The sequence below is a fragment of the Lutjanus erythropterus genome, chromosome 16, assembly GCF_056507025.1.
Source record: "Lutjanus erythropterus isolate fLutEry1 chromosome 16, fLutEry1.hap2, whole genome shotgun sequence".
NCBI lineage: Eukaryota > Metazoa > Chordata > Actinopteri > Lutjaniformes > Lutjanidae > Lutjanus > Lutjanus erythropterus.
The window spans coordinates 34,640,374-34,711,459 of record NC_139332.1 but is presented as its reverse complement, the minus strand read 5'-3'; the positions used below and the strand labels follow the sequence as shown (position 1 = coordinate 34,711,459).

The following is a 71,086-nucleotide window of genomic DNA, read 5'->3' as shown; positions in this document are numbered from 1 at the left end:
ATGACATGCGCCTCCGGGAGGACACACTCGATCCGGTGTGAATTTCCTGTCTGATCACTCGACACAGTTATCTTTCTCTGAGTCACATGTGCATCGTAACATTCCTTTGTCTTTTTGTTATAACTGCTAGAGTTTATGAGTGAATGCCTCTGTCCGTCCCTCAGTCTGTCTCTTTGATCGTGAGGACATTTTGTCAAAATCATCATCACCCATACTGGCAAGAAAGTTGCTGCACTTTTACAAAAATGAGAAACCATTAAATTTGGTGACCCTGTGGTTATCACTTAGAGATATCCGATGTTTTAATCACGTGATGCTTAATCACATTACCTAACCCTGAGCTCTTAAAATGAGCAAATAAATTTGTAGTGTTGAAGGAATGTGATTTAGCACCTCCTCGCATTACTGATCAGTATTTCCAAACTGCAACTTTGCTATCTATTTCAGACACTTAAAAAAATCTCCACACCTCAGACATACTTGCTTTGTGTGCAAAGTGTCAAAGTGACTGCCATATCAGCAGAAATGTTAATTTTAGGCCAATACCTATATTTTTATTTAAATTTTTAAAGTTAAATGATTTAAAAACGTAAATTTTGATTAAAAAAATAAAAAGCCTGCTCACTACGACTTGCAATTGCAGTATAATTTGCTATATCAGAGAGAATTATTAATTCCATTTTCAACATTTAAAAACATATTAGACAGATTATGGAGTGACGTTTGTGGGAATCTATAAGAAAACCAAGATGTTTTCTTAGGTCTGCAGAATATGATGAGTAGGTCAGGACAACTCTGCGGCACAACACTATTTAATTTAAGATATTTTACAGCATTTTGACAGACATTTCACATTTATCAATTTGGTGTTCCTGTGCTCTCCTGTGTGTATGTGTTAGTATGCAAAGAGTCAAAAGTCAATCAAACTACTTCACAATTGCTGATTTTTGTATGCACTGGTATTTATTTTGCAGCCCTACCCAAACTTCTAGGTAACATGACATACACATAAAGTACAATACACTTTATTAGAGTTTCTGTATTTCTCTGCAGGAAGAGGAAGAGTTCTTCAGAGAGCTGACAGCTAAATACCTGGAGCCGCTTCCTGTGAACAAAAAGAAGCAGAAAAAAATGGCTGATAAACTCAAGTCCTTAAGAAACAAGGTGACTATGTGTCAGAGTGGTTTAGTTTATTTTTGTCAAATTATAAAATACAATAAAAATTAATCGTCTCATCTCTCTTCACGTGCAGATCACCTTCGTCTACTTCATTTGCAACGCCTTCTGGCTCGTGACGACCTTCACCCTCCAGCTCTTAGAGACGAGCGTCTTCATCCGGGTGCCGAAGGTGGACATCAACCTGGAGTTCACTGGGGAGTACATGTACATCGACCCTCTGGGCTTCATGTTCATCCTGACCTTCGCCTTGCTGGTTGTCGTCCAGTTCATAGCCATGCTGTACCACAGGTAACCAATCACCTGTCAGATCAAATCGACAGAGAAACTGTTTTTATATGATGATCCTAGTTTAGATTTATTGATCATTCATTTAAAAAAGGAGCATTATGCAACAATTGCGAGTGTAAAAATGAGTGCTGCGAGTTGGAGCCACATATCGTCTATTAAATAGGTTGAAATCCTCTTTCATATACAATCTATGGTTGAAATGAGTTGTTTCCTCCGCCCCAGACTCGAGGAAGCTCAGGCAGGCTGCAGGAACACTGCAGGAGCACCAGACAAGCTCAACTATACTATAAAACTATTATCCTGAAAACAAAAGCCCACTGCTCTGAAAATAACCACCCTGGAGTTTGAGTTCAGTCACCGTCTGCCTTCTGCCTGCCAGACTCCATTCACATATTATTCAGTTTAACTGTTATAAATATCCTCTGCATCTAAACAATTATTAGAGAGACAGAGAGTTGGCGTTTCTGTCAGAGTAGCAGGAGTTGTATTTGTGCATGTTTCCTTAATGTCTGATCACATATCATGGTCATTTTATGATATATATTAGAGATTTCTCCTTTAATTCTTTTTTTTTTTTTGTTCTGTGGTTTTTCAGACTTTGCACCTTGATCCATTTCGTGGCCTATCTGGATACAGAGTCCAAGTTTGACAAACGCAAAAAGCAACAGAAAGAGAAACAGGTACATATAACTGCTTTACTACTATCGTTACTACTACAACTGCATTACTACTTCAACTATTTCTGCTGCAACCAGTTACTCCTGCTGCTCCTCATACAACCACTGTTGTTACACGGCTACTGGTACTACCAAGGTTGGGAGGGTTACTTTAAAAATGTATTCCAATACAGTTACTAATTACCTGTTGTAGTAAGTAATGTTATCACAGTAATGTAATTTGATTACTTTCAGTTACTTTTGGATTACTTCAGTATAAAATATGGTGAAATTCTTTAACATAATATGGTGTTTTTAAGGCTGCAACTAACAATTATTTTCAGCATTGGTTAATTGGTTGATTATTTTCTCAATTAATCGATTAGGTGTTTGGTCCATAAAATTGATTGATTGATTTTTGATCTATGTTTCCAAGACGACATCCTCAAATGTCTTGTTTTTTCCACAACCTAAAGATTTTCAGTTTATTTTTACTCAGATGGAGTGGACATTTACAATAAATAAAAAAAATTGAGATTTTGATCTTTTAAAATATATATACCCCTCAAAATATGGCTGTGTCCCATTTCACAAGAAGAAGTGACGCATGTGTTAATTTTGTTTTGATTCAGTCTGAATCAAAATGACTCAGTCTCAGTCCCTGTACGTACAGTTTCCTCTTTCTGCTTCCTGTGTGACACATTGAGATCTCTTTGTTTTTATTGTTATCACGCAGTCATTGTCAGCGGGGCTGATTAACATGTCAGCTACTGAAACTTACTATTCATGAAACATAATGTATGTAATCAATTGCAGCTTAGCGCGCCACACCCTTCCCTTCCAATCACTACGGTCAGACTGGAAAATTTGTTGGCAAGTCCTCAATGCAGTTTTGTTGTAGGTGTGGTGGTGCAGCGCTGATACGTGCTAATGATCTGAATTCCTGATAGGTCAAAGCTGAAGAAGTGGATGACCGTGACGACTTCATGTTTCCAAGCCTCCTCAACAGAAGCCACGGCCTCGGGACTCCTGTCTAAACAAAGACGAATCGAAACACAACCAACTACCTGTTTGCACTTTGAAAATACCTTGGATGAACTTTATGTAACGTTTGAAAGAACTTTATGTTTTTGTCCAGTCATCATATTTATAAAAGAAAACTTTTTCACAGCCCAGTTTGGCACAAATCACCCCTCATAAAACTGAAGATACAGATTCACCCTCAGATAACTCTTTGTGTGTGTGTGTGCATTGTGTGTGTGTGCATTGTGTGTGTGGGCGTGTGAGGAAAAAAAAAAGCAACAAGGCAAAGCAGTAAATCAAGTACTGTTAATGACTGACGGCCAGGGCTCATTACTTTCAGTTTTAAATAAAAAGAACATCTGAATTTGATCTGCAGGTTTCAACAGGGTCAAATTAGGTTGCGAAAATTTTAAAATGAACTTTGCAACCCACCCGCCTTTGATAACTTTAGATCAGGAAAGTCTGTAGATGATCCAGACTCGTTTTCAGGACGATGGGCTCAACATAGAGTTTAAAGAAGAGGAGAAAAAGTCATTAGAATTTTTAAGCAGAAGACCAATTGAGAAATGCAGATGAATGATTAAAATGGCAAAATAATTTTGAGTCTCCGCTAAGCCGTTTTCAGGATAATTGTGAAAACCTAAACTTGATTGCCACCTTGAGGTCAGTAGGACTTTTGCCTGAGCTGTGGGTGGAATTTGCAACAAACCTGCAAAGTTTTCGCCTTATGGTTTTTGCTCCATGAGCACTTTTAGCGAAGAAAAATAAGATGAAGACTCAGAACAAAACCAGCCGGGATCCGCAGTGGGCGACGCTGCTCGGACCCCTAAAAACTGAAACTAAATGAGCCTTACTGGTAACGCTGTGATTCACTGTCACTTTATCTGAAGGAAATGAACGTATTAGTCTAAATCTCAACACAATAAAATGAAAGTCAATGTGAAGAGGACAAACTGATGAAATGTTTATAACTTGGTGCCAATTTTCATTTTAATCATTTTAATTCTGATTTTGTAATTAATTGTTATTGCGAGTGTTTCATGTGGGTGCCTTTAAAGCTAACTTTAATTGTGTAATGAAGGAAAACTGTAAGAAAAGCAGAAAACTGTCAACTCTGTTCTGAGTATTTCAACGCAGGAGGAAACCATATTTTTCTATGCCGTATTTATAGTCTGTCTCTTATTCTGTCTATTTGTGTTTATTTTAATCATTACAGGCCGACTGTTTCATTTTAAATGTGTGTTGTTTTCCTAGTTCAAATTAAATCTCTCTGATCTAATATTGTCTTCAATATTTATGGATTCACTTTAATGGTGTGTATTATTTTAATGCTCTCCAGTCACATTTAAAGTATGTAAAAATACTGTGGTATAATTTATATTTTGTTTAATGTGCAACCAAATAATCCCACCGTTACCTCAAATAAACTGTTTTTTTTTAGGGTTTGTTGGAAACAATCAATTACTTACACAGTTCAATAAAATATATAACAGGTCTGTTTGTTTTTAGACATTTTGGTGCAGAAATGTTTCATATTATAGTTTAAAGGCAGAGAGTGACGCAGAGATTTTTTCTGATGTTTAAGCTGTCACTGTGTTTCCAGCAAAGCTACCAAAGTGCTTTTGAATTGTGGCTTCAGTGTCTTTCCAGCTACAAAGAGGAAGTTCACATCCTCTTTTCTTTTCTTTTTTCTTTTTTTTATAAATCTGTCTGTTTATATCGTCTGACATTTCAACTTTTCAGAGGAAGAGAAACCAAAGTTTGGACACTGATATCATTAATTAGTGTCACACATCAATTTTTAATCTGTTATGTCTTTTATGTCATTTTCATTTTGTTATATCTTTGCGTCATTTTTTGTCGTTTCTTCTTTTTTATCTTGTACGTCGTTTTTGCCCTTTACATCGTTTTTCATCTTGTTACATCTCTTACGTTGTATTGTTCTGTCTTTCATGCTGACGGATACACAAAGAAATCATTTTTTTCTTTTTTTCAGGTTGAAATTGGTTGTGTTGTTTGGAAGGTGGTGCTCAATGAAGCAAAATAAAAATAATAATTCCCCTTAAATGCATTAAAACTAAAGTTACAAGCCTGTTTTGAAAATGGAAGGAGTAGAAAGTACAGATATTTTTGTGTTAACATGGAGGGAGTAAAAGTAAAAAAAAGTTGTGCAGTAACAAAGTATTTGTACTCAGTTACTTCCCACCTCTGAATATAGGTCTAATCGTTTTTAGACATTTTAATGCAGAAATGTTGCATATTATCCCTTTAAAAGCAGAGAGTGATATGAGATGTTTCTGATGTTTAAGGTTCCAGTGTGTCTCCTGTAAATCTACCAAAGAGAACTTTGTTTTCTCTTGAATCGTTGTTTCACATCATCTTGTCACTGGTCCAGTTACAGAGGAAGGTCACATCCTCTTTTCATTTGTTTTTAAAAATTCTGTTTATATCGCCTGACGTTTTAGTTTTTCAGAGGAGGAACTAAGATAAACCAAAACTCTGGCACGAGTCCAGCAGTTGTTTTGCAGAGAAAGTTAGCACGCTGGTATTTTCTGATTTTTTTGACCATGCCACCTAAAATCTTGTGTTTTAAAAAAAAACTCTTTAAAGACGATACGACAACAGAAAACACTCGGCTCACCAGAGCTGCTAAATTTGTAGCAGCTTTGCTGACAACCTTTCACAGGAAAACACACAACTAAAATTTCCTACGACATTAAAAGTTTTTATTTCCATATTATAGTTTCTCTAAAATCTTACAGTAGTATTTACAAAGTTATATTATTTTGTGTTACAGGAAAAAAAAACAGTAGAACTAAGCTTATTATCCATCACTTCAGTGACAGGAAGTGTAACACGGTGAGCTTCTATCCATGACATTCAACATGACGCTGCTGCAACAGTTCACAGCAGAACACAATAAAACATAAAGAAAAAGATAAACAGTCTGATCACACAGACAGACAAGTAATGTAAGTAATCTGCACAGTGAGTACAGATGTGTTTTATGAGCTGGTTGCTGAGAACTGACTGTCATTGTGCTGGCTGCCCAGTTTCTCGCCATGATTTTATTATCCATTTGCATGTTCCTTCCTGTAAAACCCATAAATTCTCTGCCCACTTCTGCACTGAGGTTACAGTCACACTCACAGCTCACCACACCCCTTTCAAGCAACTCTGATGCTGGATAATGAAAATACGTGACAGTCTATTTAAAATGCATTAGAGTTACTGTATAGTTTCGATTCTTCTGCCCTTCAGTGTGACCCCTGAACGCCAGACAGTGTCATGACTACAGTCAGAACTGTCTTTCCTTTAAAATAGTCTCACTTCCCTCTCCTGTCCTTCCAGACTTACCACAGTTCCACTTTTCTTCTCTGACTTCAATCACATGCAGCAAAACACAGCTTTTTCCAGGAAAATGCGAATCTGACCACTCAGTTCGTCAATGTCATGTTAACATTTATCCAATGAGCCTGTTCACTGTGAGGTCGGTAATTTGGACAAATAAAGACATATAGAACAGATTCTCTCTGCAGTTCAACAAAACCACACTGAAAAAACACCTGGCAACTTACTCATTTGTGGATAAGTGCAATATTTTAAATGGAGCAACAAGAATTTAAAGCAGTCTGAGGGAGATAATACTAAACAACTACTGTACATGAGAAACAACGACAGTCTCAGTTCCTGAAGGACCACACCAGTGGTTTTGCATGTCTTTGCCCATAAGTGTAAATGTCTAAACACTTTGTTTCCTGCAGAAACTGAGACTGTTTTGATGAGCTAAATTACACGGCGACAAACAGTAAGCAGAAAATAGTCGTGTTTCCACCCAACTGAATGATGAATGCTTGCTTCCATCTGCCGTCAAGCAATTATTAAGAGTTGGTTCACAAAGGTAAGCAGTAGGGGGCACCAATTCTTTAGTCAAAAAAAAAAAACATTACACCATTGCAGGAGAAGAGGGTGAAAGATGGCATGATTAAAAGAGCACCAGTCATGTCAAAACAGTGAAAAACAACGTAGAAAATCAGACATTTGTTAGTTTCATGTATTAATGTGAAGAAGGTCCCATCAGATCTGTGTTCCACAAACAGCTGATAAGTCGTGTGAGTTAAATGTTCACTACATTAGAACTAGTTGGGGGCAAAAAATCAAATACAAATCACCTCAAGCAAGCATAAAACTTCTTTTTTTTTGTAAAATTGAGGATGTTTTTGTTTTTTTTCAGATTTTGCACATTTCCATCAACCTTTTTTAATACAATTTTTCAAAATGCACATAAAAATATGTTGATGGAAACATGGCCAAAGACACCATGAAAAGGATCCTATGAATGCTGTCGCTGTTCGTCAGGTGACTGATGTCAGATTGTCTTTGAACACACCAGGAAGTTTTAAAGCCAGTCTGCGCTCACATCCGCACCACCATATGATCAAAATATAACTTTTGCCCAAAAGTAAAGACAGCATCTCGATATTTGTGATGTGACTGCGATGGATTATTCATCTCAGGCAAATTTCAAATCTTTCCAAATTTCTGACACAGTTCCTGAAATAATCGCAAAAGTTTATCTTTAAATTGATGGAAAAAGACACAAACTTTATAATTCTTTTGTTGCCGCTGTCCAGACTTTTTGCAGCCATCAAGTTCAGAATGAATGCATATTTACCCCCAAAAAAACAATAAAGTTTATGAGTTGGAACATTAAATATCTTGTCTTTGTTCCGTACTCAACTGGATACAAGTCAAAAATTATAATATTATAATAATAATTATAATGAATTTGCAAATCATTGCATTCTGTATTGCATTAATTTACATTTCAACAAGTAGTAACAGGTTCCACCAAGCTGCTAACTTGCATGTTTCAGAACTTTCTCAGTACTAGTTAAAGACAGTGAAGTCATTTTCTTGTCTTGTCTTTTAATTCTTTATGTATCTCTTATTATATACCAAATATACATTAATATGTTTGTTATTTTCAGGTGAGGGAGGTGCAGGTGGAGTCCAACGGTTCCCCACAGCTCCTTATCTCTCTGTATTGTTTAACCATTCCAACTTTTGAGCCATCTATTCATTTCACTGTGATTTTAATGGGTTAAGCATTAAAAAAACACCAGCATGGCCCTTTAATACTCAAAGATTTGTTCAGGAAACTCTGGGCGAGACACTCAGACATTTGCTGTCTGACTCCGTCCTGCCGCCACAACAGTGCTGTGTTTCGACCCGCTGCTGTCATCCAGAGAGCGTTCGTTGGACTGCGTCGTCTGTCCGTCCACATCGTCCGCCAGCGCTCTCTTGTACACCCCCGCCAGACTCTGCCTGAACCGCCCCCGCACCTCCAGCCCCATGCAGAAGTACAACAGCGGGTTCACACAGCTGTTGAAGTAGGCGACGCCCGACGCCAGGGGGTGCCAGATCTTCACCACCGGGTTCTTGCTATCCACCATCTTCACCAGCAGGAGGCAGTGGTACGGCGCCCAGCACAGGAAGAACGCAATGACTAATGATGCTAGTATACGAAGGGGGCGGGACTTTCCTGACAGGCGGGTGCGTCGGATGCCAATCCCGGCCAGGATGTAGCAGATGAGGATGACGATGAAAGGCAACATGAAGCCACACAGGAAGCGGATGGAGTAGAGAGCCAGTTTGGCGCTGTTGACCCCCTGCGCCGCCTCCTTCACATCCACAGAGCACTTAGTCAGGTTGTTCTTCAAGTATACTTGGCGGTAGACGAAGTACGGCGTGCTGAAGATGATCGCAACGACCCAGACGCACACAGCCACCACCCTCGCGGCGAACAGGGTGCGTCGTCGCTTGGCGAAGACGGGCTGCCAGACGCAAAGCGCTCGGTCCAGACTGATGACGGCCAGCAGAAACACAGAGCAGAACATGTTGGCGTATTTGAAGAAGCCGTTGAACTTGCAGAGGAAGACGCCGAAGGGCCAGTGGTCAAAGAAGAGCTTCTTAGTGAGGGAGAAGACTCGCGTGAAGCAGAAGATCAGGTCCGCGACGGCCAGGTTCACCAGCCACACATTGGTGACCTTCGGCTGAGGAGGAAGAAAAGGAGAAGAAAAACGAAAAGAGAAAATGAGAAAAGAAGAAAAAAAAAGGGGAACTTTTTTATTCTTGTGTAGATAGAAACAGAAGTGAGAATTAGAAAGAAAAAGAAAGTACTGCCAAGATTTATTTTACAGTGAACTTTCAGTTCACTTGAACCCTCCTCTGAAGAGCTGTTGTCCACGCTGTATATTCACCTTGAGCTTGAATCCAGCCACCCAGATCACCATGGAGTTCCCTGTGATGCCGAGCACGACGGTCAGCGTGTAGAGGACGATGGAGACGTTGTCCATGATGGCGTCGACGTCCACAGTTGTCGCCTGGTCATTCTTGGACATCTTGGCAATCTGAAGAGAGTCATTCGGAGACATCGTGTGGCTGTAAAACAGAGAATACAAGAAAATCAAAACGTTACCCAACATTTTACTTTGATAAACTGCAAGAAAATGTAAAAAGATGACCTGACATACGATGATCAGAGAGGACTATTTTAAGTCCGTATTAAAGTACAGTTTGTGAGCAGTTTTACTTATTTGCATTTAAACTAACAGCTAACTACACTCAAGACTGTATACACTATATACACCTTTCATATGAGAGCTTTGGACAGACATATGGTATATATGGATCATTTGGTGAAGCAGTTCTGACTTCAAACCAGAGGGCAAACACTCGTACCTTGTAGTATTATTGTACAGTAGAACACTGAAAATCATAGAAGCAAAAAACAAAACAAGAATTCATTTATTTGTCTTTTTGCAGACAAATTCAGTGTGATGAGATGACCAATCAGGACACACGAGTATCTGAACGTAATTAATTTCCTGTGTGTCATTGGATCATGGAAAAAGTTCATCACAGCTATAAGGAGACTAAAACTGGTTCATGGTCGACCAAGGACACTCTGTACTTTAGAGGCTGGTTTACTTTTGGTTTTACTTCCACCACCAGACCCAAGACTTCTTCTTGAACAGTGACACAAAAGAAAAAAACAAATTCCACTGCCCGACAGTTGTGATCAAGGAAAAAGAGTGTAAGAGTCACAAGCTTTAAAAAAAAGGGTCTCAGTGTCTCTTAGCCGAGTAAAGTTTTCTGATCACACGCCTCAATCTTCATATGATGTTATGAAAATAGACTCTGTGGACGTATGAATGGACGCGTGTGTCAGAAGTACCCGACTGAGTCATCGCGCTTCAGCGTCTGAGAACCTGCACAGGGTTCTGTCTGTGTGTTTGTATGTCAGTGTCAGGCTTTGGGAGTAATGGATTACAGATTACAGTTACAGATTAAAAAGATCGCAGATTCTTGAAATAAAGAGTGATATACTACCACGCACATCATGGCCTCTGGTGAAGCAGGACGCACTAATAAACACTTAAAGCTGCAACAAATCTATTTATAATCAACTATCACATCTATTTTGATAATTGATTAATCATTTTGAGTCATATTTTTAAAAAATAAAAGTCAAAATTCTCTGATTTCAGCTTCTTAAATGCAAATATTTTGTTTTCTTTGCATTGTGGATGAAAAAAGACTGAGCTTTAATCAACATTTTTCACCACTTTCTGACATTTCTTGAACCAAACAATTAATCTATTAATTGAAAAAATAATTGATAATAAAAACAAGTGTAAGAAATATTAAAAATACCATCTAATATATCCTGTTATGTCTGTTGCAGCTGAGACAACTGAGCGACTTTCAGCATCAAAGCAATGAAAAACCTTCACCACAGCTTAGACAATGAAGTGCGGCGCAGGGAACAAAGATGGAAGATAAGCCGCCATTTGGCCAAACGAGACAGAAAGTTGGAAACTCAAGGACAAAAGGATATTCATAAAGTCCGGTAAAAGTGACCTTACCAGCGGCAGCAAATGCAGCTGAGCTTGAGGAGAAAAGAAAGAAGTTCAGCTGACAAGAACAGAGTTGGTTTCTGCAGATTACAGAAGGAAGGCCGCTGCCCTCAAAAAAGGGAAATGAAGAAGAAGTGCAGCAACTGTACGGCGTCCCTCAGCCTCGGAAGTGCGTGGTGTTAGTGAGGGCATCGATGGCACCGCATGGCCCCAAATGTGATGAACCCAAAAAAAAACCACTGTGACATGACATGACAATGCAGGATTTATGAAATCTCTTACAACATAACACAATAAATTTGGACAGAATTAATAAATAAATAAGACTATACGTACATATACGTGAATGTTTTCTCTGCAGATGTTTTGGTTCTGCAATCAATGTTTATGCACTGAGTGGCTTATCTTTCTGCAGAAAACCATCTTTAAGTTTCAGGGAGGTAAACGGAAAGTTTTCTGTCATGCCAGTCTGCTAATCTAACTGTTAATCTAACTGCTGCACACGTTCAGTGCAAGAAGTTTCAAATGCAACTCCATTCAAAGATGTTCAGCTTTGCTCTTTTTTTAAAAAATTGGGACTATAGAGCACGAAAAGAAGACTTCATGTTGATCGTCTCAGTCTAATACTTTTGGGGGAATTTTTCTTAAAATTGGGAAAATCTCTCAAAATCTAAATGTATGTATGTATGTATGATCAAAGACTTTCCTTTGACGTGATGTGGTTTACCAGCGTGAAACTACAACCACAAACTTTGAATTCTCAAGATGTGAGATGAAAAGATGATCTCAGCTGACTGTTCCTTCAGCTTCGATTAGCTGCAGGTGTTTCCAATTTCAGTTACGTGACCCACTGTGTTCACAACCATGGTGACTAACTTTTTTTTTTATCACCATCCATATTCCTGAGACGGAAACAAAACTCTGATCGTATAGTGTCTATAGATGAAAAGATTAATTATAATAATCCACTCCACAGCAGCTGGAAATAGATCAACACTGAAGCAGGATGTTGTTCTGCATGATCTAATGAACGCTGAGTTATTATTAGTCTTTGTTTGCTCCAAACTGCAGTTTGGTTGCAGCCTGTGTGATTGTCCGACTCATCACTTGTCATCAGTCTGAAGCAGCAGCTGCAGCTCAGACATGAAACATGTTGGCTTCCTTCTTCTGTCTGTCACGCTGACTTGTTTTCATTCAGACTTAAGTGAGTTTTAATTAAAGGTTGTTGTTGTTTTTGCTGTGAGTTGCAGAGTTTTGGAGATATCATCTGTAGAAATCTTTGTCTTCTCTCCAGTCTAATAGACTAAATGGCACTCAGCTTGTGGTGCACAAAGCACCAAAATATACATTTCAGAATGTTAAAACGGTGTCTTTTTCCAAAAGTCATCAATTTTGATAACTAATTAATCATTGTGGGTCATTTATTAAGAAAAAAGTAGTCAAACTTCTCTGATTTCAACTTCTTAAAAGTGAATATGAAGTGGTGTTTTCACTTTTTTACTACACTTTTTCACCATTTTCTGACATTTAATTGACCAAACAGCTAATTGATTAATACTGAAAATGATCGACAGATTAATGAATAATGAAAATAATCATTTCAGGAAAGACTTGAAAATATAGGTCCAAACATATTTGGACCTATATTTTCAAGGATTAATTAAGCATTTTTAGTCCTTTTTTTAAATTATATATATATATATATATATATATATATATATATATATATACAAATTCTCTGATTTCAGAGATTGATTTTTTTGAGTTCTGGACAAAACAAAACATTTGAGGACGTCATCTTGAGCTTTGATCAACATTTTTCATAATTTTCTGACATTTCACTGAGAAATAAATCAACCATCTAATCAATGACCGCAGCAATAAGAAGAGAGATATAATCTTAAAGCTGAGGATATATTTTCCATATCAGCATCAGAATAAACACTGTACATACAATAAATCCATACACACAAATAGAGAGGTCGCTACAAAAACGGCTGATGTAATGTACAAGTGATCCATGTTTCAATAATCAGTGAACGCTGGTTCTTTTTGATGCAGAAAACTCCCCCAGTTCTTCTTCTGTACGACAAATCGCTGTCACTCAGTGTTTACGCATCATTTCCTGTCAACCAGAGCATTTTTCCAGGGAAGAACTACCACGCATTTGGGATTTTGTCCCAGCAAACAATGACAGTTGTAATGAATGACAAGTGGAAGTAGACTGATTCACTTTGTTGTCGTTGTTGTTGTGGACTTTTTGTTAATATAACTGTTTAAAATTGTCACAGAGACACTCTGTCAGGCTTGTTCAGAGGAAAAATACCAGAGAAGAAAAATGTTTATTAGCCAGAAAAACCACAAACCACCACCCGCTGTGTGAGCTGCATTAGAACAACATTCATACGAAACTGCACGGTCATGAAAACTTATCTGATCAAACATGACAATCACCATTTCAGATCTCTCCCACTGATTTCCAACAAGATAAATATGGAAAAGCAAAAAGAATTAGAAGTAAAATGTCATAAGTAAAATGCTGAAGAACCCTGAGCGGTGTGCAACATCACAGCAGCTTCAGTCTTTCTGGTGGTTGAAAGAAGAAACAACCTGAGCTTAATAAAGACTTCCTGCACTTTTTCACAAACAAGCCGCAGATTTTTCTCTGAAAAGCTCACAGCTTCTCACTGTTTGTGCAGAAAAAAACCCTCAGCTTGAATTAGTGCAGTTTTTTTTAGAATTAGTGCCTTTGACCTTTAGACTTTCATAGTTTTGAACTCTGTTTTCTAATAACTGCTTTAGTTTGCCCATTTCACATTAATTAGAGTTAAAATTAATGCCGAATGTTCACCAAATGAATTTGGTGTCTGTTAATGATGGTAACAGATCATCACTAATCTTGTTGAAGGAGTAGACGCTTAAAACAGTAAAACTGACTCCAATATTAATGGAGTCTGGTGGGCAGATGGCAGGCAGTGACTGAACTCCAACTTTAGCGTGTGTGTTTTCAGAGCAGTGGGCTTTTGTTTTCAGGAAAACAGCTGATCAGCTTACAGTGGAGGACTTGTCCTCGCTTGTTATTGTCAAATTGTAATGCTATGCTTGTCTTGCGCCCCTTCCTGCGCTTCCGCAGCCACTGGGATCAGCCGCTGTGCAGCACCAAACGGTTCAAGCAACAAAAGTTCGGCTCAGAGCGGCGCATCACTCAGCGCCAGTTTGTATACTGTCACAGAGAACAAAGCATGTTGTCACTGATGCTTACTCACATTGCATACAGTTAGGACAAGATATTATACCAAAAATGCTAAATATCATCTTAAACTAAGACAAGATCAAATTTTAGACCTTAATGTTTCTGTAATGAGTGTAATGAGGCCCCTGGTTGAAAAATACCATTTAAACTTTATTTGGCTTCTCAGTAAGCACCAGTTATTGTTGAAGTTAAAACTGGGCAAAATTTGATTGAAAAGTGAAAGTTTTTGGGAGGTCTTTAGGCTACATATAACTGCTAGTTGACAATATAATCATTTAAATGATCTTGTGACAGTTACACAGAGCCAAAAATTGGACATTTTTGACCTTCAAATTCACCACCTTGATGCAAGTGATGCCTTCAGGTTCCAAAGCAAAAACTCAAACTTATCAAAACTACACTGCTGTGACATTTTTAGGCAAAAATGTGAAACATAAATAAAATAAAAGTATGAATTAAATATTACCACTGAATGTTTAACAAAAACAAATCCTGATTTCTTACCTGCAGATGTTTATTTACGGCGCTGAGGTCAGCTGCTTCAGGCGCAGTGGTCAGAGGCAGCAGTGAGGACGCGTCTTCATGATCTGTGTGTGTGTGCATGTGTGTGTGTGTGTGTTTATGCACAGTGACTTCAAGTGGTTTTATTGCTAAAAGCTAGACGTGTGTCTGTGCGTCCCCTCTCTCCACACACACACACACACATAAATATAGACCCTTCCTCTTTCTCTTTTTAGGTCATGTGTGTCTGCCTCTGTCTTCCTCTCTGCCTGCTTCTCTTTTATTTCACACAGCCACAGCCTCTTTTGGACACACACACACACACACACACACACACACACACACAGATGCATAAACAGAGTGGATGCGTGTCATGCATTCACCAGGCAGTTATTACTTTCCCCTTCCTCGGACACTCAGATTCCTCTGAAGAGGGTCGATGACCGCGTGTTGGTCGCTTCAGATAATCCTGTAATCTTTATTATTCCACAGTGAAAACTCTTCCAAAAGATCCGTCCTGGTGCATGTTTTTTCTTTTTATAAACACTGAATTCTGGGATGCAGATGCAGATTTTTTTTTAAGTAAAAGCGATCTAAACTTGATTGCACCTTCATTTTATGTTTCTACACATCATAAAGTTGTTTATGGTTAACAGTTTCCTTCTACTTTCTCTCAGTATGAGGGCTTCCTGTAATAGGATGTAAAAACAAAAAAGAAAGAAAACCACAAGAGTGACTGAACTGGTGATGCAACTCAGTTCTCTGAGAGGAAGTAATATATATTTATATAGTAAAAGTATTTGCTTAAAAAGCTTCATTATCAAACTGTATTTTTCATCCAAATTCAGCTGTTTGCAAGGAACTTAATTTACCTCTATTTTACCAGGAATTCCCGTTATGATGTAGGATCTATTTTACAAGATCATTATCTGGTGCAATATAACTTTTTTTTATCACGTCTCAACGGGCCTCATGCAAGAACCACTTGTACAAACAGATCTCTTGTATTTTTTTTGTAAGTTTTTCACTAATGACTGAATATTTAATTCTTGTGAAGACATTTTGAGTTTGAAAATGAATTATACTTCATAATTATGCTGACACAATCCTGTTTGACTACATTTCAAATAATAACTATAAATTCACATAAAAAGCCTCTTATTCTTTCTCATTCAGTGTGTCAGGTGTATATCTGCACATTCAGGTTTATAACGTCTCTGTCCAGGCGAACATCCTCACTTATTCTGTCCTCTGTCTCCATGATGAAAACTTCCCCTTACTTCTCTCCTCTCACTGCAGTTATAGATCCCTTCTTACTGCGGCTGTGGTGCATTTTGTTTTTTTCTCTGAAGTCATTCTCATATTGAGACACTTCTCCTTTATTTCAGTGACAGTCCAACCCTCAGGTACATCACATCACATCACTCGCTTTTCCCGTTTCTTTGCTTCAGCGGGTCTTTTAATTCCACTGCTGACAGATTTTCCTTCGTGGATCTTTGAAAGCAGGACGTCAAACTCCAAACTCAAGTTCTTCTTTTTTCTCTTTGATGCCATTTTCATGAATGAACACTTCCTGACATGTGGAGCAGGAAGTGTTTACACACAGGTGGATAATTCACACACTTTTATCTGAGGTTAGCAGCGTTTGTTGAAGCTGAAGTGGCCTGTTCATACGAGCCCTTTGTATGAAAAATAGAAATTTAAGATAAGAATACAAAAATAGTTTTGCATGAGGCCCAGTATCTGTTTCAGTCACTGCGTTACTACTTTGTCTGTTTAGCTTACATTTGTATTTAACTCATCTTACTTCTATTGAATTTACTCCTATTTATATTATCTGATGCTCTATTGTTGTTTTTCTTGTACTACTGTAATTTTGGAGCAATCTGGTAAAAGAATGTCCCTGGGGATTAATAAAGTTCTGTCTCAGTGGTTCCCAAACAAGGGGGCGGGTCCCCCTGGGGGGTCGCAGAGCCACTGGTGGGGGAGGATTATCAGGAAAGAATTAATTTATTTACTCTTTATGAGCCCTCATTACATCAAAAAATAGAAACCAGAGTTCAGGACATGAAGCTCCAGAAAAAACAGTTTTATCGTGTGTAACTACTTTGTTTATTCTTCCCTCTCTTTTTCCCGTGTCTTTGAGAAATGTGACAATATTGACTCACTTCCTTCTTGCATTGTCCACTCGGCCAATCGGGTCACTCTGAACAGGCCCGTGACCTCCTGATGCGGCAAAAGGTCACGACAGAAATATCATCATCAAGACAGAAAGAAGCCAAAACAGGATGCTGTTCAGATTCCCTTTAAACACAAGAAAAGACCACAGTTCTTCACATGTGTACACAAATGTTTAGTGCACATTTTACATTGCATTACATCTAGTTTTTTTTTAAAGATTTTGGTTGAATCCAAAGTAGTATAAATATAAAACTTTTCAGTATGGAATGTGTTTACTGTGAGAAAGTTTAGATTGCTGTAAGATTGTGTTAAGGGTTGAGTTCATTTGTTTTTTTAAGAATTGTTGTACCACATTTCTCTACCCTGAGTTCACTTTTTCAGTTCTCTTTCAGTCCAAATCTCACTTCCAAAATGCACTGATGCAACTAAAATCCCCTTTTTCACGCAAAAAAACTGACAACATTTTTGTTACTTCACTGCATGTCTCACGCCTCAGTGACCTAAAGACACCACCCACACAAAATGTTTGCAAAACCCAAGATTTCACCAAAAATGGAACGTCTCTTACATGAAAATGATTCTCAACTGTTGTAATATGCCTCCAATGGACTTAAGTACTTGTGTGAGTGTTTCTGCAACTACATGCAGAGTCTCGGCAGTGAAATTTTGGATTTATGTAAAAAAAATTCAAATGATTCTTGATATGTAAATATACACACAGTGATATTAAACATTTATGAAGAAGTTTATAGGTCCAAACTGTCGTCTCAATGTTCAGATATGTGAAATCAGTTAATAAAATTATATCCTGAAATTATTTCACTTTAAATTGTTTCATAGAAATATTACTTTACATCACGCTAAAACTATATTTTTTGTTTACTCGTCATTTATATGATTTTTATTTTTTTTAATCTAAATGCACCTGTCCTGCACTTTTGTGGCCTTAGTCCACAAGTCAGAGTTAACTTTTGTTTTGAAATCCAAACCAATCTACTTCCTGTGGAAACATAAGCTGACAGGTGAGCACATGGCTTTCTTCTGGAGTATTTATTATGTTTCCTCATCAAACAGCTTATTAATGTGATATTTTGAACTAAATTTTAAAAACAGCAGCCTTTTAACTGCAAAATTAGTAAAAAAAAAATTCTCCTGACTGCGACAGTTTAAAGTGTCTTAGTAAAGTGTTGTGGCAGAAACTATTTCAAGTCAAACAAATGGTAACTTCAGTATTTTTCATGCATGAAATGTCATAAAATGGTGAAACATATTGATCAAAGCTGAAGGTGACGTCCTCAATTGTCTTGTTTTGTCCACAATTCCAAAATATTCAGTTCGTTGTAAGAGGGGAGGAAAGAAACCAGAAAATATTCACATTTAAGGAAATCAGAGAATTTCTGTTGTGCTGATTGTGTGAAGAGATCTGAAAAAATGAACTGAGAAACGTGTTTAAACTGTGAGTGCAGACATTTGGTTGAGGTTACAAACAACAACAGTCAGTGTGTTTTAATGCTGCTGTGTGTGTGTGTGTGTGTGTGTGTGTGTGTGCGTGCGTGCAGACGTGTGTTACTGCTGAGTGAGTCTCATGTTTGTGCTGCCCTCTAGTGGCTGAACAGAGAAGATGTTCCTCAGATGTTGAAACCTAAATAGAAACACCACAACAAGAGGGGGAAAAGAGGACTAAAAAGTAAATAAAATAAAATAAAATAAAAATTCAAATATCACACAAAAAGAACATAACAGAAAATATTGCAAAACAAGGTTGCTGTTGTGGGTTTAAAATTTGAATTTATAGATTAGATTAAAGTTTAGATTACTGTAACATTATTTTCTACATCACACAATCATCTCTGTCAGAGGCAAAACTTGTATCTCTTGACACTATTTATTTTTCATAATTCAGCAGCTTCAACAAGAATTAAAAAGTGATGCTATATTTGACTAAGCAGAATTCACTTTTTTTAAATTTCCTGAAAAGTAACAGTTTTGGACATACAAGGTACAACCACATTTCTCTATACTGCGTTCACTTGCACATGTGAACATACAGTTCAAACACTTATAGTCATTGTATGATAACTTTTTTTGAGAAAGAAAATCAAATAAATAAAATAGGGTTGCAAATTGTAAGCATGGCCCTTAATCAGTCATTGTTAATAAAAAACAATCAATTAATCTTCACTAAACAAACATAAAAATGTGTTCATACCAAAAGTGTTTCTTTCCCCGTCAATCAAAACTTTATTTCCAAGGCAACATGTTGCATGTTTTCTAACAGCATTACACACCTCTATGAAACATAAAAACATAAAGGCCTAGATATTAAACATATATATAATTAAATATCAGATAACATTCGGACTGAGCTCAAAATAATAATCTTTTATGTTCTGTTATTGTTGTTTTTGTTGTGTTACTGTAATGTTGGAACAATCTGGCACAAGAATTTCCTTCAGGATTAGTAAAGTCCTGTCTTATCTTATTTCTTATTTCAGAAAAATTCACTGGACCTTGAAGACGTCTCTTACTGACTGATTTTTGCTCGTGGACCATCATGAAGTCAAACTTTCCTCTTGTTCAGCACTGTTTTTGACCAAACTGTTTTACTCGCAGTCACACTTTGTGTTTAGTTAACAGATATTAGCATTCTAGTCCTCACATCATCATCATCATCAGGCTCTGAATCCTTCCTGTCCATTGCAGAATACGTCCATTTCCACTTGATTGACAAACTGACATAAGTTTTCTAACGACACCCAAAGTCATGATTTCACTACAGGCACAAAGTCTTCGTCACTTCCTCATTTAAATATTCATTCCTCTTTCACTGCACAGAGAAATCTGCTTTGGATGAGCTGCTTGTGATCACTTGACAGGTAAACATACATTATAAATGTGTGTGTGTGTGTGTGTGTGTGTGTGTGTGTGTGTGTGTGTGTGTGTGTGTGTGTGTGTGTGTGTGTGTGTGTGTGCCACTGTTTTTGTACTTTTTTGTACCAGTAAAAATTGGAATTTGTTCTTTTCTAAATTGTTATTTGTTAAACTTTATGACCAAACTTTAATCTTTTAGATGATTTGTGTTTTCGCGGGACATTGTGTTGCTGTTTTGTGTCTCATTATGACTTTAGTTTTTCATTTTTTAAAGTTTGCATTGGTTGCAGGGCGAAACACAAACCTTCTCAGAACGTATCTCTCTTTGAACAATTGTCTGAGTAAATTCACTGCTATTTTTTTCACATTTCAGTAACAATGTTAGTCTTTTCTTTTATCCTTCTCTCTCTTTGTTTTACTGTAAACGTCCTTTTCTTCATCCTGGATTTAAACTCTTCGTCTCGTCCAGCAGAGATGGGTGTTGGTCTGGTGGGTTTTGCTTTGCTCATCGCTCTGTTGCAAGGTCAGTATTTCCCTGATTTCACATGACAGATATTTCTAAAGGTGGAAGTTTAGTTTTTTTTTTTGTCTGTTTGTCAAATCAAAGCTTCCTTATTAGTCAGGGAGAAAAAATCGAGCAATCGTTTGTATTATCGTTCAGTTTGCACTGGTGTAAACTCAGCAGTTGAATCTGTTTCTGTTTTTATTGCTTGTATCTGTTTTTACTGATGCTTCTTTTTTTATATTTGCTATTGACTTTGCTGCTGTAACACAGAAAATTTTCCCAGGAATGTCTTATTTTAAACTGGGGGTCTTCGGTGACTTTGGCAAAAAACAAAAAACATGGAACAGAGAGAATTTGTTTGCAGCTCCAGACAGATCTTTTTTGGGGGGTGGGGGGCAAACATTTTTTTTGCAGGCTGCAGACCCCTGTCTTCAACTATTAAAATGAAGTTGAAAGAATAAGGAGGAAAACTGTTGATGGAAGTATTTGTATTGTGTAAATTGATTTGTGTTTTAAAGTCTTGCATTTTGCTCCTCTAGGCGTCTTTTGTCAAACCTGGGATTTGATGCTGCCCCAAAGCATCGTGGGTATCAGTGGCTCCTGCATCACGGTGCCATGTCGTTTCGTGGTCCCCAAGAGTCACGAACAGTTTGTCCAGAACTGCACAGATGGCGGCATTTGGAGGAAAGGAAGCCTTGCAGGTCCTTTTGTCCTCCAGGCAAAGAGTCCTCAAACCAACACTATACAGGTGGGTTGTCACTTTCTTTGTTTTTATATTTATTGTTTGAAATTATGAATGGCTTCTCTCCATGAATCAGAAAAATAAACAAATTAAAATATAAAACAAAAGACAAACACCAGTAATAGCAGCTTTAAAATAGATTAAAGGTTATGTACGTTGTGCAGATTCTTCACATTTTGCAGGTTATTTAGAAGTAATGTGTGAAAAATTAATAAATAGATGCATGAAGTACTATTTACACTTGTGTCTGCAGTCTCAGACTGAGGGGTGTGTGTGTGTGTGTGTGTGTGTGTGTGTGTGTGTGTGTGTGTGTGTGTGTGTGTGTGTGTGTGTGTGTGTGTGCGTGTGTGTGCGTGTGTGTGTGTGTGTGTGTGTGTGTGTGTGTGTTTCGAGGTCCTTGCTGTGTGACAGTGTGTCTGCGTGGGCGTGCTCACAGTTCTTGTGGTCTGTTGTGTGTGTGTTGGGGCAGGGAGGGCTGTGATGGAGGCTGCAGCTCTTCACCACCCGATGCAGATCCCTCCGCTCAGCGACTGTGGAGCCGCCACGCCACAAGGTGGCGCAGTTAGTCAGGATGCTCTCAGCTGTGTTCCCATAGAAACTGAGCATCAGTTCCTGCAGGAGGTTTCAGCTTTCTCATCACACGGCCTTATGACTTCCACAGAAGCATGGACCATCGTTTGACAATCATAGAAATTATGAAATTATGTCTAATAATCTAAATCATATATTCAGAACATGAACAGGAGTTTCACCTCTGGAACCTCACTGCTGGGCTCTGTATGTTGTTTTAAAGGGAAAAGGAGAAAGTTGACAGAGCAAACACAGCTACTGTCTTTTGTAACATAATAATATACTATCCAAATCATTCATAAGCAGCCACCGTCTAAGAAAAGGAACAAAAAAAAAGTGCACGGGGTTAAATCAAAGAAAAATGAGAGGAGAAGCAGGACATAAAACATTTAATTAGTGGTAAACAACATTTTTTGCTTGTGGCCTCTTAAAATTAAGAAAAGTCTACTTGTGATCTGACTTCACAAGTTTTGATTTTAGTTCAAATTGTTTCATTCTGAGATTTTTACAAGACAGAGGCAGTAAAAGTGTCCAACATTTCACCAGAAAAAAGAAGAAGGAGAAGGTCTTGAGTCAAAAATAACAAAGGATTTTTTTCTCTCTCATCTTTCTCTTCGAGGTTCACTTGATTTTACTAGTTTTGTGATATTAAATGTTCACAATGTGTGACAAGCAGGCACAGTACTGTGGAACTGTAATGAATGAACACTTCTTTTTTTAAATTTTCAGGTGATCATAAACTAATGAAAACACACTTATGGTCACCAAATAAATTAAAGACTATAGAAAAATTTCTGGAAATATCAGTTTTATATCTGCAGTATGCCTTTTATAATTAATTTGAAATGTATATATTGTTGAGAGAGGGATGAGAGGGAATAAAGACAATGAGATTTCCTAAATGTATTTATTTCTCATTTATAAAGTATTTAATGTGTTCAGTAACATGTCGAGATAATATGAGGTGATGCAGAAATGTCAGTAAAAATGGTTATGAATGTTAATTTATGCATAAATTAACTCTTGATAAGGCTTATTATGAATTTTGGTTGTGATGGTTTGTCATTTTGAACAAGTGAGTCCCCAGAAAGAAAGTTCGGGAAACTCTGGTCCATCATTCGAGGTGTCATTTGCATCATTTTACACCCGTTTCTTCAAAACCGAGCATATTTGGTATCTTCTGAAAACTTCTGGACTTCACAGTAATTTAAATTAAAGTTTTGCACCAATTCAGGGGGAGATAATCGGGGACTTGACGGGGAAGAACTGCACCACAACGTTCCACAGTTTCCCACAGGGCTACAGTGATGTGTACTTCTTTAGGCTGGACTGTACAGAAGATCTCAGGTTCACTTTCACGAAAGGAGTCAACATTACTGTTCAACCAGGTATGAATGGATGAAGTGACTGTGTTTGTAATATTCTTTGAATTTTCTGCTGGATGTGTAAAAACCCACCTTTGTTCTCCCCGTGTTTGTGTCTCCTCACCGACAGGCCCGTCTCCTCCCCTGCTGACCTCTGTGAGTCAGCTGTCGGTGGGAGACCAGGTGAGGCTGCAGTGTTCGGTCCCAGTTTCCTGCTCCACCCTGCCGCCCTCCATCACCTGGCTCCCCCAACACACCTCCAGGCAGGAGGAGACACAAATGCATCAGGTGATGAACCGCTTATTCACTCACTCACAGCAGTGGACACACACAGGCGGGAGGGTTACTTAAAAAAAAGTAGTCACGTTACATAACTTGAATACTTTCTGTTACTTCTGGATTACCTCAATATAAAATATGGAGACATTGTTTAGCCTAGTGCTTGTAGGGCTGCAACTACCTATTATTTTCAGCACTGATTAGTCAGTTGATTATTTTCCCTATTAATGGATTAGTTGTTTGGTCCATGAAATGTCAGAAAATGTTGAAAAATGTTGATCGACGCTCAGGACGACATCCTCAAATGTCTTGTTTTGTCCACAACTCAAAAATATTCAGTTTATTGTCAAGAGAGAAGTAAAGAAACAAGAAAATATTCACATTTAAGAAGCTGAAATCTTTTGCAAAGGAGTAAGTGAAAGTAATCAATAGTGATTACTGATTACATTCTTTAAGAGGTAATTAGTAACTGTATTGGAATACATTTTGCCAACCCTGTGTATAACCAATAGGGGGCGCTAAGACAACAGCCTGAGCTTCTACCCACATGTCTGCCAAAGAAACCTGAATCCACAACGAGACACAAAAACAATAAGTGATTTACATCAAGTGAAAATATATAAAATTCTGATTAATTTCAGTGAAGAAATAAATATATAGAAGAGGGTTTTATATCTGCTACATGTACAAAAAGTCTTACCTGAGCAACAAGTTTGAGAAAGTGCTTTTGCATCAAAAAAGGACATGTAGAAGAGATGAATAAACTACTGAAGTATAAAAACACTATAAACTTGACCCATCATATAAAACAACAGATGAACAGTTTTTTTTTTAATATCAAACAAGGATTTTGCTTTTATTACATTATTTATAATTTACTAATTTACCATTTCTGTTATATACTACTTTATCATCCTCCCCCCAGGAAGAAAAAATAGCACTACTTCATTACTACATTAATTTTACAGCTATAGTTACTTTTAAATTACTTAGGTGCTTTAAAGATAAAGATAATATGCAATACAACATAATAGTATGTAAGGTATGATCTCCACTACATGAGTCATAATATTACTTTGATATCAATAGAGTGTAATAATCTGCATAATAAAAGTCATTTAACTCTAATGCATTATTTTTATAGTGAGATATTCTTAATGTAAACTGAAACACAGAAGCTGAAGTGTTGCTCCACTGTTCACTAATTCACACATATTTTACAGTGTCTCAATTTTCATCCCTGTTTTATAGGTTCAGGTTAATTTTTTTGTTTTCTTGGCTGCTTTTTGTCAATGTTTCATTTAACAGCTTGTGACATTCAAAGGGAAAATACACACTGTGTTTTATTTCATGGACATTTCAGTGATTTAGGTGTTTTCCTCTGCAGAGTGCAGACGGAGGGATGATCATGACGTCCACGCTGACCTTTGTCGCCTCGGCCGACCATCACAACCAGAGCATCACCTGTTCTGTCTCCTACCCGCTGACAAAAGGGGGCAGCACTGAGCCGTCTGCAGCCACTCAGAGGCTCAACGTCCTGTGTGAGTGTTTGTCTAAATGAAAATGAACCCTGCAGAATTAGAAACATATAGAAATAAAAGCCCTGATATCAAAACCTGTTTAAATAAAAGTGTTGTATAGTTTATTTAAAATGTCCTCAGCAGTAAAAGTAAAAGAAGCTAGAGTTTAGAAACTTCTCACATTTTCTTCTTCTACATTTATTTGACTGATACAGCAAATAACTCTAAACTTTATTTATGCTTAAAAAATATGTTTTAAATGTGACTATATAAATGTGTCTATTTGTTATTAATTGCCTTTAAATTTTGATTTAGTTCATCGAACTGAATTAATAACAAGCTCTTAAAGGCCTAAAGGGTCAAATTGTCTAATAATGAACAAAAAAGTAGAAGAAGTGCAAAAAAAGTATACAAATGTGTGAAGCACATGTGTGAAGGATGTTTTCTTCTTTCCTCTCCTTCTAATCATCTCATGATTTTGTGACCCTCTGGAGGATCCCGACCCCCAGGTTGGGAAACACTGGACTAAACTAACTTTATAAATAAAGTAGATAAACTTGCTCCACCTCAGCAGATATGATAATTAAATGCTCCTTTCACACTGATGCATTAGTACCAATAATCTCACAGTGTCATCTATGATGATAATATCTCAGTCATGAGGGCATTTTCACACAGTGAGTACTTTTATTTTGATATTTTAAAGGAATAATATGCAACATTTTCTCTGAAAAACAATGTATAGACTGAACTTTTGAAAACTATTGAACTATTTTGATAATTTGAGTCATTTTTTAAGATTTTAGCTTCTTTAAAGTGTTTTTTTTGTTGGTGTCTTTACTCTTTACTTGGTGTTAGTGACAACTAACTAGTGGGCTTTTTCCACCAACGCCGAGCCAAACCGGACAAACCAGACCGCACCAAATTGCATTTCTATTATCATTTTCAGCGTTTTGACTTTTATGGAGTGTCGGTACTTTACTTTTTTGTCCACCGGTGATGTGATGATTCTAAGTAGGATCAAAAACATATTCTGCCACACAAATATTTTATTTTGCACACTTTTTCTATAGTAATTGCTAATTTTTGTGAAAACATGGACGAATATATCTCTTCAGTCTTCTAAAATTATCCACATTAAACCGTTTGAGAAGAGGAAATCAGTTTTACTGTAAGTTTAAACCTTCGACAGAAGGTCACAAATAGACATTGTTTCGATTTAAGAAGTAACAAATGATAAAAAAAAGTTTGGGAGCCACTGGTTTAAACCACAGGAACTGTGCAAATACTTTCACAGCATGAAGTATTTTTACAAAATAATTACTCCTGGTTCATCACTGAAAGTAACTCGTTTTGTTCTCTCTGAACAGCTGAATAATCCCCAGATTTTAATGACTGCTTGATTGTTTTTACTGATGCTTTTGTTCATTCATTACCTCACCGACACACGTCTTTCTTCCTTCCTGCTTCATTATGAGGAATGCACTGACACTGATTTATCGCCCATTAAGCTGATGACTGTGTTAGACGACACAGCAGAGTGCAGTTTGGGAATACGGTCGACCTGTTTCAACATGACTTTGTCTGTCTGAAGGGGATTTTCTTTTTTCTTTCTTTGCACAGACGGAAGTGTTTCTTAACCAGTCAGTGTTTGAAGAGCTGAACTTGTCTTAACTTGGTGTTGACGGAAGTGTAACGTACCACTGAAGCATACGGCTGCACGCACGACACAAGGTGCCATTGTTGCAGGCAGTGGGACTATTTTTGTGACTCAGATCTTTTTTCCTGAGTAAAATATCACAGTGTAGAAATACTCTGTTATCAGCACTTTTTTTGCTTCATTTTTTACTAGATTTATGGGGATTTATTGAGAGAATATGGCAGACATTGATTATAATACTCACTAAGTATGTTTTAATTAGTGTATGATCACCTGAAAATAAGAATTTTTGTGCTCATGTTAACTTAGAATGGGCTGTTTATGTCCACAGAAGGCGCAGGTCCTCTTCCATGGAGCCCGCCATGTTTCTACTGTAGAGAACAAACCAAACACTGGCTCTAGATACGGCCCTTCAGTATTATTTTGCAAGGTTTGTGGCCACCATAGGCTCTACTTCACACTTGGAAGGGGAGGGTGACACAAGTCTGTTGCAATCTGCACCATGAAATGCGCTGCACAAAATCTACTAATATATTGTCAATATCTCTAAACTTTCTTTTTAACTCTCTGGGTACGCAGTTCTTCCAAACCCCTTTTGCATCCCCTCACAGACAACATAACATGTTGATGTTAACAACGAGCTTCTGCTTTTCATGAACCTCGTTATTAAACATCTGTAAGATATGGAGCCGTTATGTTGAATCACTGTCTGTTTTTTAACAGATGCTCCGAGATCCACTGTGGCAACACTGAGCACGTCTGGTTCTGTTTCTGAGGGACGTGTTGTGATGTTTACATGTTCGAGTGATGCCAACCCACCTGTGAGCCTCTACACCTGGTACGCAGTCGACACCGGAAAGGTTCGATAGAATTCACTTTACTTTATTCACCTTTTGTGATTTAATTGTGCAGCTACTTTTTTTTTAACATGTGTAAGATCTTTCAGAAACATTTCTTTCATCTTCTCTATGTGACCAAAAGTATGTGGACAATCTTCAGATACATTTGTGTAGTTTTAGTCTGGAACGTGCACAGCTGCACTAGCAGAACAGCCAATAGGAGCGTCCGGTCTCTGAGATGACCTGTGAGTAAGTCTACCTTCACAGGCCAGATTTTCTGCAAACGGAGCCAAGCAGAGGTGCAGAAGCCTAATTCTCTCTCAGACCACTTTATTTACAATATGTTGAAAGGTTATTATGGAATTATTGCTCATTGATGCCATAAAAAAAACATGCAAGCAGGTTAAAAAATGTGGTGGAAAGTGCAGGTGCAGGTTGTTGCAGCAGCAGATTTTTGTCCATGGAATGACAGGTTTATAGTTTTTTACAATTGCTTAGGTGTGATTTTGAAATCAGGGTTTATTTTGTCAACACATTACACACAATTCACCCAGCCACACACAACTCAGACCTTTTGCGAAATGAAACACTTCATTCAAAACTGATTCTCTCTTCGCTAACAATTCCTGGAAATCATATCTTGTAAACACACTTTCTCTCCTCCTGGCTTAAGATGTGCATATAAGGAGGCTTTTTTTCCCTGGAATCGCCTCTCCTTCTCATCACAGTTGAATAAGAAGGCTGAAGGAGAAATGCTGGTCCTGAAGGCGAGTCAGAAGGACAGCGGGGTGTATCTGTGTGAAGCTCAAAACCAGAAAGGCTCTCAGAGGTCCAGACCCGTGTTTCTGGAGGTCAACGCCACCACAGGTAAGTTTAATCTTTCTTTTTTTTTTTTATCTTGACTGTAATGTTCCATCCATAGTGCTCTTACTCCGGTCCTCTGTACATGCACTGCCTTGTCATTGTGCTGCAGGTCATGACTTTATGATTCAGAAACAGTCAGTGAATCAGTGAACTTTGTGAGCACTGATTCATAAGTGAAATCCATGTCTCTGGATAATGATTCGCCTGCTGATGCAGGAATCTGTCACAATGTAAACAAGGGAAATCTACAGTAAGTACCAAAACAACGTGCCGCAGAGCATGTGTTTCTGTGAGTGATTTTTGTGTGTTTTTTTGTGATGTATTTGTAATTCTTGTCTATAGTAGACAATATGACATTACAAGACATAAAGCTAAAAAGCAAAGCTAGGACATAAAGTGAAAGGGAGGAAGTAACTGAAAGCTACAAAGTGAAGTGAGGTGAAGTGAGGTGACATGAAACCTACAAACACAGTCAAGTTAAGTGCAGTGAGATGAAGTTAAATGGCATTTGAAACCGGCATGACCAGCCTGTTTTCTGTTATGACTGCAGAAAGAAGCTCAACTCATACACGTCTTCTTTGGAATGTAGCCACAAAACTATTTATGACCAAAATCAAAACTACAGTGGAAATTACTCTTCACCAATTCAGCTTTCAATATGTGTTGTCTATTTGTCTGCATCTCTATCCTGTGATGAGCTAATGGCATTTGAAAGAAAAAAAAAATTAAAAATTCTTAGAATGGCCCTGGGCTAAGAGTCTGCAGTGTGAAAAGCCCTTAAGTGAGTCAATTTTAAGATTTGCGGTAAGCTCACAAACGTACACACATCCAAACATGATACATTCTGGATGCTGGACACATCTGAAGATGATATTTGTATTATCTAGTGAGCAGACTTCAGGATTTACAATTAAACAATAACTTTATGAATAGACACGTGCAGTATCACCGATATTTAAATATGGGTGTTAACTGTTTGAATAATAGAGCTGAATGATCAGGTGATGTAAAAAAAATAAGGAGGAAAATGGATCAGATGTCAAAAGGGAGAAAATCCCCATTAAAACTCAGTTAATTGAGCTTAATGGGAGCAACATCAGTGAATTAAAGGTTATATAACACACTATCTTACTCTATGCACATGAAATAAAAAACAATTGTATGAAATAAATCTGTGTATGATGCACTAACATAAGTATAAATTGATCATGCAGACAAATAATTAACTTTACTCTGCATCTGATTATTTGGAAACAAAAAGTAATGATGGTAAAATTACATTGCAGTGGTTAAATAAAAGATGGTGTTGTTTCCAACACTGTACTGAAATTCTCCAGTTCCTGTTGATGGGCGAACAGATGTTGCCTCCCACCCCCAAGAGGTCATCTGACAGTTCTGTGGAAAATGAAAAACATGATGTCATCGGTGAGCTTCTTTTCACATGCTGTGCTGTCATAGTGCACACAGGAACTTTAAAACAGCACTATACCTATTTTTTGTTCACTGAGAAGCGTAGACCTGCTGTAGGACTACAGTGTATTGTACTCTGATACAGACTGATGTATAATTACAACAGTCTGGTGTAGAAAGTTGAAGACGTACCTCATCTCCGCTCTAAATGTCCATATTATGGATGCTGCTGTGTGGCAACTCAGGCTGAGTTGGACTCTGTCCAGCCTCCCACATCATCAGGCCGTGGTTTATGACATGGTGCACTAAAGTGGCTCTAATGTTGTCCTAAATATGTCTCAGTCTATTGCCTGGTCCCTGCCTTTGTTTTTGTCCTTGTTTTTCTGTCAGTCTTCCTCTCGCTCTTACTACCTCCATATTTGCAAAGTTCTCATAACAGGTGAGCAGCGTAAATGAGGTCTACTTGTGTATTTGTAAGACTCACACTGACTGGTGCATTAGTGGGGTTGAGTGTTTTTGTGCACATGTGTGAACCCAGTTGCAGGTCTGTTTTGCATTTTGAATGGCAGTGTTTGCCCAGTGATTGCAGGATGTTTCATTCTTTAACAGTGTCTATTGTCAGAAACAGTGTAGTGTTTCACAGGAAGTGTGTTACAGAAGTGCTGGCAAAGCAGAAAATGTGTTTGTACTTATGGTGCCTTTGTTTGAGGCATGCTAATAAGACTTTAAGGTTTTGATGTTTTTGTCTAAGTAAAGAAAAGTTAAGTGAGGTTATATTAAGTGAAGTAAAGCTACAACATAAAGAAAAAGGGTTGAGGGATGTAGGGGTCACAGAGAGGGATGAAGGGTTTGAGAGATATAGGGGTCAAGGAGAGGGATGAAAGGGTCAAAGAGAGGGATGAAGGGGTTGAGGGATGTAGGGGTTGAGGAGAAGGATGAAGGGGTTGAGGTGAGGGATGAAGGGGGTCGGTTTGTCGTTGAGCTGCAGGGCTTGGAACCCGAGGCATGAGACTTCAGTACTTTGTCCCCCGAGGTTCCTGGCGGAAAACCTGAGAGAATGAGGGGAAGACAAATGAACTCCCTGTAGAGAGAGGAACCTGGAACAGATGACGTTGAACCTGAGAACAGAGACAAATGGGAGAGGGTTAGACGTCCCCTGTAGGTATGCACAGGCACTTGGAGTAGAGAGGTGACTAATTAACGAGACAGGTGATTTGGGTTTATAGGAGGCGTAGGTGGTTTAATTAGTGAGATGCAGGTGATAGAGTTTGGTAGAGAGTGGTGTGGTCCTGTTCCTGAATCTAGTTATAAAACTTTATTTAAATGAGGTGATGTTAGGTGACATAAAGCTGCAAACTAAAGTAAAGCAGCTGTGGAGGCTGTGGTGAAGCTTTAATATTTAAGTGCATAAACAGTTATGTTTTGGTGTCAGTATGTAACATTGGGAAACTTGATTTTATTTACACAATATATTCCATTATAAGTGCCTATTGTATGCATGCAGGAACAGGTAGCATGCACCGATGGATATATTAACTAAAATACAGGAAATGCAACAATAAAAAAGGAGAGAAACTTAAGAGAAAAGAGCTGCAGTGCAGGGAAAAAAATCCATGAGACCCAACCTATCTGGGAAGGAAGTCATTTTAGAAAATAAAAGACATTCTGGGAAATGGATAACTTAAGCAAACAATGCAAGTTGAGGGAAAATGAATTTGACAAAAAAAAAAAAAAAAAAAAAAAAAAAAAGTACCTGATTGCAAAATTACTTGGAGAATGCATCACAGTTCGAAGAAATCAAATGGGAAAAAAACGACATGAAATAATTCTTACTGGTTATTTCTGCAGATAAATGACTGTCAAATTTACTTTCCTCTGTATTTCAGGCAGCAGTGATTCAGTTGGGTTGATTCCCTACATCATATGTGGAGTGGTGTTGGTCCTCTACATCCTCACTGTGGTTGTGGATGTGTACAAGTATCGAAGGTAAGAATATAGTCAGTTTGACCTTTGCATTTCCCCCCTCCACAACTGTTCTCCCTGCCTAAACTATTGTTTTAGAGGCATCATTTTGTAGTCAAGGAAATCCTGGATAGTTCAGACTATTTAATGTGGGGTTGTATGAGATACTTACTGATATTCAGCCACCAAACTCCACTGGCCAATTTACTGATTTTACTCTGCAGAACACAGGAGCTGCTCATCTACCGCTGCCTTGATTTGGTAGTTTGTTTGTGTTATTTGTGTTATTGTGTGACTTTGTGTGTTTTAAAAGTTTGGATTCACCAAAGCCAGAGTCAAATAACAACACAAACAAACTAACCGATCAAGTAAGCAGTGGACCAGCAACTCAGTAAAATTACTGATTTCGCCTATGGAGTTTGGTTGGTTTGGCAAGAACGATATTTGGCTAATGTAATGGTAGTTTCCCATCAAAAAAGGCTGTTTGAAGGCAAGGTAAAGCTGTGGAAATATTCTAAATATAGTTTACACTTGGACTGATATAGATTTTTTAGGTTGCCAGCATCCCATTTGTCGCTGCAGTACATTGCTGCAAGCTTCCATGCAGGTGCCTAATGATTTATACCTCATACCTCATACTTCAAATAATCCAAACTATCCCTTTAATATGATGTCAAAATAAAAAATGTAGTTTAATTATTAGACATTGTCAGTTCTTGATAACCCACATTCTGGTAATAAAAAAAAAAAGTTTCCTAATCGTTGTGGGTAACTTTCCTTCTCTGTTTTTCTTCTCCTGCTGCCAAGTCTTTCCAGGAGGCTGAAGGTAAGAGGAAATTTTTCTTTTTAAAGGCAGACAGACAAGAGACAGTGTGAAAAAATGTACCACACATAAAGCACTAATACGGCAGATCTGATAAGGAGTTTTGACATCCACACCACGTCACAGTGTAGTCACAGTCTCGTCTCACTGACATCCTTGTCCTACTCTCTGTATCACTGAAGCAGGAAGTAGGGATGACTAATCTCTGAATGTCTCAGCATCATTTTTCCTTCAAGTGAGTTCAGAAAATAAACAATTCCTCTTAAGAAGGCAAAAATAAATTATACTGCATGTGCTCTGGGCATGATAAGGAAGATAAACAGTTTTCCTAATATGAGAGGATCACAACATGATTAGTAACTGAAAGCTGGGGTATTGGCCGGTTGAACAAATAAACACCCAACTTCCAATTAATGCCAGAATGTTTACTGGAGTCTTCTTCATATAACAGTGGCTAAAATGTTCACAACAAATCCTTTTGTGAGATCGGACTTTGGCTCTTGACCACCAGGGACACTTTAATGATGAGACCTTCGAGGGTAAAAAGCTTCTTCACAGGAACGATGGTGGATGGTGTTGAAATGTTGACGTGATCATGTGGAATTTGTTTATAAATCCAGAAACCCAACTTGACCACCGAGACCCTCGCCTGTCCGTCCTCAAAGTCTCAAAGTCACACTCAGAGTCCTCTCTGATGACAGGTGCAGGTGGGGGGAGATTTTTGCAGTAAAAGTGGTAAAATTTTAACAGTACTCTAACATTCATAATTTCATCTAAGTAAAAGTACAAAAATATTTTCAGAAACATGTACTTTAACTATAAAAAGTAAAAGAACAGAGCTAGATTATTATATATCATATATTTGCATTATTATCATCACTTGTAGTGGTGAAAATAAGTGCATTTACTCGAGTACTGTACTTGAGTACAACACGTTTATCTCTTAAAACCTCAATAAAAGTTGTAAAAATAATTGTAATATATAATCATCATAAACTGAATTAATTATAAATTAAACTAACATATGATGTAGTTAAAATAACTCCACCTGAACCAGCTGTAACTATTAAATGCTGCTAGTGCAAAAATCTAATTATTTAAGTGAGGATTCTGTATTATGATTGCTTTTACTTCTGATGCTTTTGTTGCTACTTTTGTATTTTGCCTAATTTAGTGATGCAGATAATGTCGCTGATTTCTGATGCATACATGTGTGAGCTAACAAGTGAGCTGAGTGACTGAAGATAAAGAACTATTTGAAAAACGCCTTCATCAGTCCCATCCTCTATAAAGCAAAACAGCTGTGTTTCCATGGAGAATCAGCCCACTGGAAATTATTGTGATAAGTTATCTAATAAAATGTGTTTACGTGCCTACAAGCTTTATCTGAATATAACCTAATATAGCTTTATTCTGCCTGCTGTGAAAGTCGAATAATATCACAGAAATTTAACAAGTGGTTCCGCCTGTAAATGCTGTTTTCAACATGTAACCACATCATGTCCTGGGAACAAAATTTGATTTTCTGCTGTTCCTTCTAAATAAGCAGTAATCTCAGCAGCAAATCCATCCTCTCTTGAAGTCTTCGGACAGGAGGAGCGTGTAAAAGTTGTTAAAAGTCAACATTGAGTTCAACAATCTCTTAAAAAGGGATAGTTCACCCAGAAATGAAAACTGAGGCAATATCTCCTCACCCTCATTCTGAATGAAGGTCAGTTTTTAAGTTTTCAGTCCAGCGTTGCAGAATCTCCCAAACAGTGTAAGTGAATGGTGACCAGTTTTCTAAACGGGAAAAAACAACAGAGAAAAATGTCATGAAATGCCTCCATACTGTTCGTCTGGTGTAATCCAAGTCTCCTAAAGTCCTGACATTTCGTTCACTTGCGTGTGCACACCGTCACGCCACACACACACAGGTCAGACTGCGCACACGCACACATGGATGTGGCTCCATGGGAAGGATCTGCAGGGAAGATTCAGGCCAAAAACATGGTGTAAATGACGTCTTTCAAGGCAACTCAGCATGTCGGGGCCTTGGGAGACTTGGATTACACAAGATGAGCAGTATGGAGGCACTTTATGTTTGTTTTTTTTCCGTTTTGAAAACTGGTCACCCTTCACTTCCACTGTTTTCTCTTCTAAAGAACTAAACCTAATTTCAGTCAGCATGAGGGTGAGTAGATAATGACTGAATTTTCATTTTTGGGTGAACTTTCTCTTTAAGGTCTCCCACAAAAAAACTGCATCAGCCACAGACGCATTTCTGTTTCTCCTGAAAAACTTGTTAATGTCACGCCCACATGGGGCAAATATGCACAGAAAGAAAATATTTATTACCACCAGAGAGAAACAAGTGTAGTAAATGTTTACATTATTTGGCGCTAATATTTGCCTCTCGAACATCATTTAATGTTCACACCGTCCCACTCAACCACAAAACTTCCTGGTTACATGAGGCATCTTTATTCTGATCTGGCTTTTATTCAGTTCTTAGTGGAATATTAGGGTCCACGTGTTGCTTTGTGTTTTGTAATGTTCACTTGCATTACACACATCTTAATCAATATCATTGGCTTTACCAGGCATTTCCAAATCAAGATTACTGCAGGAAACATATTTCACTCATTGCATTACTAAAGTTTTAAATCACTCATATCGTATGACATAATCAGTTTACTTTCTTTTCACTTCCTCTTTTTTCACTCAGAGGAAGTCCACTCTTTGAACAGTACACAGAGTGAAAATTGATCAAATCACGTCCAATATAAATATCCACAGCTGCAGGTTGGATTGTTTTAACACCAAACATCAATCATGCATAACTTTGTATACATTTGGGTCTCTGTGTCTGTATCTGGGTTGAAAGTTTAAATGTTTTTTATTGCATGAATTTGAAGGAGGATGTTGGTGTCCTCAAGTGTCTGTGTTCTGTTTTTTCAGCAGATTGAGCTGAAGGGTGAACACACCTACGCTGATCTGAGGATCAAGGCCTCTGACTACGACCAACTCCAGGTATCTGCACACTCGAATAAATATTTCCTTAAATGCTCCTGGTGTTAAAATCAGACAACGCTGAGTTTTAACAACACATGTCCTCCTACTGTGGGTTACATGTGAAAAGCAGGATTGGTATTGAAAACAAAATTTAAAGGAAGCAGGAAGAAGAGGGTGATGTAACAGGTTTTCAATCAGTGTTTTTCATGTTCAGACTTGTTGAAACATGTTCGAACATGCCGGGGAGGAGGTGAAAGGTGACAGCATGCCAGGGTTACTGCAGGGCGAGTGAGGGTGGCAGGATGTGAGACGACAGGGGAGTTAGAGCGCGGCAGACTAAGTAAATATGAAATTAGGAATTAACTGACATTAGGTGTGTTTCCATCCACCTGTTTTCATGCTCACATGAAAAAACCTGACAGGAAAAATGAGGGGAGGTGGAAAAGTTGGTGTGTCAGTAAAAGCCAAATGTGACAAAAGTGCAACTGAGACAGATTCTGTGAATAAATGCAATTTAAATGTCCACTGAGGAGATGAGGAGGCAAATTAAAAAATGAAACAAACAGAAACCCCATATTTCTATACTGTTTTTCCATGGTTCACCTCAAAATAACAATAAAACAACACATTTTTCCTCTGGCCTGTAGCGTCCATCTACTTTCTCTCAGCTAGAAAGAAAAGAGTTCCTACATGAAACTGCTTATAACAATGTCTGTGCATTATCTTAAGTTTCTGAGCCGTGATTTTCGGAAAGAGACATCACTGTTGAGTTTTTTTAGTCCAATTTTATTGGAGAGAATACAGACATCAAGTGAACTGTCCTTCTAAAGTTTGACTGGCACTCTTTTAATTATGTCAGTGGTTACCAAACTTTTTCTGGCAGGCCCCCCCTTCAGAAGCCAAAAAGAAAAATTTGTTTTAAAGTGCTAAACTTCTTCTTCACCTCTGCAGCACCACAGTATTTAATTTAAAATGGTATTTTCACACACATTCCACCTTTAGCAAATGCAATTTGAAGTTTCAGTAAAATTTTGATTAACTGTTCAGCCCTAACAGTAGTGATTGGAATGCATATTAATTAACATTCTTGCTGATATTCTTAAGATTCTGTCAAAATTTCCACTGTATTCTGATGGAAAATGAGCTATTTTGACAAGATCTGTTTGTTGTTCTATTTGTTAATTTAAAACTCTCTAATAATTGGTTGGCGGGGTGTATAGTTAATGAACTCCCCCTCACACTTTCAGTAAGTAACTATTAATAAATAATTTCTTTTGTGGGCATTGCAAGTCCATTTTACTCCACTTTCTAATGTGTGTGTCTCTTTTTAAATCTTAACAAGCCTCGACAGCTGAAAACTGAGCCCCTTCCTGATGTTCCCAACTATGAGAACCTGCAAAAATCAGCCAGCACGCCAAAACATCAGCTGCAGCCAAAGCAGACCTGAAGGAACAGGCTGAGGTTTTCATCAAAGCGCTCGAAACGTATTTTCTTTTAAACACAGAAGGACTGCGGCCACTTTCATTTTTTTTTTCACTGGCTTCCATGCATGACATCAGTCAGACTGCTTCAAACGATTTTCTGTATGACACACAAAAATGGCTGCATCACTTCAGCCTTGCTGATTTCCAGTGAAACGACAACAAAAAGCTGACACCTGCAGAAGCTTTGATCTGCGAGGTGACACACAATCTTGTGTAATTTACCACACATAAGCACGCAGGCTGAAGATGTCAAATAATTTCTGTGAAATCAGCAGAGGTTATACTGATACTGATATACTTTTATTACTTTTCTTTTTTCCAGACTCCTGACAAAACAGTCAAAGAAGGTTTTAGGTTTGTTTTCAAGCTTTCAGTTTTTTGGCACCAGTTAATTTGCTTCTTTCTAAGCCAAGATAGACTGTGACGAAACACCTTGGATAGGTTGCATGAACTGGTCTTTACTAAGCCTGGTCCTATCTGGTCGATCTTTGTGAAGACAGAGAGGAAAGATGAGTTCCTGACCGGATTTCCTGCCAATTCCCCCACAAACTGGGGAAAAGTTTAGTACATGACTTGCCGAGTTATCTGTTGATATATATATATATACACAGGAATATGGCAATAAAGGGAAATGTTTGGTTGTTTTGGTTGCATATCATTTTTTCTTCACATTTAATTTGTAAACTGGTTGTAATTGTTAGTTAGTTGCTGTCCACACAGACTGATTTGGATTTATTGGCATTAACCCAGATAAGCAGACTTAGATAGCAGCAGGTCACTTGAACGCTAGTCTCATCTAACCCATCACCTCGATGCAACAACGTCAACCCTCCCCCACCTTTAATAGTGTCCATGTTTTTTCCACATATAAATTAAAAGCTCATGAACACATCGAAGTTGGAAAAACAACCCAGCTCCAGAAATGCAGCATTTACTGTGCCTCATCTTAGCAATGCATGTCCATGTGAATGTCCACATGATGTTTGGCTACTAGTGTGCGGGCAATTTTACAGAGGATTGAAAAAGGAAGGCAAAAAAAGGAAAGGCATCAAATACACATATCAAAATAAGGAAATTAGTAGCAGTCCAACATACTAACAAATAAACAGAACCAGTCAGCTGATTGAAATGATTATTTCAGTGGAGAGAGTCAAAACACAATCTATGGAAAAATATATTAACCTGACACATCATGTGGTTTGTCACATAGATGCTTCTGTGAAATCGTCCTTAGAAACTGTTTGGAAAAGGGCAGGCACTCTCAAAAAAACACGTGGCAGGTGACTGGATGAACCATCTGTCTATCACATCAAACACGGGCAACTTCAGCCAATAAAATCAAAGTTTATAACTTGAGGTCTGGCGAGATCAAGTCTCGTGTGACCTTGTGATCTCCCAAATCCAGATGCTTCGCAAGGTAAAGAATATATAGGAACATATAAATTTCAGTTTTAGACCTGCTTAAACCTGGACAGCCCATACTTATTACTAATTCATCAAATATTTTGTGTGTGACTCATACAGACACACACGGAGTCCATTAGCATCTGAAGTCCACATCTGGAGGAGGTGAGGTCAACCAAAATGTTATTAAAAGATTTATTGTACGTAATGATACCTATGTCAAGTACCTATTCATGTATTTTTGGTGCCTTAACAAACCAAAACTACAACTATTTCCTAACATTAACAAAGTGTTAAAAAAGGCTTTCTGTCCAAGTTTATTGTCACATTCATTAAAAGTACAGTGTAAAGTGTAAAATAAAGGCAAAAAGCCCCAAAAAATAATCATTCATCCGATCATTAATAAATAAATACAGTGTACAATCAATGCAATGAAATGCATTACACTGTGTCTCTCTCTCAGCCCTTTAAGACCTATGAATAAGAATAATAAATAAATACATGAGCAGCACAGAGTAGGAGAGAGATGCTTGTAGGAAGTTGTCATCAGTCGGCACAAAGGCGGCATACAGCTGCTAAAGGTTACCATGTCCATCAGGATGAGATGCTGAGGGCCGGTGACAACATTTCCACAAGTTGGGATGAGGGTTTGGCCTTGATCAGCGGTTTGCAACCTTTACAATAAAAGAGCCATTTTTGGGCCAAAAAAGAAAGAAAAATCTGTCTGGCGTTGCGACTATTTTTTAGGATTTGGCCTGGGGAGACTCAAGACTAGCCATCAGAAAATAAAAATGCTTTTTCTTGGTGTACAGGCTTCACATGTTTTTACAGTTGCTGAATGCAAGAATCACTTTAGACCTAAAATAATTATTAATCAAATTAAGATGTTGGGAAAAAAAATGTATTTTTATTTCTATATGAATTAAAAGAGCAACCAAAAGCAGCTAAAACAACCGCAGGCTGCAGATCCACGGACCAGAGGGTGGTGTAATATATTAAGTCGGATTGAAAGCCAAGTTACGACCAACTTGCCGCCCTGTTGCTGCAACCAGGCCGTGATGTGTTTTAGAGCAGCATCCATCTCCTGCCACATGTTGCTCCTTACATCTGGGAAATTAACTTTTTGGTTATTTCTAACATCCATCATCGTGTGTGTACAAGACCTCAGAACCGTCCAACAAAAGGGAAAAGAGATCTGCAACTTTTCAGATGGGACTAAGCAGACAGACAGAGACAGGGGCGAAAACAAAACATTCTTCTGTCTTGGTTGGAAAAATTAACAGCTGCATAACATAACTGTCTGTATATGATGATACAACCACCCTGGGACAGGAATTGGAATGAGATCGGAGTCATGTTGGAGCCTGAAACTATAACCCCCACATCCTCAAGAAATTTCACAGGCAGGACCGACACATGCCGGGTACTTCAATCCTGGCGAGGATTTCACGCTTCAGCTGTTGTCAATGGGGAGAGCTGGCTGTTGTGGCTCTTGTCATGCTAAATTCCTGCCTAATGCGATGGGTGTAAATTGGTGGCAGTTTAGTCTGTGAGTTAGAAACCACACCGTGGAATGTTTGATCCCTAAAAATAGTCACTCTGTTTTAAAACATCTGGGGGCGTGTCATGTCTGCGCTGAACGCTTCAGTGCAGATGCTGGCTTGCATCATTTCATGTTTGAACTGTTCGGTCATTTTTTTTCCGAGCATACTCTCTTGTTGCCAGTAAAAACTCTACAACCCCTGTTCCAAAAAAGTTTGGATGTTGTGTAAAACAAGATAAAAACAGAATGCAATGATTCATCATCGTCATTTTTGACTTGAATTCAGTTGAATATATCGTAAAAAGAAGATTTTTAATGTGCAAGCTCAGCACTCTGAATTTGATGCTTGCAACATGTTCCAAAAAGGTTGCGACAGGAGCAACATAAGACTGTGAAAGTTGTGGAAGGCACAATGACATCTGTTTGGAAGATTCCACAGGTCAACAGGTTAATTTGTGACAGGTGATAGTACCATAACTGGTTATGAGAGGGGCCTCCTTGAAAGGCTTAGTTGTTCACAAGTCTGAAAAACTGCATTCAGCAGTTTAAGAACAACATTTCTCGACACAAATCTGCAGGGATTTAGTGATTTCACCATCTATAATCCATAATATCATTAAAAGATTCAGAGATGCACGTTAAGAGAAAGACGTATATCAACAACATCCAGAACCACCGCAGACTTCTCTGGACCCGAACTCACCTGAGATGGAGGACGAGTTCAGATTGTTTTCACAAATCATCATTTAGTCCTCCGGGCTAAAGAGGAAAAGGACCATCCAGATTGTTACCAGCTCTTCAAAAGACAGCAGCTGTGATGTATGGGAGTGTGTTAGTGCCCATGGCATCATGGGTAACTGTCACATCAGTGAAGGCCCCATTAATGCTAAAAGGTACATACAGGTTTTGGAGCGACATATGCTGCAGTCCAGACGACGTCTCTGCTTATTTCAGCATAGTCAAATAGTTCAGGTACTAGACTGACCTGCCTGCAGTCCAGACCCGTCTCCCATTGAAAATGTGTGGTGCATTATGAAGCACAAAATACGACAACAGAGATCAAACAGGACTGTTGAGCAACTGAAGTCATATATCAAGCAAGAATGAGAAAGAATTTCACTTTAAAAACTTCAACAATTAGTGTCCTCAGTTCACAAACACTGACTGAGTGTTGTTAAAAGAAAAGGAGAAGTATCACAGAGGTAAATAAGCTCCTGTCCCAGCTTTTTTGGATCATGTTGCAGACATCAAATTCACAGTTTGTGGTATTCAATTGAATATAGGTTGAAAGGTTTTTGCAAATCATCGCATTCTGTTTTTATTTCCGTCCCACTTATATGAAATTGAGGTTATAATAATAAACTCCTTCAGCAAGTTTCCAAATTTTCTGTGTGTCTGTGAGCCAAAAAAAAAAAAGAAAAAAACCTGCATCCGTCAGTCACGCTGCCTCTCCCACTCGCCCATTCACTGCTGCATTCCTCACATTCTTCCATTCAACAGAGGTCAGAAAAGAGAGGAACAGATCAAACGTAGAAGATATCTGGAGCGTGGGTGAAATGTGGGCGTGAAAAACCGCTATTGAGAGCAAGCCCACCCACAGCCCCTACTAGCGAATACACTGTCTCTCCATTACCCCATATGGGTATCTTTTTTGATGACAAAAGGAGGAGCGTTTTAGCAGTGCAACCGTTATGACGTGTTTCTGTCCTCTGCTCCTGTGCATCACTTTCACTGGCTCAAAGGTCAGCAGTTCAGCATTTGATGCCAAACACCATCTGTGACAGGAACACTTAACACAAAAGGGGAGGTTGGGTTTTGGAAGCTACGTAGTTCATGTAAGGATTTCAGGACGTATTAAGCACTTTATATCCTGGTGGGTGGAAATTTATTACCACAAACATTTCATAAGAAGCAGGAAACTAGTAGCTTCTTGGAAATTCTGCAAACGTCATTCCTCAGATTCAGTTTGAATCCACTGACAATGCAGCTTTGACACAAGCCAAACCACTGTTTAATGAACTGAGTGAGTAAGATAATGAGGCTCCATTAACTTACAATTTAGTTTTTTAGCTGACGTTCTCTTCCAGAGTGACTTAAGCTGAGTAAGTAGTGACTTATTAAACAGAAGTTCAACTGATTATCCTCTACCGTTTCCAAAAATTTCCATTCATACAAACAATCCGCAGAAATGAAAGTTGGAAAAGTATTGTAATACTGCTGGGATTGTAGTTTTTACCTATATTGCACATTGCAAAATGTCAAGATTTGTGCCAATGATTTGTCACTGCCCCTTGGCTACTGATACTGAAGCATAAGGTACCTTGTAGCAGCTGCCAGAAAGCTGTTTTCATCATGTCAGTTTGGTCGGGTTTAGCCACAAAAACTACTTGGTTAAGTTTAGGATGTTGTATTATGTTAAATTACTTTATGGTGCGTTACGTGTGACTGAAGCGACTCACAACACAAAAGTCACATGATGCACATAACATTATGTACCTTACAAACTTTAATGCTTCTCCTGTGTGAAAGTCCCTTGTTTCTTTGAGGCGTCCATCCACCCGACTCTCTCCCTCCTACACTACGTCAACAGCCTGGGGGGCCCAGCTGCAGTTGGGTTTACACCGAAGCCTGGTGCAAACTGGTACCCTCCAGTTCTGTATGAGTCACCAAGGGGCAGTGACAAATCATCATTATCTGACAAGCTGGGAGTGAAGCTGAAAATGTTCATATGGAACATACCTGCAAAATATTAACTGTCAGTGTTTTTTTAGTAGTTTTCCTACTGTTGTAGGATTAAAGCTCGTTCTTCCACTTCTTCAAGGTTTTGTCTCAACGTCAGCTACAGTTTTGCTTGGTCTTGTCTCGGTTTTGTGAAAGAGGACTCTGGATTTGTCTGTCACTGGGTGTAAAACTTGCTGCTAACCCTAATCCTGCTTCAAATGCAACAAATAACTTTTTTTTTTGTTTTTTTTTTTGGTGTTGTCAGGTGTCACACCAGCATCCAAAATAAAAAGTGTGTGAACACTTATTGAGACGGTTGGGACTGTGTCAAACTTTTTTCTGCACTTAGAAAGGAAGCATAAAGCTAAGCGATGCTTGCAAAACTATTTAGCCAACATTATGTTTTTGCTTGTGATAAATATGCATGTGCACGATTAGTGGACTACACATCGCCACCCTCGCTAGTCGGCACCAGAAATACTAGTCAGTTTAATTATTTATCAATACTTTATTCATACATAATGCTAGTTATCTGTTGCCTCTAAGATGTTATGCAGTCGCCCACCACTAGTCAGGCCTCTGGCCCCATCAGACCGCAGCCCCTCTCCCCATACGCTGTAAGCGTGTATGCCCCAATGGCCCAGGCAACCCTGGATGTTGTTATCAGCAAATTTGCGTAAAACCAGCGCAGTTTGGCTGTGTTTTAATATAGAAAATGGAAATAATGTAGACTGTAACAGAATAAAGTGATATACAATCGACTGGAGCAACATGTGACCACATTCAGCGAAGACACGGACATTTACCTGCAAGCAGAGCAGCAGCTAACGTTAGCCACACTGTGTAGCAGGCTGGCAGCTAACAGTGTGATACTGTTCGGTCTGAAAAGGTGAAGCATTTAATGAATTGTCATGTTTTGTGGGTTAATGTGCAATGTTTGTATTGCAGAGTGCAAAGTGGCACACATTTCATTTTTTCAGACAGTTTAACATTATAAATGAATAAATTGTGCTCAATTTTAGTTTCTCTCTGAGTGTTTTCTTGCTGTTAGACTAGTTGACTAGTCTAAATTAAATTTTGCATTTGATAAGTAGCACTCCTTCACTTGAGTAAGTTGGAGATGTGACAGCACTTGGTCTTGTGTCTGTCAATACACACCGGTCTTGGTTATGACCTGGTCACGGTTTAGATGGTCATAACTACACCACAGAATTCTCCTGCAATATCAACTCCCACCAACTATGTCTGTGGAATTCAAAGCACTGTGTTAAAGTTAATGTTGGTAACGTTGGAGAAAAAAAGCAGCAGTAAGCTAGATTTTGAAAAGAAGCATCTGTCCAAAGCCAATCCCCCAAAACACACGAGCACTGCCTGACTGCTGCTGGAGAACAAGTCACTTTCTACCATAACTACCTCATGTGCAGTGTTAGGACTAACAAGTTACTGTAATTCCACTACTTTTGGCAGTAATTAGACATGTAACTAATTACGTTTTCTTATCAATGATGTAATTATAATTATGGAAAATAAAATGGGCTTATTACTCATTTCTTTTGTCTTACCTGAAAACAGCGGACAACAGTGTACGACTCCAGCCATGTGCAGGTTTTATTTTTTCTAATAGCAAACACTCTGCTCTGTTACTATTGCTGTGTCACTGTTACAGTCATGTGAAATTCACTGCTGAAGTCACTTGTGACTCATTTCTGGAATAATAATTTTCTGAGAAATGTTGGAAATGACACAAAAGTGGACGAAAGCATTGGAGGGAAAATGTTGCAACATAAAATCATAAAAATCGTTTCTGTAAATGCTTCCAACATCAACACTGATGACTTGAGGGTACTGGAGTGGAACTTTGGGCCACTTTGAAGCCACAGAAACAAGCTGTCAACGCAACATTGACAAATCACCTTTTAAAGGTATAATCTGCAACATTTTCCCAAAGGAAACTATGCATAAACTTATTAACATAATCGTGTTCACTTATGACCCAGTAGGAGTGTGTGGTGGTGGCTGTGTCTGCAAAGACCCTACAGCCCTTTGCCTGTATACCGCTACTTTTATTATTATTATTATAAATAAGAATTAATAATTATTGTTTTGTTGTGCTCAGGACATTTCACCAACCCAAAATGTTGATATCCTGATGCATTTAAGAAAAGCTCAAAAAAAAAAAAACACTGACTCAACCAAAGTTAATATGGCAAACTTCTGTGAAAACAGTTGCTTATTTACACATCCAGCAGTTATGGAGCTCCGTTATCATTCATTTGGAGCTGTGACTGTGTCTACCTGATGATTGTTGGTGCTCCACTATCCTCCCCAGCTGTCTCTAATTGTGTCTATCTGCTGTGTGGTGAAAAAGGCACTTTATGACAAATAAGACCACACAATCAGTGCCCCTATGCTTTAAACCAGCATTACCCAGTCCTGGTCCTCGCGGCCCACTGCCCTGCATGTTTTAGATGTTTGATTAGCTCATCATCAAGCCTCTGCAGAAGCCTGATAATGGCCTGTTCATGTGAATCAGGTGTGTTGGAGCAGGGAAACATCTAAAACATGCAGGGTGGTGGGCCCCAAGATCCAGAATTGGGAAATGCTGCGTTAAACTGTTACCCTGAAGGTATCCATCTAGCATCCTTTCAAGGGGAGAATGTTTTGATGTGCTGTCAAAGTCAAGTGTTGTAGTATAACGTTAATGTCCCATCTAAAACCAAGATTAAACATTCACTTCTTTTTAACTTTGTAACTACCTTCCTTTTTTCCTTTTTGTGCGCACAGTGGATGAGCTAAAGAGTTAAAAAGAAGAAGAAAAGAAGAGAGTGCAGGTGGCTCAGAACAGAGCAGAGGGATTTAAGTTTAGCAGGAAACTTGTCTAGTGGCAGTAAATGTACAGTTTGCCCATGAAAACACTGCAGAAAAAAGTCCAAGAAGCTCCTGTGTCTTTCTTACCAGCTGCTGGGTGGGATTAAACCGGAGCAGAGTGAGACGATCTGTGGCTCTGGAATAAAATCTGGTTAAATTACATTTTCAATGCACTTTTGTGGGCACCAGCCTGGCGTTTACCCACTTATTGTCAATTTGAAGTCTAAAGAAACACTTCAGATCACATTTACCCCGGTCGAGACGGGATCAGAATGACTTGTCAGTCACACAGTAGCTCTGCCCTAAAGCATAACCAGGTTTATCATCTATTTTACTTTAAATGTGACCATAATTGACAAAATCAACATCATGCTGTATAGATGAAGAAAACCCATTAGGAAGCTGTTTACTGAGGTCACACATCAAAAGAGAAGTAGGGTCATTTTGCCCATAAGAGTTAATACAATCAGACTTCTTTCAGTCGCCCCCTGCTGGCCATTAGAAAGAATGCAGGTTTAAGGCACTTCGTCCTCTGTATAATATACAATCTGATTTGACACGTTGGCAGCGAGAATGTTCCGTTATGAGAGCAGTGAGAGTGAACCAGAACAGTGCAATGAGCTGGAACTCACTGTCAGTTTCCATAAAGCCGAGTCGAGCTGCAGATCCTGGTGATAATTCTCTGAGGATTCATCAATATGAGTGACCTTTTCACACTGTCATTTCTTACACTCGAAAAGATTTTAATCAGGCTACATTCACGATCAAATTTAAAAACATGACTGACAGAAAGTCATTATGTCAAGTCATGAAAGTATACAAAGATGACTTTCACAGAGAGGAAGTGACATTATCCTGATGTTGCATCACACACAAATCTGTTAAAGACTAAAACAACTCTGACCTCTGGAGAATTTCACAAGTGCAATCTCAATTTCCAGAAAAGGAGGATCTAGTCAGTCTATGACGTTTCTTTTTTCGCTACTTGGCAAGTATCCTGGCCGGCCAGGATGTTATAAAATTTAAAAATCACTGTCCTGAGAAACTCAAGAAATTCCACAAAGGTAAACACGTAGTAAAAGCGTTAAAAAAAAAACGGAAGTGAGAGACGTGTTCTTAAACCGCCAAATTTCCTTCTTGTTTTAGTTTCGGTTATCCAGGTCAGTTTCATTAACTTCATTACTGGCAGGAAGCCACACTGGGAGCTGCCCAGTTTGACCACAGGCTTGTAACTCGTGTAGCAGCTGGAGTTCAAGAGCATACTCATTGTGGTTGAGAGTATTTGGCCTCACTGTGACAGCAGGAGGAATTGGGTCTCTGTTTACTTCAGTTTATTTCCTGCATTTATTATTGTGCTGGTGGAATCTTCATTTGCATGCTTGACTTTTCCTTTTTTACCCTCCAGTGCCATGATTTTCTGAAAACAAAAAAAATGTGAATGAGATAAGAGATGTTTCAGTGTCCAAAACTCAATTTATCATATAGATTGTTACTTTTCTCCCTTTTTTTGCATTAAGATCAGTCTTATATGCAAACAGAAGCTAAATTATTACTAAACTAAAATTTGGTGAAACAAAGAAGAAAGTGAGGTGATGACATGAGGCTACAGAGGCAGGGGGAGGAGGAGGAGGAAGGAGAATTGCTCAATTTTGTGTTTTTTGATTCTTACATTTTAATTATGATTTGCTTCACCTCAACAAACAAAGACATTTGAAGCTTTTTTTTTTCAGATGAGGGGGGTTAGAGGAGGGGGGGCTGTCCGGCGTGGGCGTTGATGCTGAATGGCGACGATGGCTGATGACTCAGGTGATGTGTCATGCTCAATGCTATAAAAGGGAACTTTTACATTTTGTCCACACACACAAACACACACACATACAGTACAGTACACACACTGGACTCAGGAAGAGGTTTGTTTACTTCAGCAGGAGCACAAAGATGAAATGTAAGTTTGTTTCAGATACTTTTACTGGAGGTGTGTGTGTGTGTGAGAGAGAGAGAGAGAGCAAGAGTGTGTGAGTGTTTGTGAGGAGGAGGAGGCGAGGGGGGCTTCACTGCACGTGGTCTTTACTTTTACTTTCAGCCTGTGGTGAGTTTGAGAGTCTGTGAGTGAGTGAATGAATGAATGAGTGAGGAAATACATGAGATTTATCTGTTAGCTGCAAGTTAAAGTGTTAAAATGTGAGTTTCTTTTGAATTTTAAACACAGGCAAGTTTGTTGTCAAGTTGTGCTGTGATTGGCTGATCCTGTGTGTGTGTGTGTGTGTGTGTGTGTGTGTGTGTGTGTGTGTGTGTGTGTGTGTGTGTTGGGGGTTTCCCTGAGTAGTTTGAATTAGTCAGCAATATGATTGTGTCCTGCAGCCTCGGACTTACTGTAGTTTAACAGAAAAACATTTCTTGAACATACATGAGTGGTCGATTGATCGATTAGGGAATCAAAAGAAAAGTCTCGAACTATTTTGATGATTGATTAATTGTTTTAGCCATTTTGTGAGAGACAAAAAAGGGAAATTATAATGAGCAATTTCCTTTTTTTTTGACATTTTATAGACCAAAACCAACAGATTCATTGTGAAAATTATTAACAAATTATTCAATAATGAAAATAATCCAGTTGCAGCTCTATTATTCAGCTTTAATGTTCCCAAATTAAAATTCAGTAATGATATAAGTATGAAAACATGCAAGTAGTGTCATGCTGGGATGAGACTGCACAATATTTTTGTCTTTAGGAGGTCACAGAGTCATAAATTTTTCCTGTGCCTTGGCAGCTGAATGCTGACCTGGACCAATCAGAGCTTTTGCAATTTGTGTGATGTCCATGGAAAGTGCCAGGGACTCACTTCCTCGTTCCACCTGCCAGCGCAAGTGACAAACGCTTGTGTATGTACATGAAAGCGAGGCTGGAACCAGTTGTGGTCACTGGGCAGTGAAGGTGGTCTGGATGGTGATGTCACTCCCACCAGGTGTCATCACGGGGGCTGATATTGTGTTGTCTGATAAAACGCAACACACCCATCAAATCAAAGTCAACTAGTCGATTACTAACTAATTACTAACCAAGACAACCCGGTGACTTGTAACAAAAACAACAGAAGCCGTTAAACACCGCGTGTGTCTGAGAGATGAAACACATGAGTCATGGAGGCAGACGATGATGTCATCATTGCACATCATCAGAGCACTTACTGTAATGTAATCTGCACACTCACTGTAAGGCAATGGATCATGGATGTATCAGGAGAGGGAGTCAGTGTTGATGCTTTTGCCCTAGAAGTCAACTGTGGACCTGCAACTGGAAAAACATCACATGATGTTGCGGTGACTGTGACCAGCTTAATGAAACATGAGGAAACAGGACGATGAAACATGTACAACTGCACATAGAAACAGTCTGAAAGGTCGGAGCTCATTAAACAGAAGTTACTGTTGTTATTACTGATAATCTTCTCTGTTTTATCTTGTAACAAATTGCAATTTTGTTTGGTTTGTCTTTTGTCAGTTTTACTTTTTGCATAGTTACTGTACTTTGGCTTTATAGGGCAGTGTAGCTGAGATCAAAATGAATGTCAAGTCTGAAGGTGGGTATGGTCTGAGCAGGGGCACAGGAAGTAGGGGTGGGGCCAGTAGTCCCCCTACTTTACACCCCTGGCCCACATTTGTTTTAAGTCATAGGTCACTGTATCCTAGTAGTCTGTTCGTATGTGATCATGGCAAAACGTGGTCCTGGAGAGGAAGGTTTTGAGGACTTTTGCAGGTGTTTATATGTCTGTGGACAGATTTGGTCAACATGATGGCACCACCAAACTTTATAGGTGTGCAGGGGAGATCAAATGAAGATGAGTGTGGTTTGGCTTGCTGCCACCATTATTGTGAGGTCAAGACTGACCTGTGAAAAAATACCTGAGGTTTTTCTGATAAAAACACTATAACATTTATGTCTCAAGCTCTTTTTTATATTCAAGTTGTAATCTATGTGGTGTGAATTACAAAAACAATCAAACTTTTTTGTATTACTGCATGTAGATCATAAACTCTTGAAAATAACCCTATTGTAATTGGTTGAGAAATGTTGACACGGTAGTACTTTTTATCCAGAAAAACTTGCTGTTCACAGGTCGTATATATGTTTGTGACCCGACCCATAAGCACTGAGTCCTCATGTAGCGACGTAGCAATGGGGTGGAACGTCAGCATCTTAATGGGCACTGTGGCTGGTGTGATCCAGTCACAAGATGGTCTCAAGTTCCGATTCATTTCACTACAGAATGACAGATGACAGAGTAGAAAATAAAGTAGTTCCAGTAGATCCTATTGCGGATGTTGATTTTGGGGTGAACTGTCCCTTTAACATACAGCTCAGAAACTGAAGTTTCATTTGTCTCTGAACATTTGGATTTAAGACATCAACAACAGGGAGTTTTCATGACAGTGCATGCAGAGTTATATTAAATTATATGTAATCACTGCATTTATCAACATGCCAAAACAGGACCCTGATCATCTGATATGAGGATTCACAGATGTTTTCTCTCTTGTTGTTGCCGGATGAAAAAAAAAACCCTGGCGTTCTCCCAGAATATCTTCAGCCTGTTTACAAACCCACAGAGCAACGTCGGCCTAGATCTGGAGTTGTGATTTTGACCTCTCGGTGACACCTTTCACATTGCACATAATTATTTGACCCATTAGTAATATTAGTGCAGCTTTAAAGGAAAGTTCAGGTTATCTTACTGAGGCCAGCACGCTGCATTACACACATGACACTCATGCTTCGCCAGTTCCTTGACAGTTAACAGTCTCTCACTCGAGTGGTTGGTTTCGGAGGAAGTTGATAGGGCATGTTCGGGGCACTTCCTGACAGACGTCATGCAGAAGTTCATTGTAAGTTGTTGAAAGTACAGGGAAGGGACCATCTGAGGACGTGCAGCGCTCAGAGAGAGGAGACAGGAAACTCCAGCGTTTCTGCACAGCGTCTGGCCAACCAGAACGGAAACGGCAGAAGCGTGTGAGACGCCGCATGCGTGCGTTGATGTGCCTTGCGTGAGTGAATGAGCGTGTGCTGACGAAACGACCTGCAAAATGCATCAAAGGCGGTCAATTCACTCTTGCCTCTTAAGCAGTTCTGCTCTGAGTTGTAATGCTGTCACAGCTGTTTGCTCTGCCAAATACATGACTGTACACAACGCTGCCGGAGGATGTTTTTCTACTACGACAGAGGATTTTTGCTGATGTCTTCCTCAGTAATTTTCCAATAGCTTTAAGAAGTTTTTCCAAATTTCTTGTTTGTGTCCTGAAAGCTCACATGAAGCCCACTGGATGTTGAAAATCTTTGACGCCACGACTGATATTTAAAGGGGCGTGTTGCCAAAAGCTTTAAGTGCGCTTACTCATTCTCATACTCATTCAGTTTTGGCGTTGGAGTAAAAAGTGACCTGCATGTGAACATCTGTTTGCTGTCATTTAGGGCTCTAATGGGAAAATGAGGCATAAATCACCTTACTGGTGCAGTTAAACCACAGTTTTCCATGTTATTAGAGGACAAGTGAAAGGTCTGACTTCCAGATGTTACTTCACATCACCTCACGTGAGCTCACCTACGACTGTCTGCCGTGGACATGCTGTCAAACAGACTAGACTTTGTCATTTTTGGCTGGAAGTCTGCATCTGAGTCACAGTGAGACATACAAGTGTATGATACAATATTTGATTTTTCTCCTTTAAGAGGATTATTATTTTCAGACAAGACAGTGCTACGTCCGAGGTGCTGGAATAAGATCCAGACGCAACAGCTGTTCATGTTGCCTGTTTCCCTGCCCAGTTAATGCTGAGATGGGCTGCAGCTGCCATATGAACAGGAATAAACAAGTTAAAAAAAAAAAAGAAAGAAAGAAAAAAACTTGTCAGCAATATACACTTTCAAAATAAAAGTACAAAAACGACTTGGTTTGGCTCAGGAACAGGTCAAGGTTTGGGTTAAAGTAAGTACATTTGTTATTAAAGTTTCATTACTTAATGTTACATTATGTAACTTAAAAAAAATAATCTAAACATAAGTATAAGCCAGATGTGGCACTAAAGGGGTTCCTCCTTTTTGGGTACATCAGAGGCAGGGTCAAAGTTTTACTAGCCATCTAGCAGTGAACTTGCAGATTGCAAACACTCAATCTCACTCCCTGCTTCCAAACATGTATGGTGGCTGCAAAACTCACACAAAACACAAACAGTCACATGCAGAGCCAGTGTTTCATTTATCTGTTCTGGGCGACTGTAGAAACATGGATGATCAACATGACTGCATCAAGTTTTAAACAATGAAGGGTTTTTAAATGAAAGCAAACCCAAAATAAATCTTAAGACTTTTTTCCTTTACTGTAAATGGGATATATATTTTTTAGCCCATGAAAACACAAATAGATAAAACTTCATATGAAGTTTAGTGTTTTTGGACTGTACTTCCCTCTCTGTGATCTTTGACTTTCTAAATAAAAACCAAAGTCATTTCTGTTGTTAGTGTGTGAACGATAGTAAAAGTGTCTTAAGCGCACTGTGTCAGACTCTCGCAGCAAAGTGGATGTTTTCTCTGTTAAGAGTGCAGCCTGAGGCATCTGCCCGGTGATGTCACCACACAGATTAATCTGAGTCAGACCGCTCTGCCAGCTCCCTTCTCCTTTTCCAACAGGAGGCCCAAAGCAGGCTGGGAAAAAAAAAACCCACAGCATACCTCTCATTCCTTAAGCCTGACCTAACACTAACGGACAGATTGGTTCTTTGTTGCTCTGGGTTATGGGATTTTTGAAGTTGCATAAATTTACAGTCATGAACTAATCTTGATTACTGTGTTATTTTCCTTTAACAGAGATCACCAGTGATTAAAAGCTTAAGAGACCAAGACAAAACAAACCGCACAGGATTTGGGGGAATTATTCATTCCCAGATTGATTGGAAGGGTTCTGGATAAAAAGACAAGGAAATGACAGCTTTATGATTCTTATCCTTGCATTTATTAAACACAGGATTTTCAAACATGAAGGCACATTCATTCAAGGCACAGCCAGACGTGCAACAACAAAGTGTTTTACATAAAAATGCTGCAATCCACAAGTTCTCATGATTAATGAGCAACACTAAAAATAAAGGTGACCTAAAAATATAAGTGTTTTGTTGATTTAATGCCTTTTTGCTGTATTTTTTAAATAAAATAATCATAACTTTCTTTATATAGCACCTTCAAAAGCAGAGTTTACAAATGCTTTGACAGACAAAGCAAAAGTAGGATCCCCAGGAAGCAGTATAACGTCTTTTACTATTTTATTTGATTCTTTGTAGAATAAACTAAACTAAAAACAACCGAAAGCCAGTGAGGCCAAACAAAAGCAAGACAAAGTTTAGCTAAAGCTGAGGTCAGATTAAAAGCAAATGATACAGAAATATAGTTGAAAAATAGACAATAATAAAAGAGAAAAGAATAATAAAAATAAGAAACAAACGTAAATATAAAAAAATAAGAAATATAAAGAATTTAAGAAAAGACGTCATCCCATAATGTGCAGAGGACATCATATAATGTTGTCTTGTCTATATACAGATAGAATCAAATAGAATAAAAGAATAAAAAGATTAAAACCCACACAGAATAACCACCACAGCCTTAAGTTCCCCACAGCTTTACAGAGCTTTTCAGCGTCATTCAGCTCATTGTTTCAGTTTTACAGTCCACAACTTCTGCTTCATTTACCTCATTCAAGCAGTGAAAAAGCTCTAAAAATCCCACCGGTCACAACCTGCTCAGCAGAGAGACACAATCAGAGACCAGCTGATGAACATAGTGGAGTGTTTAGGAGGTAAAGAGGAGGAGACAGTGCAGACCGAAAACAGAGGAAAAAATTAAAGAGAATTTTGGAGTAGCTCCGAGTCTGCTGGATGCAGCATCTGCAACTTTTTGCTAACTTATTCAACATAGCAACTTTATGAGTCGATACTGTAAGATGTCAGTGTTCTTGAGCTGCACCCTAATGGCCAAAAAATCGTGAGAGTGATTGCAGCTTCAAGGAAAGATGGACTCTCTGTTCCCATCCTAGGTCATCAAATACTGACGCTGCTTTGTCACGTCCCTCAGCATCTCATGCTGATGCACAAGCAATGAGACGCTGCCAGAAAGCTTTTTTAACATGTGGTTAATATTGTGAAATGTTCTCAGGAAAAAATCATGATTTGGATTCAAATAAATATGTTACAATATGTAAGTGAAGTGATTTAAGTGAGTTCATGAGATGCAGGTAACATCATGTAACCTTAAACATTAGTTTGATTTTGGTTTCACACAGTACACAAACAGTGGTCTCCTGGGTGAAAGTACGCTTGTTTGACTTTGTATACTACCTCACCTGATGTGGTTTACATGGAAGTTATCAGTGCATCTCAGATGCACAAAGGTACCTTGTGCATCTGTATGAGACACCAAGGGGCACGATAAAACTTTTCTATTTGATGACTTGGGATTGAGAACAGGCTGTTCTTAAAGGATCATTCTTTTTTATGACAACCTGGCCAAGTTTTTGTAGTTTTGTCTCTGATTTCTATCAGTGATAGACGATAACATTGTACTAAACAAAGTAACTGCTAAAACATGGGAACAATTGCTACAACAATGTCCAACACAACAAGAAACGTGCAAACAGACCATCGAACTGGCTATAGTTTTTTCCAGGTTATTTACAGAAGAAATCTGTAATACATTTACTGAAATTCATCAATTATATGCCATCTGAGATTAAGGAAACGTGCAAAACTGAAATACTTGTTTTACTGAAAACAACGATACAACTGCAGTTTCCTCCTTTGAAATTTCTTTTGAAATTATTTGCCTATTTCAAGTTAATTAGAGGTCAAATTAATGCCGAATGTTCCCCTGAATGATTAAGTGTCTGTTTATGAGTTGTAAGACATCATTAATAATCTTTTACAAGGCAGATGTTTATGACTGTTAAATCGTGCAAAATGTTAATGGAGTTTGGCAGGCAGTCAGTGAACTCCACAGCAGGCTTAACTGTACATCGATTGTGTACAAATTATAGGTATTCAGTCTATTAAATATACAATCTATAGACCCAACGCGCTGTTTGGACTGAAGTGCTCATTTTGAGATGTTCAATTGCTCCTTCAAAGCACTTTATTGGAGATAAAACTGAAAATCAACCCCCTGATAATAGTCATGAAGGTCTAAGTCGAATTCAAGTCTTTTTAGCATGTCACTACAATGCCAGATCTCCGACATTAACGTCTTGTGTATATTATTAAAATTAACCAATAGGAACAATGTGCAGAACTATGATAAATAAAGTTGTAATGAACTAGGAAAGATCAGCAGCTGAAACAAGCAGCATGCAAGTTTTTTGCTGAGACGATTATCTGCAGGACCACAACATTATCAGTAAAACATAAACATGAGTTGTCAACGGAAACAAGAAAATACACCGAAAAATGCTCATCCAGGTCAGATCATATTTAGACAAAAGATAAAAATAGATTCCCTTAGTGGACTGACCTATTTGCCTTGATTATACATTTCCCAGAAACAAAACAAATTATCACTCTGCAGAAAACCTCCCCTCACACTCACACACGTTCAGCTGCTGAACTTGCGAACAGTAAATCAGTGTCTGACCTACTTATGTCTCAAATTTATGTCATTCATCCACACCGCAGACCTTTGATCTGGAATCTGACCTGCAATAATCTGACCTATTAAATGACTGTTCGTATCTGGATGACAGGATGTAACTTATATCTCATTCTAAAAAGAACTGACAGTGCCGCTTTGGTTGTTTGATTAACATCAGCTTAGTTCTTCATGTCAATCACTTATTAAAAAAATATGGCAAATATGTCAGATAAATTGTTTCCTTACTTACAGACCGAAGCATTCACAAAATCAGAATACAGCTGCTTCTGGATTAATCTTGTGTGACATTTGCATGTTTAGGTTGGAAATAAAAATGTGTTTCCATGCAGCTTTGTGGTTTTCATGCTGATTCACACACACACACCAGGTCTGGGTCAGTGAGGGGGCAGAAGCTGTGAGTTGCTCCGCTCTCGGCTGCAGAGTGAATGCAGCCCTGCAGCCACCTGTTGTGGGAGTGTTGCGGGTGCAGCTGTAAACACAGTGAGCAACTATCGCTGAATGCTGTCCTGCCGTTTCATGCTCTTAAACTGAAACAATGTGGTGCTACGAGCTAAAGAGCTGGCAGACCTTTTTATTTGCAATGTGGTTAACAAGTATGCGAAAGGTTTCAACACGCTGCAGCCTGAGGAAACAAATAAGCAAATACAGAAACACTCAGACGCTTTCATCTTTTCTTGTCTTTTCAGTGATCCATGACTCCACCTCTTGTCTTCTCCACCTGCTGCTATTGGCTGAGCTGTTTGTCCATTCGTCATCTTGTCCCACCCACTCTCCGTCCCTCTGTGGTATGTTTGGATCAATGACCCATCAAGTGGAGAGGCTGACAAACTTATCCAAAAAACTCCATGACCTGGTAAGATCTCACTGTATCCTGCCTGGATGGGCACCATAAGTGAATTTTGCAAAATAATCTCCTCAATTATACATTTAAATATATTATCATTTTAGATCTGTGCAGGTTATAGATGTCACGTCAAGTCATCAAGTCAAACAAGGGTTATAAATTACATATGTTGCTCTGCCATGTTTCTACAGTGGCTCAGAACAGACAAACCAAACACTGGCTCTAGATACAGCCTTTTGCATTTTTTCACTAGTTTCTCTGCCACTGTAGGTTTCCGTTACATATTTTACAAATATGTAACCAATGTAATCAAAGGACTTCCTGGCAGTCTCTGATTGAAAAAAAAATAAAATAAAATAAAAGATTGTGTTTTTTAAAAAAGGAACACTTTTGGACATAGAAAGCCCACCAGCGATGGTGTAATTGTCTGTATATCAGTTTTATTAGACATGATTATTTCTTCACATGAACACATGGCAGTCAGAGGACGAGCTTTAGAAAGACAGATTGATTAACAAAATAAAAAATCATATATTTTTAATGCCGAGTCTGTTCATTCATTTCTTATTATTCATGTCTTGGAAATGTAGTTCTGTTTTTAAAGTGACTTCTCATCATGTTCACAACAGACCGACGAGGAACTCAAAAATTTTGACGCGGTGGAACACAGACTGGACAGTCTTCCTCATATACAACAAAGTGCTGCGTCTTTCAACTCGTTGAAGGTAAAGTTTCTGAAATCAAGACAATTCATTTCTCTACAACTCTTTCTTACTCTTGTGTATGTCTGAGGAGAACAACAGGTAAATTTTTCTTGTTCTTTCTGTGTCTCCTGCAGGTGAACAAGTCCCTCTCCCAGCTGTACGTGCACACTCAGTCCTTCAGAGTGCACGTCAACTGGCTGAAAACAGCCAAAGACAACGTCAGTTTGCCCTCTCAGTCAGCAGAGAGCGCCAGCGCTCACCTGCTGCACCTGTCCAACCTCGTTAACACGTCTCTTCAACAGGTGAGAACAGACAGGGTTTGATTCATCAGAGAAATGTTAAATAAATTACTTTTGACTGTTTTTTTGTCAGGATCTTTTTTTTTTTTTTTTAAGTGTTTGTTGTTATAATACTCATTTTGGCCACAAGAGGCTGAAGGTCACCACTATTAAAACTTATCTCAAAGAAAATGTGAATGTTTGTAGTTCCATTTAGAACCTGGACTCATGGTGCATCTCAGCCTCTTGTGGCCAAAATGAGTATTACAACAACAAACACCTGAAAACATAAGCTGCAGAAGGAAATGTGATATTTAAATTCTAATATTTTGTAAATGCTTGAAATTGGCATCATCAGTTAAAAAATGAAAATGACACATGGAGTAGCTTAAAGCTACATTCATGATTAAATTAAAATTGCCTGATTTTTAGCGTATCACATTTAGTTTGGTTCAACTTCATAGTAAAAAGAATAAAGTACAGGTTTGTGGAACTGGACTTCTCAAAGAGAATGGAAAGAAAACCAAGAAAAGAAAAGAAACAAAGTTAAAATCCTGATACTCAGATTTTATTTCCAAGCTGCTGCCTCAGCCTCTAAACCTCCACCACCCTTTCTGTCTTCAGATCAGTGAAGAGGTTCCTGAGTTGCCGTCTCCCTCCCTCCCCGTCGTCTCCACGGCCTTCGAGGTGCTCCAGTCCTCCATCGAGATCTCTCAACGGTTACAGGTCTTCTGCGACTGGTCAAAACGAGTGCTGCGGTCTCTCCAGAAACTTTCCCGCTGCCACAGACATTAAGCCTCTGCCTTCAGCACATAAGCGACTGCTTCTATTTTCCCATAAAAACCACTGTTAACTTACATATTTTTCACCCAGCAAGGATTTTTAGCCATGCTAGCTGCATGACTCACTGGACTGCAGTGCTGTTGGTCCACCGCTTTGACTGAATTATTTCATTATCTCATCATCTATTGGATGGATTGTCAGGTCAGATATTCATGGTGCCCATGAGATGCATTTTAATGACTTTGGTGATCCTCTGGCTTTTCACTAGTGGCTGGCTAGGCCTTCAAGGTTCCCATAGGTTGGATCTTTCTGATCAATTGGTCAGATATTGATTATGAAGTACCATGAAATTTGGTAGAGACATTCATGTTTCCTTCAGAATGATTTGGTGATCGTCTGACTTTACATCTTTACATGTAGCAAAACTTTGAACAGGGTCCAGTCCCAACGTCCACATTCACTCACCCACTTCAAGCTGTCCTGCTGTCAGATCGTCTAGTCCATAAGGACTCTATTGCAGGCATTTTCAGCCCTTTGTGCAGACTTTCCGAAAGTCTGTATCTATGCAGACTTTGCCTGAGGGAATCACCCATAGTTCATAGTGACGGTAAACACAGGTTAAATGGGGGAAGGGCTAAAAAAAACAGTAAACAAATATAGAGGCAGCAAGTACGATGCTGCTTTGACAAAAATGAGTAAATTGATTATTCGACAATAACCATATCTAACATTGATCATGAATGAAAGCCTGGAGGACTGTTAAAGAGGTGAACAGGTTCTTCCAACTTTCCAAGTCAGAAATCCAATATTGAGGGGCATTCCAGTTAAAATTTCCAACTGGGAACTAGGCATTTCCAACTTCCCAGCTCAGAAGGAACGCATCATAAGTTTGTGAGGGTTCGGCACTGATTGCGGTGTTCTGTCAGAACAGAAAAACAGTTGTAACTTTCAACTTTTGACTTGTTGCAGGGGCTCAATGTCAGAAGTAATCAAAATATATGACTGATTGTGACAAATTGATGAGTTTGATTGGCGAGTGCACACAACTGAATTGGGTAAAGTAATTCAGTGTAATAATAAAGTAAAAACGCCATTATATATTTTATTTTGGTGCACTTTATAACATTAGCAAAATAATCTGACATCAATTTACATACAGAAATATACGATAGTCTGTATTATTTTAGGCTTCCATGAGTGCTGTTGTTGTTTGACATCAGATGACTGTTTCTTTGTAAAGTTGGGGTAGATGGATTTGTGGGATTTGCAAGTGGCGTTCTGCTGAACTTTTTCTAGTCGGAGGTTGACTATTTTTCGAGTTCTGAATTGTCTGGAATGCAGCATGAGGGTTTAGGGTGGACACTGGGATTGGACCCCGCTAAACTAAGATGGTGAACATCGTACGAGCTTCATCAGTATGTTAGCGCTGTCATTTTGAGCAACCTAATGTTAGCATTTAGCTCAAAGCACCGCCGTGCCTCTCAGAGCTGCTAACATGGCTGTATTGGGCTAGTTTGCATGAGGTGATGTGCAGGATGTGGCACACAGTTTAATATCAAACAAACAAGTTTTAGAAGTTAAATAAATGCAGAATTGAAACTGTTTTTTGGCACAATAACAGCAAGATGCTGAGGTTCATGTAGAGGCGTTTTGGGAATTTTCATTTTCATCTCTGTGTTCACATTAACATCTGTTTAAACGGAATGTAAGTTTATCACATGTTTAAGCAAATATGCATATGTCACATTTTACATGTAGCCTTTGAAATGTGCTGTACTGATGCACTGTGCAGACGTAGCCCCACCTGTGACCTTTAGTCCCTGTGAGACTGTTTACAGTCACAGTGCCTGCTAAGTGTTGATCTCCTCAATGAGCTAAATGACAAAAAGATGTTGTGGAACAATTAATATTTTTCTACTGTTGTTTTTTTTTTAGGGGATGCTATTTATGAGCTTTTTATATATTATGTGACAGTGTAACAGTGAGATGCTGGCATCTCACTTTTTTTCTATGTTATCTATTATGTAATATTTAATAATAATATTAATAATAATGTATTGTTTTAGTGACTTTTGCATTACTATTTATACATTTTGTATGTTTTGTTTTTTATATGTTTTACATGAAGTCATTAATAAAATGTTACACTTGAAACAGAGATCTGACTGCTGACTGTTTGACATAATCACACTTTACACAACATTTAAGCAATGATCTTTTTTCCAAAACCTGAAAATTGAGGAGGTGGAAATAAGATTCTTTTTTGAAGTGAATCTCAATGGGCGAAGCGAAACATGGATGGTAAGAGGGTTAACTCTGATTAAAATATTGTAAGACAGGGTTTCTCTTTGCCTTCACTATAAACTTACTTGTGAAACCTGAATTAAACTACTGTGTAGCTGTGGGTAAAGCAAGAGCAGCTTTGTCGGTGTGACTTGATCCACTTTAATGCCCACATCAAAATGTCGGACAACTGGACCCAAAAAACTGGACTGGATCTTTCTAGTTGTTTGGTTCTGGGAGTTTAGGAGGTTTAATTATGAATTTGCTTTAACACGAGTTTAGGTATGCTAACTTTCTTTTTCAAATTAAAAGAAGTATGAAGTATGAAGAAGTATGAAGTCAGTTTTCCAATGCCTTATTTAAGGAGTAGATTTGTAAAAAAAAAAATAAAAAAAATACAAGGAAGTTTACTGTAAGGTAGGTAAGGTAAGGTAATTTAATTTTTTTCAGTGTCATGCACCAAAAGAAAGGTGCCCAGCCCTCATGGGCTTATAAGACACTACAAACAACAAACACAAAACAAGTCAGGAGCAAACAGCAAGATACAAAGAGAGCGAAAGAAACAAGGTCATACATGACAAACTCAAATCAAATACTGAGGTCTCAGACCTACTTACTAAAATGATATCACAGACCTTGAGCATATCTAAGGCACATCACTATCTTTTAACAGATCAAATAAAGAGTGCCCTTGTACGCTGCTGATAGGCATTTGACACACATTGAGCTAAAGGAAACACTTTGTCTGTAAACAGGTATTTAAGTCTACATTCGTCAGACATGGAGAATAAATCCAAACACTCATCAGACATTTTAAGAAAAAGCCTGTGTCTAAAGTCATGATACAAAGGACAATAGAACAGAAAATGCATTTCATTTTCAATCTCCCCCAAATCACACAAACGACACTTTCTATTCCCTTCAGGAATTGAATGGAATCGACCAGTTTCAACTGCCAAAGGCAAGATACCACATCTCAGCTGGGCACAAACAGACCTCTGTGTTCTAGTCAGGTTAAGGGTGACATAGTGCTCAGGGCGATAAGTACATTTAATCATACTATACATTCTCAATTTAGGTTTACACAGAATTTCTTCTGACCACCTCTGTTTATAATTTTCAAATATAATTATTTTAATTTGACTGACACTACAAGATAATTTATTTCTGAAAATGTATTGAAGACCTACTTTATCAAATATTTTTGCAATCTCTTTTGTCCAGAAATGTTTATTTAAAAGGTCCCAACAAAAAACTTGTTTTGTAAGTCTATTATCGGACATATTAATTAATCTATTCCATAATCGCACCATGTCACCCTTATGCCGCATTTCACATGGCTCCCATCCCATGTCACCACATACAGCAAGTTTTGGGGCCATTTTATGCACGCCAAGGAAACAGCGCATAGCTCTGTTCTGGACTGCATCACATTTTGTTTGTTTACGATAACCCCAGACCCCCACGCCATAATCTAGGATAGGACAAACACAGGAATTGTACAACTGAGTATAGGTTTTATAACAAAGATCCCTACATAACTTAACCTTATTAAGGAATGTAATTTGGCTCTAATTCAAATATATACAACAAAGTTAAAATAATGATAATAGAGACAAATCTCTATATCTGACTCATTAATTGCAGCAAAATGCAAAGCTAGCAGAAGCTTGGACAATGCACAGCAGGTCAGCTGAGCATGCAGAAATGGCCATTTTGCTTTCAGCATATACAAAGACTATGCCTTTTACTTTTCTGTAAAAAAAAAAAAAAACACATTGAAAAAACAATAATTTCTTTTAAACCCAAAACATCTTGTTAACTTTGTCCCTATTTATCTTATATTTATGACCAATTTACCCAACAGACTCATAAATTAAAGCTTTACCAAAACTTTTTCATCTGTTGGCATGAAAAGGCCAACTAGGCCTACTGTTATTTTCTACCGATGTTGAAGTAGTTGAACTATTGACAGTAACTTTGCCTGCAGCAGCTCAGACTTGAACAAACGTCACATTGTCAGTAAAACTCCACATCTGCTGCTGAAATGCAAACAGTCATAAAGAGCAAAGTTAAAAGCGTCCACACACGGCCGGGTGACACATATGGGAATGTACAGACCTCCGCTGTTCATCAGAAGGACCTGGAGCCGCTCACAGTGACTTGCATAATGTCAGTGTGTTGACATGTGGCCGCAGACAGATGATCTCACCCACAGACAGACTTTTACTGTGTAACTGATGCCGACCTCCAGGGAGAGTCTGACTGATCCAGCGCTGTGGAGGAGTGTGGAGGAGTGTGGAGGACTGCGGTCCATGGTAGCAGCTGAGAGCCACAACCCCCCTGAGGGGCTGGGTTTGGAGGAAAATCCTCTGGCTGGAAATAGAAAGGGAGGGAGGTGGGGAGGGAAAGAAAGAAAAAAGAAAGAAAGAAAGACAGACGTGTATGTAGAGAGTGAGAGTGACAAGTGATAATTTGTTGACTGACAGATCAACAACTGTCTGGATGTCACAGAGAGGGAACATTATACACATATGCAGACTTGGGGAGTAATGGTAACAGGATTATGTAATCTGGATACAAAAAAAGGTTACTGTATACCATTACAAGTACCGATTAAAAAGACATAATCATTTTAAAACAACTGAAGAAAAAGACATTGGCACTAAGACACTAATGCAACATTTGTAGGGTGCTATTATCTGCAAAAAGAAATCCTGATAGTTTTACTAAATATAGTAACAGTAGAGACAGAAAAGTGGACATTACAGTGGTGTTAACATCTCAGTAGTATTTTCATGTGTAAATGAGAATCTGTGATCAAACTTTAAAACTGTTTAAAATGCATTTTTGCAGTAAGATGATCTGCAGCTCTGTTTCATGTGAATAGTGCCGTGGTTTTGATCGAATTAGACCGTGTAGAGGAAGTGGGGCGTGGAGGAACAGTTTCCTGCTCTCACAGCGACATGACGTCTCCGTGTGTCGGAGGCTCGTGGCTCTGTACTCTGCTGTCTGACACGTTTTGCATAAATGATTTGCAGCAGTGTTTTTCATCTTTCTTACAAAACCAAAACCTATTCAGCACTTGTGCGTTATGAAGGACTGTCTTTTTTCAGGGCTGTCTATTTTGAGGGAATGAGGAGGAGACGAAGGGGGCGGGCATTAATGCCAAAAGTGAAAAATATGTGCTAATGAGATGTATCAATACACTAGTGCTAAATCAGTTGTTGTTGTTTTTTTCAACTCAGTTTGCATTAATGGTTTGTACTGGTTAAAGTATGATTTAATTGTTGCAGGACTTTTAAGGATAACAATATTATTATGCTATTATTATACATACACTGTACGTACATGTAGCATGAAACATTAATATCAGCATGGCCTGCAGGCGAACTTGTGAAGATCATCAGTGACATGATGCAAACAACTTTTATCCCAACCATAAACCTTAACCCATTAAATGCTCTCACACTCATAGAAGTACAACAGCATGTACACACACACACACACACGCGCGCACATGCATGCAAACATGCAGATAAGCACACTAACTTTTTATTTCTCCCTCTTCATAGCACACACAGAGGTAAAGTAGGGAGGAATGAAGAAATTAATGTACCAATGAGGCATGGCAAACAGGAAGAACACACACTATCTCATATTCACACACACACACACACACACACACACACACACACACGCTCTTCAGGGTCCAGGGGGACAACGGGGGGAGGAGTGGAGGTGAGGACAGATCACTTTGGGATAAAAGCTGCAGCAGCAGCAGACATGAAATCCTCCAACGAGCCGGTCGGACAGTGTGGAGAGTTACTTCACTGACTGTGAGCTACAACCAAACTCCCCCTGCAGCAGTCTGAGAGTCTCACACAGGTCTGTCCTGCTCTGAAGTTGGACAGAAGTCTCAGCAGATGAAGGTTGAAGGATCTGTGAAGGTTTTCCTGACAGGTGCACCTGCCGCTGAATGAATAGCAGGACGGGCGTTTATGTTGGACAGATTTCTTACTGAAGATCAACGGCGGTGAACTGAACCACAGCTGCAAAATGACAGTAAGTCAAACGTGGTGCAGGGATTCCCTCACTGCTCCGACACCAACGTGAGGCGCTTTTATAGATTAAAGGGTCAGTTCACTCAGTACTTGGTGGTTTTTGGTGACATTTGTGCAGGTTCTGTGATGACCCTCCTCTTGCCTTTGCCTGAATCACTGGAGGTGAATGGAATTTAGTTTGTGGTGCTCACAGCATTAAACACCTCTGTGAACAGTTGTCATGGAAACTACTTTCTAATAATGTTCTGTGGAGGAACGAGGGCAGTTATTCTGAAACTGCAGAAATCCGAGTGATAAATATGTCATAACCTGGACAAACAAGAACACCGTATCTGCATGGAGAACATGACAACAACATTTAAGAATGTCTGCAAATTTAGATGACCTTCTAAATAAAACATAATTATCAGATGTAGAATGTGGTATTCATGGAGTATAATTTCATGATGTTTGTATTCTTCACCTGAATTACATTGTGAAGCAGATTTTAAACCCATTTTAGAGGCACAAATATATTTTTGCGATGCACTTAAAACTACTTGCTTCTTCTAAAGTAAATACTACTTGTTGTGAGCTGCTCAGATTCAGAATAAGTTTAAAATTAATCAGATAAAAATATTTTGGTATGCATTATGATAAGTAACATATTGAGGGTTTGATGTCTCATTTAACACATGCATACATGCCATGTATCATATGTGAACATACTAGAGGTTGTTTCATTTTTTTTCATTTACATCAACTAATTCTTCTCAGACATGAATTTGAACACTTTAATAGTTTGATTATAAATGTAAGAAATTATTTTGCAGGTATTGTCTTTCTTAAAACAGTAATATTTACTGTAATCATTGTGAAATGAATTTAAAAACCTTAATGATTACTGAATGTATTTTATAGATTCTATCTTGTTCACACACATGTAGAAAATGTATGTTGGTGTCATTTTCCATGCTGGATCTTACAGTGACATTTCAAAAGTGCAGTTGACTTCTGGCTGTGTGCCAGCGCTGACAGAAGTGTGTATGTCCTAATACACTGTCTCACACACACACACACACACACACACACACACACACACACACACACACACACACACACACACACACACACACATACACACAGAGTAATCGTGTCATTCATCACACTGGTGTTTGTGGCCCACAGAGATACATTTCCATGTAGAGGACATCATCAGGACATTTATCTTCGACACACACACACATACCAGGTCCGGCCTTGTGTGTGTGTGTGTGTGTGTGTGTGTGTGTGTGTGTGTGTGTGTGTGTGTGTGTGTCTTATGTAACAGTCAACCCGGCCAGCGTCCAGCAGAGAAGCTGTTGTAGTTGTTGTGTGCTGGTTCAGACCAGTGTCACCTCCTCTTACCCTCGTCTAAATCTGACCGGCTCTGAGCGTGTCAGCTACGCTGCTCTCTGAGGACCTTCTTAACCCCTCATCCTCCACAGCGTACCAAAAACAAAAAAACTAAATTTTAATTTTTACACTCATCTGAGCAGGAATCTGAAGTTCTGTTAAGCTTCTTTTCATAAACAATGTATTTCCAAATGTGGTGATTTGGAGTTTTTCCAGGAAACTGAAGGATTAAGGGATTAAGGGTTATGCAAATGCAAGAAATGTGCTGTCAGAACGGTGAGAACAGAGCTGCTTTTCTTAGCTCACATGAATCTGACTTTTTAGACACAAGATTTTCAAAGGACAGAAACCAAACATGATGCTGGTTATGTGTTGGTTTGTAAAATACATCTTAAACAAACATTTGAATCTTTCATCAAGAACCTTGTGAAAGTGACAGAAGAGCATTACGGTCAGACATAAGGAAGAAAATGAAATGAGGAAGATTTTCTTTCATTTTGCATTTTGAGAAGAGGGTCACATTGTGGAGAACAAAGTCAAAATACTGAGAGCAAAGTTTAAATGTCGAGAATTAAGTTGACATGTTAAGAATAGAGTCAAATGGTTGAGATTGAAGCTGAAATGCCAAGAATAAAGTTAAATGTCGAGAATCAAGTTTATTATTATTTTTCAACATTAAACATTTTAACTTAATTCTTATGATAAAATATTCTTATTTAATGTATTTATATGTTTGTCAGTGTCATTTCAGCTGCCCAGGGACACACTCGAAAGTCTAAAGTTATTTAAAATAACCTTATAAAATGCTGAAATTATATAAAAAGGAAGTGCTGAAAAAACATGTTTCTATTTTAGCTGCCAAACGAAGTTAAAACATTTGTTGTCTCAGACCTGAATAGCTCAGTAATTGTAGCACGGCACAAACACTCAGGAGGTTAAAGTTCAGTTTCCACTGAGGCCACCCATACTAATAATGTATTCACACCTAGCGCTCATGGATCAGACCTTATGGCTCAGCCCTGCAGTACATGCCGCGCTGTCAAGTTTATTGACAGTGTGCAGATTAAGAAAATCACACCTGTTGCACGGATGTTGACTTAAGAAATCTCTGTTGATTTGATTTAAACTTTATTCCATTTAAAAACACCCACTAAGTGTACGTTCTTCATCTTAAATTTTCCGTTTTTAGCGGGACAAATGTGCACATTTGACGATAAAATCAGAATGATGCGAGTCCTTGTGTTTGTTGGTGTTAACGAGGCCTCAGCAGGAATTCACACTATCTGTGTACTGCACATTCGCGGCCCTGACGTGTTCCCTAATGAGCTGTAATGAGCTGCCTCATGTCTGAATGTACGGTGACACCAAATCCCAGCCTGGACCCGAGGGTGCCGGCTGTGGTGGAAACATCAGCGTTCCACCAGACAAAACACCGATCAGTGTGAGTGTGTGTGTGAGTGTGTGTGTGTGTGTGTGTGTGTGTGTGTGTGTGTGTGTGTGTGTGTGTGTGTGTGTGTGTGTGTGAGGGAGAGAGTGAAAGGATTTGATGAGGCTATTAACAGACATGTTTATACCCGTGGATCACTGTTACCAGCATCACCATGACGACAATCATCACGACAACAGTTGTGTAACATGCCAAAGAGCTACAAGGAATTCTACTATGAAAAGAGGCACTCAGTCCACTCAGATGTTGTTTTTGTTCATCTTAAATGTCGCAGTGGTGACATTCTCATTGATAGTTATTTACCGATTGATGTGTGCAGTGTTGGTTTGATGCAGGCATGTCACATTATTGATGTCTGCATCCCATTTAGCAGTTATAGTGCCCATGTCCTAATTTCGTCTACTCCCGCAGTGTGGCCTGAAATAGAGGGGGACAGGAAATAGCGTGGGTAAGGTTGTACCTACAGGAGCTAGCAGGGCTAATGGGCTAACAGCAGTCTGCAAAGCTGTAAATTATACTGTGATTTATCAGATATTTTACTATCAGCTACTTTTTTCACTGTGCTTAACTCCCACTACAACCGAAAAACTTCCTGTTATTCTTAAGGTGACATTCTTAAATAACGTGTGTGTGTGTGTGTGTGTGTGTGTGTGTGTGTGTGTGTGTGTGTCCAGGCTGCCACGAAGCTCCTGGATGAGATGTGTCATCTGACGGCTCAGTCTCTGACAACAATGGACACATCGGAGCACTTCAAGGTCCTAAAGCTCCTGGGTGAAGGCTCGTACGGAAAAGTCATGCTGGCTGTTCACAGGAAGAGAGGTGAGAGGTGAAACTAACGCTTCTTCATTAGAGCCTCGACACAAGACCTACATCAGTGTCTTTCCCTTGCACCCGTCAGGTACTCCGATGGCTCTGAAGTTCTTCCCTCGCGCGTCCACGTCTCTTTTCTCTTTCCTGAGGGAGTACAACCTCTCCCTGTCCTTCTGTACCCACCCATCCCTGACCAGAGCCCTGGGAATCGCCTACTCCACACCTTCACACTACATCTTCGCCCAGCAAGCAGGCCTCTTTGGCGATCTCTATGATGTCATCTTGCCTGAGGTATACAGTCTTTAAACAGCTATTAAGTGTTATAAATAGTGCAACACATACTGTATTCCTAATGGTTTTCATGTTCAGATTGCTATGGTTTGAGGCAATTCTGTAGACCAGAATGTTTTGAAATATTTTGAGGCTTAAACAAAATGTATACTTGAATATCACTGGCTCAGAAGATAGCTTTAAAATGACTTATTAATTGCTCGAGAGAGTAAGTATTATGCAAATAACATCGGGCCCAGGACAGAGCCCTGGGGAACACCACAAAGCAGAAATTGATTAGATGAGCCATAATTATGAACTGAATCAGAGATACCCACCCACCGTCTGAGCCTTTCTACCAATTTATGGTCGTCCATAGTATTGAAAACAGCACTGAGATCTAATAATACCAGTACATTCTCCTGCATCATCCTGCATGAAAAGATCATGATCACATTAAAGCTCACTCATCATTCCCCTTCCATCATCTCTCAGGTCGGTATGGAGGAGGACTGCTGTCAGCGGGTGGTGTCCCAGCTGTGTGGAGCTCTGTCACACCTGCACTCTCTTGGTTTTGTCCACAGAGACCTCAAACCAGAGAACGTCTTCCTGTGCGACTCGGCCTGCCGCTGGGTCAAACTAGGAGACTTTGGCATGGTCAGTATAAAACAAATATACACTCAACTGACAAAATGATAAGTGGATGGAGCTGCCAGGTTTTAAAAGTAAAGCCAATGTAGATGTCCCTTAAACTTGTATTCTTTCTAATGGCCAGCAGGGGGAGACTCCACTGGCTGCAAATAGAAGTCAGATTGCATGTAAGCTAATGAGAAAATTAAAATGAAAATGCCAGCTAACTAGCTAGCTAATCCTGGCCTACATTAAATGTTAGCCAGATAGTTACATCTGTTAGCTACAGTGAACAGAACAAAAGATTGTTAGCTAGCATTGTGCTACTATTATTATATTAACAGACGTGACTCTATGTCAGTTTTAAAGGTCTCCAAGGAAAATCTTTTACAATTTGGCTTTCTTTTCAACACAAGTCCAACATATATCAGAACAGATATTAGGGAAGGAGACAGTTGACTGAGGTTCTGCTGAGTACCAAGCTTGCGCAGACACAGAGAGACTGGACTTAGCATTGGTCAGTTGCATCCAGTCAGCACATTCATCCATTACAACGCTTCAGGCTCCCGCAAACCATATCAAAAATAGGCGGTGCTGATCAAATAGATTCAAGGTTATGTTACTGCATTGCCTATTTCTTGACCTTGGCTCTGTTCACTATTAATCATACAGTCTATGGTCTTCACCTCATTACACTGAAGTGGCCCTAATGTTGTAGCTGTTTTGGATATATGCATTGCATTTTTACTTGTTCCTGTGTTGTATACAAGTGACAGATAAATTAATATTCTACACCAGGTGAAGGCCAGAGGCACCAGGGTCCCAGAGGTCTGGTACAGCTCTCCTTACTGCACCCCTGAGGCAGAGATCGCTCGTGGAAATGAGGACAGCTGGAGCAGCATGAATGACAAGAAGGACCGCATTAAAAAGGATGAAGAAAAGAAAAAGAAGTCAAGAGTTTGGGTGTCTGTGGAGCCCAGCACGGACAGCTGGGCCCTGGGGATCCTGACCTACGCCATGCTCACCGGCAGTCATCCGTGGGCTGAAACAGCCAGCGACTGCCAGTCATACCTGAAATATCAGGAATGGTTTGACAGGGCCAGTGGCCCTGATGATGAACTTGATGTTTGGGCAGAGCCACAGGGTGAGAATACAGAGGGTGTCATCGGTTTAATAGGGGCAGAACTTGCAAAGAAAGACCACTCTCCTGTAGCTCCACAGTTTGCATGTTTCACCCCGCTGGCCTGTTCCTTCTTCCAGTCGCTCCTCGACCCGAGACCACGGCATCGTGGACGACCTGAGGATGGACTGAGTTACCTCGGAGGGGACTGGGTGATGGAGAAGGAGAGGGTGCGGCTGGAGGAGGAGAGGAAGAAGAGCAGAGGGAAAGGAGCCATCAGGAACATGAAAGAGATGGAGGGCAGAGGAGAGCGATGAGGAGATCTGAGAACTGAATACAAGCAAACATACATGGGGCGGGTTCTATATGATGATTGATAGAGGAGCTTCACCAGTCCAGTTTTGAAAAGTCACATCATTTCTCAGCTCTGATTGGTTGTAGATCTATCCAGTTGACCAATTATAAGCCCCACCCTTTTCCCTTTAGTCAGCTAGCATTTTGCTAACATTAGCTAACAGAGCGGACTATGCCTAAGTCCCCCAGCAACATCTTTTAGCCATCTTCACAATTTGGTTTTCTTTTCAACATAGATGAGCCTAACACATATCTCAGTAGAGAAAGTTGACCAAGGTTCTGCAGGGTACCAAGCTTGCACAGAGCAAAAAGGGGCGGGGCTTAGGATATGTCAGTTGCTTCCAGTCAACGGGTCTGTTAAGTGCGATCAACACAGATCAACACTGATTAAAAAGATTATTTTTATTATTACCACATTGCCTATGTTTTACCTAAAATGCAAGAAATGTGTTTGCCATGTTTCCATAAGTCCATTACTTAAAGGACTGTGAGCCTCTACATTACAATTTAGAGAGTGGAGAGGAGAGGATGTTGTTCTTTAAATGCAGCTGGAGGTTTGAGAGCTACAGGTAGTCCAAAGGATTATAAAGCTGAATGAGAAGTCACTTCCCACATGTTTGACCTCTTCTCTGTGGGTAGCCACTTTGGAAAAATCCCCTTTCTTTAAAGAAAACAACATGGTTTATGGGAAATCTGGTTTTCATTTTGAGAAACTGTCGGACTGTGGAAGCTCAAGAGTTGTTTTGATCATGGTTTTGTTTTTGGAAGTTGATTAATTAATCCAAACCTAACCTTTATTGGCTAAAAAAAATGTTCCTCCACTAACTGTATCTTATATATCAGATTGAAAATGACTAAATAGTTTAACAACTGGGGATTATTTGTGTTTAGCACTGCTGTAATGTTAGCATGTCCTTGTAAAAGATACGCTCTTTAGCGCACTGCATCTTTATTTAGGTCTTGACTGTATACATCATAGAAGACTCTGCAGGCATCACAGTAACTGTATATAGA

General features: G+C 38.9%; 5 protein-coding genes across 10 annotated transcripts in view; 4 read left to right on the top strand and 1 right to left on the bottom strand.

Annotated features, from left to right (window-relative positions):
- LOC146313483 (chitin synthase chs-1-like) overlaps positions 1–3,685 on the top strand; it is a 16,154-nt gene extending 12,469 nt beyond the window's left edge. Inside the window, exons 18-22 of the mRNA XM_084739753.1 lie at positions 1–35; positions 1,054–1,164; positions 1,253–1,467; positions 2,063–2,147; positions 3,074–3,685. The exon at positions 1–35 is cut by the window's left edge and continues 30 nt beyond it. Coding sequence (XP_084595879.1) covers positions 1–35; positions 1,054–1,164; positions 1,253–1,467; positions 2,063–2,147; positions 3,074–3,160 — 533 coding nt within the window. The 3' untranslated portion in view covers positions 3,161–3,685. The remainder of the gene's footprint in view (positions 36–1,053; positions 1,165–1,252; positions 1,468–2,062; positions 2,148–3,073) is intronic.
- Positions 3,686–7,362: 3,677 nt separating this feature from the next.
- LOC146313482 (formyl peptide receptor 2-like) lies at positions 7,363–9,587 on the bottom strand. The gene is made up of 2 exons (XM_084739756.1): positions 9,410–9,587; positions 7,363–9,202 (listed from the first exon to the last, which is right to left on the bottom strand). The coding sequence occupies exons 1-2, from the start codon at positions 9,581–9,583 to the stop codon at positions 8,324–8,326; spliced, it is 1,053 nt and encodes a 350-aa protein (XP_084595882.1). The 5' UTR covers positions 9,584–9,587; the 3' UTR covers positions 7,363–8,323.
- A 10,230-nt stretch (positions 9,588–19,817) lies between these two features.
- LOC146313481 (B-cell receptor CD22) lies at positions 19,818–37,486 on the top strand. 6 transcript variants are annotated; one of them, XR_014772102.1, is made up of 13 exons: positions 19,831–19,879; positions 20,347–20,397; positions 20,919–21,127; positions 22,926–23,079; positions 23,186–23,343; positions 24,722–24,875; positions 27,238–27,374; positions 28,082–28,220; positions 31,514–31,613; positions 32,397–32,415; positions 35,353–35,424; positions 36,749–37,086; positions 37,213–37,486. XR_014772102.1 is itself a non-coding variant. In XM_084739853.1 (12 exons), exons 2-12 carry the CDS (start codon positions 20,349–20,351, stop codon positions 36,851–36,853), a joined length of 1,296 nt encoding a protein of 431 aa, XP_084595979.1. In that variant the 5' UTR covers positions 19,818–19,879; positions 20,344–20,348; the 3' UTR covers positions 36,854–37,486. The 6 variants fall into 6 exon arrangements, 4 of the variants coding, with proteins under 4 accessions (XP_084595979.1, XP_084595982.1, XP_084595978.1 ...); XM_084739853.1 differs by having other exon boundaries at positions 19,818–19,879; positions 20,344–20,397; positions 36,749–37,486; XR_014772103.1 differs by lacking the exons at positions 36,749–37,086; positions 37,213–37,486 and adding an exon at positions 28,327–28,467 and having other exon boundaries at positions 35,353–35,373.
- A 16,368-nt stretch (positions 37,487–53,854) lies between these two features.
- Positions 53,855–57,996, top strand: LOC146313480 (uncharacterized). Its single transcript, XM_084738883.1, has 4 exons — positions 53,855–55,964; positions 56,585–56,680; positions 56,794–56,961; positions 57,562–57,996. The coding sequence occupies exons 1-4, from the start codon at positions 55,647–55,649 to the stop codon at positions 57,730–57,732; spliced, it is 753 nt and encodes a 250-aa protein (XP_084595009.1). The 5' UTR covers positions 53,855–55,646; the 3' UTR covers positions 57,733–57,996.
- A 5,743-nt stretch (positions 57,997–63,739) lies between these two features.
- Positions 63,740–70,072, top strand: LOC146313479 (serine/threonine-protein kinase SBK2). The gene is made up of 5 exons (XM_084739506.1): positions 63,740–64,068; positions 67,563–67,707; positions 67,787–67,989; positions 68,464–68,625; positions 69,397–70,072. Exons 1-5 carry the CDS (start codon positions 64,063–64,065, stop codon positions 70,033–70,035), a joined length of 1,155 nt encoding a protein of 384 aa, XP_084595632.1. The 5' UTR covers positions 63,740–64,062; the 3' UTR covers positions 70,036–70,072.
- Positions 70,073–71,086: the final 1,014 nt, after the last annotated feature.

Bases quoted from the DNA above. Each gene is read 5' to 3' on its own strand.
- LOC146313482 (XM_084739756.1), bottom strand. From the start codon at position 9,583: ATGTCTCCGAATGACTCTCTTCAGATTGCCAAGATGTCCAAGAATGAC. The intron at 9,203-9,409 runs GTGAATATACAG...CTTCCTCCTCAG, and splicing joins TGGCTGGATTCAAGCTCAAG to CCGAAGGTCACCAATGTGTG.
- LOC146313481 (XM_084739853.1), top strand. From the start codon at position 20,349: ATGGGTGTTGGTCTGGTGGGTTTTGCTTTGCTCATCGCTCTGTTGCAA. The intron at 21,128-22,925 runs GTGGGTTGTCAC...GCACCAATTCAG, and splicing joins CTCAAACCAACACTATACAG to GGGGAGATAATCGGGGACTT. The intron at 23,080-23,185 runs GTATGAATGGAT...CCTCACCGACAG, and splicing joins CAACATTACTGTTCAACCAG to GCCCGTCTCCTCCCCTGCTG.
- LOC146313480 (XM_084738883.1), top strand. From the start codon at position 55,647: ATGTGGTGCTACGAGCTAAAGAGCTGGCAGACCTTTTTATTTGCAATG. The intron at 56,681-56,793 runs GTAAAGTTTCTG...TGTCTCCTGCAG, and splicing joins CGTCTTTCAACTCGTTGAAG to GTGAACAAGTCCCTCTCCCA. The intron at 56,962-57,561 runs GTGAGAACAGAC...TTCTGTCTTCAG, and splicing joins TTAACACGTCTCTTCAACAG to ATCAGTGAAGAGGTTCCTGA.
- LOC146313479 (XM_084739506.1), top strand. The intron at 67,708-67,786 runs GTGAGAGGTGAA...TGCACCCGTCAG, and splicing joins GGCTGTTCACAGGAAGAGAG to GTACTCCGATGGCTCTGAAG. The intron at 67,990-68,463 runs GTATACAGTCTT...ATCATCTCTCAG, and splicing joins ATGATGTCATCTTGCCTGAG to GTCGGTATGGAGGAGGACTG.